At 40.9% G+C, this 71,243-nt stretch overlaps 4 protein-coding genes across 8 annotated transcripts in view; 1 reads left to right on the top strand and 3 right to left on the bottom strand.

Annotated features, from left to right (window-relative positions):
• STYK1 (serine/threonine/tyrosine kinase 1) overlaps window positions 1–4,133 on the top strand; it is a 25,062-nt gene extending 20,929 nt beyond the window's left edge. For all 4 annotated transcript variants that reach the window (XM_042867221.1, XM_042867220.1, XM_042867222.1 and 1 more), the window contains exons 8-10: window positions 57–97; window positions 391–487; window positions 1,170–4,133. In XM_042867221.1, the coding sequence (XP_042723155.1) occupies window positions 57–97; window positions 391–487; window positions 1,170–1,374 (343 nt within the window). In that variant the 3' untranslated portion in view covers window positions 1,375–4,133. The remainder of the gene's footprint in view (window positions 1–56; window positions 98–390; window positions 488–1,169) is intronic.
• Window positions 4,134–24,869: 20,736 nt separating this feature from the next.
• On the bottom strand, window positions 24,870–31,664 carry GABARAPL1 (GABA type A receptor associated protein like 1). Its single transcript, XM_042867181.1, has 4 exons — window positions 31,462–31,664; window positions 27,207–27,285; window positions 26,138–26,256; window positions 24,870–25,121 (listed from the first exon to the last, which is right to left on the bottom strand). Exons 1-4 carry the CDS (start codon window positions 31,549–31,551, stop codon window positions 25,056–25,058), a joined length of 354 nt encoding a protein of 117 aa, XP_042723115.1. The 5' UTR covers window positions 31,552–31,664; the 3' UTR covers window positions 24,870–25,055.
• Window positions 31,665–40,128: 8,464 nt separating this feature from the next.
• Window positions 40,129–44,606, bottom strand: TMEM52B (transmembrane protein 52B). Of its 2 annotated transcripts, none has more exons than XM_042867956.1 (5): window positions 44,158–44,606; window positions 43,576–43,619; window positions 42,563–42,601; window positions 41,458–41,645; window positions 40,129–41,013 (listed from the first exon to the last, which is right to left on the bottom strand). In XM_042867956.1, exons 1-5 carry the CDS (start codon window positions 44,209–44,211, stop codon window positions 40,763–40,765), a joined length of 576 nt encoding a protein of 191 aa, XP_042723890.1. In that variant the 5' UTR covers window positions 44,212–44,606; the 3' UTR covers window positions 40,129–40,762. The 2 variants fall into 2 exon arrangements, with proteins under 2 accessions (XP_042723890.1, XP_042723891.1); XM_042867957.1 differs by having other exon boundaries at window positions 41,458–41,627.
• Window positions 44,607–59,996: 15,390 nt separating this feature from the next.
• On the bottom strand, window positions 59,997–70,347 carry LOC122177939 (natural killer cells antigen CD94-like). The gene is made up of 6 exons (XM_042867764.1): window positions 70,221–70,347; window positions 67,667–67,765; window positions 64,883–64,969; window positions 64,439–64,593; window positions 61,973–62,085; window positions 59,997–61,651 (listed from the first exon to the last, which is right to left on the bottom strand). The coding sequence occupies exons 1-6, from the start codon at window positions 70,345–70,347 to the stop codon at window positions 61,531–61,533; spliced, it is 702 nt and encodes a 233-aa protein (XP_042723698.1). The 3' UTR covers window positions 59,997–61,530.
• Window positions 70,348–71,243: the final 896 nt, after the last annotated feature.

Here is a 71,243-nt window from a genome sequence, read left to right as displayed (position 1 = left end):
AGCTAGCTAGCTTGCTGGAACAGAAACTACTATTGCTTTGTTTTCTTTTCTTACAGATGGTCTTTTGGAATTCTACTGTATGAAATGATTACATTAGGTAAGAAAATGTAATAAAGAAAAAATTAAAATATAGACATTAGCAACGAATTAACAAAACCAAAAATGTGAAATTTAAGAACGCAAAATTGAGGCTAATTTAAATAATAAGTGACCTGTTTTTTTTTTCTGACATGCAAAACTCATGACATTTGTTTTTAGGTCTTCTGTCAGTGTGAACTGAAAGAACAAGAGAATAGATTTTATTAGGCAGAGATGTCATTCTTATAGTGAAGCTGCTGTCTGTGACCTTTACCTTATAGCTTTTCTGCTGTTTTCTCTCTCACCTTCCAGGTGATCCACCATATCCTGAGGTCCGACCTTGTGACATCTTGCCATACCTGCAGAGACGAAACATTATGAAACAGCCCTCAAGCTGCCAGCAAGCCATGTAAGCCACTCATTTTATGTACAGTTGAGATACTCGCAGAGATAAATGGAAATGCGGAATGCAAAACTGCATCTTAAAGAAGATTTCTAAGTCTAGACTGTACAAAACTGCATCTTCATAGTTGAGAGGACTTGCTCTCATGCCTGCCACATCTTACTGGGTTCTCCTGCATGAAACTTCGACTGCCACTCTTACCTGCTTTGAAAATTGTTCTTGTTTCTGCTTTCTTTTCTGCCTTTAAATTTGGTTGCTCCACTGCTTCTCTGCAAGGTACAGGACTATTCTAGAGTAATCATTCTCCTGTAAGTGCTGAATGATCTCTGAAATGAACGAAGCAACCACAGGGAAGATATGAAGCATTGTGTTTCTTCTTGTGAAGACTTTTAATGTTATTATTTTTTTTAATATTGAGGCTTTTTCATCGGTAGGATACCCAGTTGCTGTTTCAAAAGGAAATATCAAATGTAATCATTTCAACTTTTCCCATACTCAGAGATGGCATCCTGGCAAACAGCTGAATGCCTGCCTTTTTCCCCACACATTATTATATAGTTACAGGTTTTGCTGAAAGAACTTTCTATGAAGCAGAAAAAAGAGGAGGTCTCTAGATGTTTTACATATGAGATAAAATTTTTGTTGGCATTTTTCATTTCCAGCTCCTCTCTACTTCTTCATCTTACAGGTACAGCATCATGAAGTCTTGTTGGCAGTGGAATGCAACTGATAGGCCTTCTCCGTCAGACCTGATCCAGAACCTACAAACAGCTATGAAGACCAGTAATGACCAGAGAGTTCTGCAGGTTCCTGAGCTGGTGATGCCTGAAATCTATGCTGATATTGCTGGTGTTACAATGGACAGTTTAGTGAGTGACTATACTGTACTTTGAAGGACTCTTTCTCATATTAGTAAAAGAGAGGTCTCTATATTGCCTATTCAAGACACTTGGCAAACTCAGAATGTTTATGTATATACTTCAGATCTGTCCTCCACACTTGAAATAATGAACTGGTAAGTAGCAGTACTTTTAAATCACCCTGCTGATACCATTTTGACAGTGGTCATTTTAAAGCAAAATGGATTTAGGAAGCTATAGAAAATGCAATGAGGAATTTGAGTTTTAGGTTTTTTGAAATCTCTATCCATTTTTCTTTCCCATGAAACTGCATCACTTGAATATTCAGAAGATGAGGTGTCCAAGAGGAATACGCTCTTGGGCACAATCTTACTGGAAAATGTGGACAGAGTAGATAACAGAAATGGATGGCTTCCTGTCCTGCCAACAGTTTACAGGCTGGTTCAGCCCAGTTCTGTGACTAGCAGGCTGAGGGTACCCACAGACCCATGTCCTGGAACAGGGAAAAGGGTGGGGAGATGGGCCTAAAAACAAACAGCGACAGTAATCTGAGGAGAAACAAACTAATTTACTAAAAATGATATAAAAATGCAAGATAACACGATATAATGTAATATAATACAGTGTAATTGGAATTGAGGATAATAAATCAAACAAAATGAGAGTGTCTAAGAACTGAAGGCCTTACTCTAAGTAAGCTAAGGCAATACAGTACCTGCAACAGAGATGAGCCAGAAGATCAAAAAAGAAGGTCCCGTAAAAACTGCAAACAGTTTTTATTTTTCCCTCTGAGTAGAAAACAGTAACAGAACAGCAAACAGTTTTTTGGGAGATGTAGTTCCTCTCTTCTGGGACAGGTACCCAGAACTGGAGCATTAACTCTTTAACTCCCAGTACACTACATGATGTTATGATGTGGAATACTGATAACAAAAATCATAAAACCATGACACTGTGCATTATTTTCACATTTGCTAAAGGCCTATGTGATTAACTTGCATTATTGCCTGTTAAGTGCTCAATAAATGTCTGGGATCTCTCCAAAGCTTTGCATGAAAGAATAGGCACTGTATATTTTAAACAAAATAAAATGCTTACATATCTGTGACTACAGAAATTTTTAAATTGAAATGATGCATCTCCACATAGAGCGTGCTTTTTCTGTGGTAGTGATGAGATTGAGTGCATACTTGTTACAAATGGAAACTGCTTCAGTCATAAGGGAGAAGCAACAGTATGTTTATTGAAATCATATAGTGATTTAGCAATGCTTGATTGTAAATAAGACAGTGATTTAGATGGCAGAGTACAGTGACAGAGATGTCAAAGTACACTTAATTCTTTACCGCATAAAGGATAGGGTTATACGACTCATCCAGAAGACCTTCCTGTTGAGTCATGAGGTTCATAGTGCAGCCCTTTGCTTTCTTAACACCTTGAACAACAGAGGTAAAGAGCCTGGGTGCAGCTGCATCTACTGCTAGACCCAAACTTGGTCAAAGGTTTACATCTAAGAGCTTGTATGTGCACTGTCAATCTAAGATACAATCTTAACAAGGGTAACAAAGCTTACACAAACTATTAATCACTTACTGAAGTTCTGTATCAGCAAGAAGACACTTGTGATCAGGATGTAAGGGATCTTTACAGCAAGTGTAAACTCAAGAGCTGTCTCTGCTCAAAGGGAGATCCTATCATGCAGCTAGCTGCCATGCAGAGAGTTCAAGGCTTGCTTGGCTGCTCACTATTTGTGGGATAAGATGGTTGACTCATAGCTGTATTTTTTGCCACATGCTCATCTGGCCCTCAGCTGTTGAACAAAGTATCTGCCATCAGTTCTTTCAGCACCCAGTTTGAGGCAGATTTGTGTTTGTTATCTGTCTTAGCAAGATTCTGAGTGTAACTAGTATTGTGCTTGCTATCTGCCTGAAAAGGCCCTATGTGTAACAGTCAGAACGAAGGAGGAAGTTGTGGGAGGGCACACTATAACGATACTCCAAGATAAAAGGAATATGATCCCATCCTTATCACAGGGAAAAGTTCTTACTGACCTCAAGTTCTCAGGAATGGTTCTTAATTAATCATTCCTTTGAGCAGAACAGGTCATTTGTGCTTCTTTTTTGAGTTGCAAATTGTTGGGTTAATAAATATATATTTTCTTTTAAGGGAGGAGGATATCTGGTCATAGTTACAACAGCTATTGTGAAAATAGCGTGGAAGTAGTAGGAGTACACCAAAAAAGAAAGGCTGAATTACAATAAAACAGCATATGAGGAGGATAAACATGCATAGTGATTGTGTGGGAGTAGACTGTAGACTATACTTATCTCTGTGATGACAACTTTGGTATAAAACTTCTGTACTGAGGATGCAGGTATTTGATATTACCTTCTTAGCTACCATATGACAAGTGTGACAGCATGTAGCATTTTGTGAATATTGTGATGAAAACACAGCTGATGTCTAAAGGAAACAAGTCAACCAGCCTACTGAAAGAAGATGTCTATTGTGCTTGGCTTGCTATGAAGAAGAGTTGCATGGCATATTCTAGCTGCAAATGGCATTAGCCTTCAGCATTAATCACAGGAATTAGAAACTGAAAAATTAGAAAAAGTGGAGCTAACCATTCATGCAGGTAAATGTCATCAGTATACTTAGAGATAAATAATTTTGCAGTTTTGGTTTATAAAAAAAATCCTGTACTGTGGAGAAAGTGTTCTAGTTTTGCGGATGAACCACCTAGGACCCACAGCTATTACAGAAATGAAATAAATATCTTGCCTCTCTGTGTATATTGGTTCTTTGCACACTGGGTTAAAATACTTAAATTTTGGGACAGCACAGCTACTTCATAGTCCCACATATAAGCATCACAGATACTTAGGTAATCATAAGAAGAATATGAATTTGTGCTCAGTGAGTTGCTGGGTGGGAACTCAAGGTTTAGTTTAAAATGCTCATGTGAGAATTTTTCTGTATGTATTATTCTTCTAAGCCACGTATATTCCATATTCCATGCATTGATCAGTGGATTTGTTTCTGCAAAAGACTTCAGTGGCTAGGGTGACCACACTGGTGACTTATGTGAGTGCACGTAATTTGGTTACTCATGTTTTGCTGTGCAAATGCCTTTTGCAGAAAAGTGAATAGTGCCCATGCTAAGACTTGCCCTGGGACATCTGAGTAATGGAAAACCCAGTGGAAATGCACATGTGTGTTTACATAGGGCAGACATTTGTCTCTTTAATTAAAAAAATGTTTTTTGTTTTTTGTTTTCTTTTTTTGCTTGTTCTGTGTTTATACTTTACAATATAAGCTGCACAAAGCTTATCTGACAATATCTGGTTATTCGCTTTCATGAACGCACAAATTTTTGTAAAAAAACTGGCACTTGAAAATTTTTTGCCTTCATTTCAGGGGAAGCAAATTCTGCTTGTGAAATGATTTTTATCACCTGACTTCTGTTTCCTCTTTCTGACTTCGCAGTGCCTCAGAAGACTTTTTTATCTAATTACTTGTCACTTTGAGCAATAAAGTTTTTTCTTTTTCTTCTTTCTCTTGTAAAAAATAAAGTAGATGCACTTTAAAGGAACGGTTTTATTGTACCATGTGAAGAATTAACATTCACTCAGTATCCCTGCAATTAGCATGACCCTTGTATGAAGTAGAAGAGCATAGCAACGCATAGAAGACTAATTACTGTCAGTTACATTTCTTAGGTTTCAGTCTTTCATGTAGTTGAATCCTTGATATTTTCAGAAGAATGCTTGCAGCATCCTAACAAAAACAAAACTAGATCTTGCTTGGCATGTAGAATGAAAAGATGAAAAAAAAGGCTATGTGGAAAAAGCTTTTCAATGGCTCTTCTAAATGGAACACTCACTCTAGAGGAAGTCTTCAACCCTCAGTATAGACGCAAAAAGGAGCTTACTTTCTTTTTTTCATCAAAACTTATTAGTCATCTTTTTCTAAAGACAATGTTAAGAATTTTTCTCTTTAAAATGCAAAATGCATGAAAGAAATGGTTGTTTCTGCTACTTACACTGTTTAAGAAACTGTATTTTCATCCAGAAATAAAGGAAATTTTAGTTTCTAATATACTTATGTCACCAGTACAAACTGGAACGCTGCAAACTCCATTAAAGAGTGCTAGTTAGCTTCCTAGACTCAAGAACTGAAGAATTTAAGCATCTTTACAAATGTTTAAAATGTATGTGTTTAAAATACTCTATCTGTCATTTGAAAATAGCTTGAAAGTTGCCTGGTAATTATAGGATAAATTTACAATTACCAATCAGCATTTGTGTGTGTGTGAATAAAATATTAATCACAAAAAACATTAGCTTGTTTCAAACCTCCCACACTAGAATGGAATGGTCTCACAGATCTTGTCAAGGAAATTTGTGTGCATTTCAGATGTATAATAAAATCTCACAACCTTGAACAGCATCTCACAACCACAGTATTGCTGCAGATCTGCTGAGTAACGCACAGTGGTTCGTAGGAATATTTTTTGTTAAATGGAGAGATAAATCATAGAATCACAGGATGACCTGGGTTGAAAAGGACCACAATGCTCATCTAGTTTCAACCCCCCTGCTGTGTTCAGGGTTGCCAACCAGCAGCCCAGGCTGCCCAGAGCCACATCCAGCCTGGCCTTGAATGCCTCCAGGGATGGGGCATCCACAGCCTCCTTGGGCAACCTGTTCCAGTGCGTCACCACCCTCTGTGTGAAAAACTTCCTCCTAATATCTAACCTAAACCTCCCTTGTCTCAGTTTAAAACCATTCCCGCTTGTCCTATCACTATCCACCCTTGTAAATAGTTGTACCCCCTCCTGTTTATACGCTCCCTTCAAGTACTAGAAGGCCACAATGGGGTCTCCCTGGAACCTTCTCTTTTCCAAGCTAAACAAGCCCAGTTCCCTCAACCTTTCTTCATAGGAGAGGTGCTCCAGCCCTCTGATCATCTTAGGATGCAGTGAGGGACCATGTTAAAGGCCTTGCAGAAGTCCAGGTAGATGACATCCATCATCCTTCCCCCATCCACCAACACTGTCACTCCATCATAGAAAGCCACCAGATTGGCCAGGCAAGGTCTTCCCTTGGTGAAGCCATTCTGGCTGTCTAGGATCATCTCTTTGTCTCATACGTGCCATAACACGGTAACCAGGAGGAGCTGCTCTGTGGTCTTTCCAGGCTCAGAGGTGAGGCTCACCAGCCTCAAATATGATGAATGCTTCACTGTTCTCAGAGCTCCCTATTGTGTTACATCCTTAAAAACAATGTTCTGGCTTACATGAATCCTTGTATTTTGTTTCTATTTTCAAATCTTTGATTAAGGGAAGAAATGGAATTCAGTATTCTGAGCACCTTATGATCTCTAAGAAAATAAATGCTTCAGTTTTATTCGAGAGCAAGCCTGTGCCAATTCACTGTTTCTGAATCTGTCCACAGGAAAACATTTTCCTGCTATTTTATAATATTTAAAATTAACTTCATTTCATTGAGGTGGCTTAATTCCCAGTGTGAACGTTCTTACATTACTTTGCCTTTTCCCCAGATTGGCTTATACAGGTTTGGAAGCGACTGAATCTAAATCAGGTTGAGTTTTCTGATGGCATAAAGGAATTAAATTCATGAAGATACACAAGTTCTACTACACTTTGTGATCATGAATGTAGACTTTTTTTTTCACATGGCAGTCTCCATTCATGCATGGGTCTATAAACTTTTAGGATCAGCGTAGACTCATGTATGTATTTCTCCTTACTGAAATCACTGAGGGCTTGGTGAAAAATTTTCACGGGTGTTTTGTGGGAAAGACTTTGTTTTATTTGCTTAATTGAAACATCTTGTTCCATATAAAATGTTGACTTTTTAGTATCACGCTGCAATTTTCTCTAAGGCAGCAACCTGCTTAATTCAGTCTGCTATGCTGACTTAGTGTGAAACAGACGAGCCACGATTTGCAAAACTGATGAAATGGACTTTACACCTGAGCCTTACCTCTCTAATTTGCAACGTCAGTATTTTTCGTACAGATTTGATGAATTACAAATCTGATGAACTATCATTGCTGAGAAAGAAAACGGACCACTTGGTCTCAGACAGTTTTGTTTTGTCAGCTGGAGTATTAGGAAGCCCGTGCTGGGATGGTTTAGTCCTACTGCAAGGGCAGCCTCATCACATCAGAGCTGCTGTCATGTGACAAAATAATCAAAAAGGCACACCAATTACTGGCTACTGTGGGTGTTCTGGGGTGTTTTGTTTGTTGCTGTAGCGCTCAGGAGCAGCAGCCATTTGCACTCGAAAAATAACTGTCAGGAGAAGGGAGATGAACAGTTTTTCCTTGACAAATGTTAGTTTAGACCAGGCACGTCCAACCTGCAGCCCACAGCCTACACGTGGCCTATTATAGCCATTACTGCATGTGCCCCCTGCCTTGCACTATCTTGGCAGTGGCTCTGCCCCACCAAGCAGCATGCTGTAGCCACACAGCCATCGCTCAGCAACATCCAAACTCTGGTGTACACTGGGCGCTGCCTGGGCTGTAAGCAGGGCAGGGCAGTGCTGGCTTTTTGCCCCTGTCACAGGCACACAGTTGAACTGAAACCCGTGTGTATGACACATGGCATGCGCTTCTTCCACTTTGTGAGGACAATGCAGTGATTGCTGATACTCATATTTTCAACTCATTGTCTCAAAAAAAGGGAAAAAAAAAAGAAGAAGAATTGTGGATGAATGAAGAATGTTTGAAGAAGAATGGCCAGTTTAATATTTTATTTTCAAGACAAACATTATGGCAATATACTTAATTTGTAAGGAAATTGTGTCCGTCTTTAAAGATTACTATTTGAAAGGATAGCGTGCAGACACATGCTGCTAAATTCAATTAATATCAAGGAATGCTTCGTAAAGACAAAATAGTGGAGCTGAAAAAGTCTGTCATGTCAACAAAAACTTTTTTAAAAGGCTACAACTCAAATGGACTCTATTGTAAAAGCGAGTTATGTGGTAGGGAATCTGACTGCAAAAAAAAAAATCAAAACCATTTACTGACAATGAGTTTAATAAGCAACATATGAAAAGCATGGCAGATATAATGTGTCTTTATAAAAAAGCAGACCTTTCTAGAATCAGTTTGTCACACTGGACCATAGCCAAACAAACTGAAGAAACAAGAAACTGTTAAAAGAAATTTGGAGAGTGAAGCTGGTAATTTCAAATCTTATGCTTTGGTGACACATGAAAGTACTGATGCTGCAGGCACGGCTCAGCTTGCCATTTTCAGAGAGGTACTGATAACAAGTATAATGTCACTGAAGAAATTATTTCTTTGGTGCCATCAAAAGACACAACTAGATCTCTTGATTTGTGTGAAGTAGTAACAATTACATTAGAGCAGTTTTCTTTAACCTTTGTCAACATGTCTGGTACAGATACTGATGGTGCCCTGGTGACAACTGCTAAAAAAGGGGGTCTTACAAAAGTTACTGGAAGGCGATGCAACTGCTGTCAGCAACTCATGTTTGATGAAATGGTGCTGCATCGTTCAACAAGAAAATTTACACACAAAGCTTTCAAGATCAGTGAAGTCATGAAAATCATCAGCAAAGCTGTGAATTTCGTGATGGTTGCCCTGCAGCCTTCTCTTCTCCAGGCTGAACAAGACCAGTCTGTCTTCATAGGGGAGGTGCTCCAGCCCTCTGATCACCTTTGTGGCCCTCCTCTGGCCCATCTCTAACAGCTCCCTGTCTTTCTCGTATTGGGGGCCCCAGACCTGGACACAGTACTCCAGATGGGGCCTCAGAAAGGGCAGAGTAGAGAGGGACAGACACCTTCCTGCCCCTGCTGGCCCCCCTCTTCTGATGGAGCCCAGGATACCATTTGCTTTATGAGCTGCAAGAGCACACTGCTGGCCCACATTCAGTTTTTCATCCACCAAGACACCCAGGTCCTTCTCTGCAGGGCTGCTCTCAAGGACTGCTCCTCCCAATCTGTATGGATGCCTGGGATTCCTCTGGCCCAAATGCAAAACCTTGCACTTTGCTTTGTTGAACCTCATTAGATTCACCCAGGCTCACCTTTTGAGTCTGTTGAGGTTCCTCTGAATGGCATCCCTTCCCTCCACTGTGTCAGCTGCACCACTCAGCTTGATGTCATCAGCAAACTCTCTGAGGGTCCACTCAATTCTATCATCGATGTCATTGACAAAGAAGGCAAAGAGCACTGGTCCCAAGACAGTCCCCTGGTGGACACCACTCGTTACCGGCCTCCGCCTGGGCACAGAACCATCGATCACCAGCTTCTATCTGCAGCCTTTCAACCCATTTCTTATCCACCCATCAAATCTACATCTCTCCCATTTGGAGATAAGCATGTGATGGAGGACCATGTCAGAGGCCTTGCACGACTCCAGGTAAATGACATCAGTTGCCTTCCCTTTCTCTACCAATGCCATGACTCCATCATAGAAGGCCACCAGATTGCTTAGGTATGACCTTCTGCTGGCTCTCTCAGATCACACACTTCTTCCTCATGAGATCTAGAATGTCATCCAGGAGGATCTGATCCATCATTTTCCCAGGCACACACTTGACACTCACCAGCCTGTAGTTCCCCAGGGTCCTCCTTGCTCCCTTGCAAAGAAAACAGGAAAGATTATTTGAAGTCTTGCAGGTGAGTCTCTCTAAGGAAAGATCTCTATTAGGTTGCTGTCTTCCCTCTGGAAATCCTGAGTTCCACGATGTTTGCTCGGGTATTCCCACTGCAATGTGGTGGGAAGGGAAGGTTTTCCCAGGCCGAGAACAGAAGGGGGGGGGTGCTGTTCCTGACTCAAAGTCCGTACTCAGCTGCCACTCACTGGAACACAGTGATCATTGCAGCTGACACACACCTCCTTAAATCAAAACGTTGGTTTGTTTGTCTCCTAAACTTTATGCTACAATATATGAGCACAATTTCGAATTTCAGTAATCTTAACGCAGTGTTATTGTAGAACTGAATAATACGTTCTAAGAACTTTCTCTGTAGTCAGCTCTCATCCACAGTTTAACAATAAAGCAAATAATTCTCCAAGAAATCAGACATAATCCACTTAAGCATATGTTTGTTTGTTTGTTTGTTTTAATTAAGTAATAAGGGCATTACATGGTACACTGTAGCATTAGCATTATCACAATATGAAGTATTTCATAAATATAGTTTGGATTACTGTTTCTACTCTTTGTAGCTGTGATATGATATATATAGGACTTTCACAAAGATGGCTTTATGTTTTTTATAAGTATGTTTTTTTGCACTGATTTCAACGCAGCCATATTTACCCCATAATCATTTACTTGAAAACATTACTTTCCAGGAGTGCTGGTAAAAGCAGCAGCAAGCCTAGTTTCACATTTGGAATGTGTGGTTTTGCTAGGTTAGTGTTTGGTAGATCCATAAGGCAAATGAGTCCTTTCTCTTTTGCAAAATGAGAATGTTGTAGGGATGATTCCTGAGATCCTTTACAGATCTATTGGCTTACTAGGCGAGTCTTTTGTTGAAGAGTCCCAAGGCAGAATTTACGCAGTCAGGTTTATTTTAATTGTGCATTATTAGTAAAATGAGAGAAACAGGTCTCTGGCCTGAACTCACTACTCTTCACCCTTTTCCTGGGATCTACTCACCAAAAATTAGGCATGAGATAAGGTCTGTTTCCCCACAGGATTTTCAGAAAGCTGCTGGCATTTCTTCTACTCTGTAAAGAAGTCAGCACTGTGTATTTTGGAGTATCCTCTGTGACTTGTAAGCTGAGAGAAATGTTAGTGGAGTGCCATGGCAGAAATGAAGGGACCATCACACTGTCAGTGATGATATGCAGGGCACTGCTATACAGTTATCCTACCTTCTAAGGAAGAATCTCGAGGATGTGAGTATTGTTTGCAACACCACCAATCTTAGTGACGACTGAATTTATGTAGCAAATGAAGATACAGTCTATCCGAAAGTGCAGTGCATCATGAGACCTTAGCCATTTGTTAAAGAATTGAGTAACTATATTTCTAACTAAAATTTCCGTACGTCAAAAAAGAATGTTTGAAAAATAAATCTTTGTTTCAGGATGCCTGGAAATTTTTTAAGATAGTGTTCTACTTTTGAGCAATAAGGAATCTAGAAACATCTCCAAAGCCTGCATACACCAACACTGTGGAAGTGCAGTCTCCACTGGTGGAACGCTGATGTGTCAAGGATGTCTGTCTCAAGGCTTGTGCACACAAAGGCTGTTTCAACAGCATTTTGAGACATTAGTACACTGTTATGAATATGGCCTTGTCCCTCTCCTTATGTCTTTCCTTTGTCTTCACTCTGCCTTTCCAAGCTGCCAAGACAATGGCAATAAATTTTTCCTCGTGTCAGTGCTTACCCCTCTTTGCCCTATTTCCAAGGCTATAAAGCAATAATGAGATGAGCTACGTAGTACCAACCACAGCAGCAACTACAGCTCTGGAAAATATTAAATGTAGCTGCCTTAATTTGCTGTGAGCCTCACCTCTATGCCTGGGAAGATCGTGGAACAGATCCTTTTAGAAGACATGTTAAGGCACATGAGGGACAAGGTGGTGATCTGAGACAGACAGCACACCTTCACCATGGGAAGTCCATGCCTGACCAATCTTGTGGCCTTCTGTGATGGAGCATTGACATCAGTGGATAAAGAAAAGGCAACTGATGTCATCTAACTGGACTTCTGCAACGCCTTTGACATGGTCCTCCCCCACATCCTTATCTCTAAATTGGAAAGATATGGATGTGAAGGGTGGACTATCCGGCAGATAAGGAATTGGTTGGAAAGCTGCAGCCAGAGGAGTTGTGGTCAATGGTTCTATTCCAGGTGTAATCCATGATGAGCAGTGTCACCTAGGGATCTGTCTTGGGACTGGTACTCTTCAAAATCTTCATAGATAACATCCATGATGAGATCAAGTGCACCGTCAGCAAGTTTCCTGGTGACACCAAGCTGAATGATGCAGTTGATACAGCAGAAATAAGGGATGCCACCCAGTGGGACCCTGATAAATTTGAAAGGTGGGTCTATGCGAACCTAATGATACTCAACAAAGAGAAGTGCAAGGTTTTGCACCTGAGTCTAGGTAATCGCAGATATGTATCCAGACTAGGAGAAGAACTCTTTGAGTTCCTGAGCCCTGCTGAGAAGCCAGCAGTGTGCACTTGCAGCCTGGAAGCCAACGGTATCCTGGGCTCCATTAGAGGAAGGGTGGAAAGCAGGAAGAGGGAGGTGATTGTCCCTCTCTACTCTGCCCTCATGAGGCCCCATCTGGAGTACTGCGTCCAGGTCTGGGGGCCCCAGCTCAGTAAACATGTTGAGATTTTGGAGAGGGCTATGAAGATGATCAGAGGGCTAGAGCAGAACTCCTATGAAAACAGACTGAAGGAGCTGGGCTTGTTCAGTCTGAAGAGGTAAAGGCTCAGAGTAGACCTCATTACATCCTGCCAGTATTTAAAGAGAGATTGTAAACAGGAGGGAAATCAACATTTTACATGGGTAGAAAGTGATAGAACAAGGGGGACCATTTTAAACTAAATGAGGGAAAAATTAGATTAGATTGCAGGGGGAAGTTTTTCACAGAGAGGGTGGCGAGGTGCTGAAACATGCTGCCCAGAGAGGCTGTGGATGCCATGCTTCTGGAGGAGTTCAAGACAAGGTTGGATGGGGCTTTGGGCAACCTGATCTAGTACTTGATCTGACAGCTGACAACCCTGCCTGCAGCAGGGAGGTTGGAACTTGAAGATCCTTGAGGTCTCTTCCAACCCAAGACATTTTGTATTTCTATATTTCTATGAAATGTTTCATTTAATGCTGCGCTGGCTGACAAGTCCTGTCATGAAATATCAGTTCAGTCAGATCACATTTTTTCTACTTAGATCCCAGATTCATTTCTAATGAATCCCAGATCCCAGATACGTTTCTTGCACTGTTTCCTAGCCAGGTTCACTGAGAGCACAAAAGCAGACTTATCAGCCTTGCTTTATATTCTTTCAGGCTGGCTGTCCTCAGCTGGAGATCTACCCAGTGTGAAAACCAGTATTAATTACCTCTCACTAGCATTTTTTTTTGCCTGATATGTATAATGATGTCTGAAGTGGGAAATGAAGAATGAAGAACGAATGGAATTTGGTACCATTGACAAGTACTTGTTGAAGAACATACACGAGGAACCTGTAAGGTTTTGTCTCAAAACACACAACCCATGCTCTGTGGTGGGGTTGTGGTTAGAGGGCCTTATCGAAGGCTGTGCCCAGGTTACATATCCTTAAATATCTCCAAAACAAAGCACACATGGAGACAAGATCAAATAAAAGTCAGGCACCTTATGGGGGTGCTCCACCTGGTTGACCAGCTGAGACCTCAAAAAATGCCTCCTACACATTTCAGGAAAGTTCTTGGACCTAAGCAGAGCATGTGTGAACAATGACACCATCCCTTAAGAATCCAGAGCTGCTGGCTCTATAAAAGCACCTACTGGGAGAGGCCCCACATCAACTTTTCACTTTTGGATAAAAGAACTGAAGATTCCATCACTGGATCCTTAGGTAGTCAACACATGTATATCTATATCATATTACCTCTTCCTCTTTTTCTTTATTTTCCTATCTGTCTATCTATCTATCTATCTATCTATCTATCTATCTATCTATCTATCCGTCTGTCTGTCTGTCTGTCTGTCTGTCTTTCATACCAAGCAGATGCACCAAGTCTTGTACAATTTTCACTGTCACTGAATTTGCCTGGTTTTGCTCCTACATGTGGTCGTATTACTTTTTTTGCATAGTTTTACTATCTTTTTGACTCCTATCAAGGACAAAAAAAGATATATTTTTTTTTCTACTCAGCTTTGGATAGAAACAGATTTTGTCTGTTTAGAAAAAAAGAAAACTTCAATTTTTCCTGCACTTTGGGTAACAGAAGGGTGAAACAGCCGCTTATTCCAATACTCAGCTATAGTTTGGGGTCAAATTTTCAAACTGAATTTCAGCTGAGGACTTCTGGGAGTAGGAGTTATTTTTTCCTGCTATTTTGGAAAGAAGAAGAAAATATCATGTGCATAAAGTAACCCTGGCTTACTAACCTTTTACAGGAGCAGATGTGAATGAGAACTGTTCCGCCAAACCTAACAATTCTAAGCCCTTACAACCCTTCCAATGTTGCTTGTGAACAGCAATTAACCTACAGTAAATAATGTATTTGAAATTAGCTTCTAATTAAACATAACATTTCTTCAGACATCTATGCTTTTTTTGTGTGTGTGTGTGTTTTTTTAATGAATTTAGAATTTGCTTTTTTTTTTTTTTTTCCCTTTCTTTTTTATCTGTGTCAACAGAAGGATAAAATCATTCCTTTAATTTTTCATTATTTCTTGATTGGTGTATTTTTGGGTGTTTTCAAATCTTTGACACATGTAGGTCAGACCAGTTAATTAAATCTGTTGTTCTGGTTTGTTTGCAAATCATAACAAAATTAGTCATTATGGAATTGATCAGTACCTCTTTGTACAAAAGGTAAATTGAATAACACTTAGTAACAGTACACAGATTTGGCAGAGGGGATTCCCAGGTATTTTGACATAAATGTTTTTTAATAGGTAAAAATGTGTTGCAGTCACCAAGAAGACAACAGCTGTACAGCACAATCTTTAGCACAGAGGAAATCTGCTTTTTGTCAAATTACTTCTGCTGATGAACAAGGAGAGACATGATTAGCCGGTGTTTGCAGACAAGGCATCACTGCACTTCCCTCTGTGCAACTCTGCCAACTTCAGTGCCATGAACGTAGTCTATAGAATTGTAGAATCATAGAATGGTTTGGGATAGAAGGAACTTATTTAGTTCCAACCACCCTGCTATAGGCAGGGACACCTCACACAGGTTGCTCAAAGCTCCATCCAGCCTGTCCTTGAATGCTTCCAGGGAGAGGGCACACACAACCTCACTGGGCAACCTGTTCCAGCGTCTCACCACTTTCATAGTAAAGAATGTCTTTCTAATATCCAGTCTAAATCTATCCTCTTTCAGTTTAAAGCCATTTTCCCTTGACCTGTTGCTACATGCCCTTCTAAAAAGTCCCTCACCAGCTTGCCTGTTGACCCCCTGCAGGCACTGCAAAGTTGCTATAATGTCCCCCAAGAACGTTTTCTTCTCCAGGCTGAAAAACCCAAACTCTCTGCACCTGTCCTCATAGGGGTAGTGCTCCAGTCCTCTGATAATCTTCATGGCCCTTCTCTGTACCCACTTCAACTGCTTCATGTCCTTCTTTTGTTGGAGGCCCTGGACACAGTACTCCAGGTGGGATCTCATGAGAGCAGAGTTAAGGGGCAGAATCACCTCCCTTGACCTGCTGGCCATGCTTCTCTTGATGCAACTCAGGATATGGTTGGTGTTCTGGGATGTAAGCACACATTGCTGGCTCATGTTCAGTGTTTCATCAACCAGCACCTCCAAATCAATCTCCTCATGGACTGCTCTTAAGCCAGTCTTGGCCCAGCTTGTATTTGTGCTTGAATTGCTCCAACCCAAGTGCAACACCTTGCACTTGGCCTTGTTGAACTTCATGAGGTTGGCATGGGCCCACCTCTCAAGCCTGTCCAGGTCCCTCTGGATTGCATCCCTTCTCTCTAGCATGTCAACTGCACTACTCAGCTTGGTGTCATCTGCAAACTTACTGGGCGTGCACTTGATCCGTGAGGAGCACCACTCATCACCAGTCTCCACTTGGATATTGAGCCGTAGACTGCAACCCTCCAAGTTCATCAAATCCATTCTTCTCCAGTTTGTTAACAAGCATGTCGTGCAGGACGGAGTCAAATGCTCTGCACAAGTCCAGGTAGGTGACATCAGTTGCTCTTTCTTTACCCACTGATGCTGTAACTCCATCAGAAAAGGCCACCAAGTTTGTCAGGCATGATTCGTCCTTGATGAAGCCATGTTGGTTACCAGCAATCACCTCATCTTTATTTTCCATGTGCCAGAATCTTATCTCTGCTTTCTAATGCATAGATTGCTCTATAAAACCAAACACTAAACGATTCATCAGTGTCAGTGAAAGCAGGGTCAATCACTCAGCATTATCTTCTCTGTAAATTCTTTATGCTTCCTTTAATGCTCCTTTAATTTAGGGAACTAACATTTAGAGGCTCGTTGATTCTTGCTGCTGGGAGTTCATTCGTTATTGGTGATATGCTGTCTTCTGCCTGGAAGAAGCTGGTGAGAAGATGGGCATTTACAAAATAAGAAGTGGGTTGGAAAGGAGCAAACCCACATTTTGTTAAATGCCCTTAATTCCAGGGAAACAAAGAGGATCATAGAATCATAGAATGACCTGGATTGAAAAGGACCATAATGATCATCTAGTAGTTTTTAATGGTTTTAAGGTCAAAAGACTGCATTAAATAAATACATAACATTTGAAGAATATCTTTTGTTATGTCACCATTAACATACACAGCATCACATGCAGCATACATATATTTTCAGAAGCGTCTGCAGAGACAAACAGCTGTGTATCTAGCTGCCTTTTGAGAGGGTACAATTCTCTTTATGAATTAAAGGAGAAAAATTGGTGATGCCAATCCAGATTCTCCAGCACACAGTGCAGCACAGAATTCCAACAGAAACTGGAGCATCTGTGACTGATACATTATTCCCAAACAGCCTCACACTCATTTTCCCTACACCTGTATGATAGGAGAGTACAATCATCAGCATGCAGGGGTGGACAAAAGGAAGGCCTGCTCTGTATGTCAGAAGTCTGTATTAAATTGACCTGTGTGTTCAGCAGTTTTGACCAATAAGAGTTCTTTTGAAATCCAGCTGAAAGGATAGAGCTGTGCTCCTTTATACTGTAAATACCCTAAGAGTCAAGTTTTGGCTATAGCTTCTGAACTTCATGGCTGTTTATCCTAACATGTTAGGTCCAGTATTAACATGACTAATCTGTCTGGTAGGATGACTTTTTAATGTCTCTTCTACACTTTGGAGATTTGCAACTCCTATAGCCCATCAAGGCAGACAAATAAGTATCTTACATAAACAGTGAATATTTGAGTTACTTGACTGAAACAAGAATCTGTAACCAGAATAGCTGGGAGGCTTCTATTTCACTTACACAGGGCCATGCTTTCTCACTTTGCCTTTTGTTCTGTACTTGTTAAGAGGCTTCTAAATAATTAAAATCCTTTTGCAAAAAATTTATGAAACATCTTCATAATAGAAGAGCAGATGACAAAATGTAACAAAATGCAAATAACAAGAAAACATACTTCTTTTTTTTTTTTTTTTTGCAGGCTTGTGCTGTGATTTGGTGGTGGTGTCTTTGTTTTTGTTACTGTTTTTTGTTTATCTGTATGCTTTTGTTCCAGAAAAAGAAGGCACTGATAAATGAATAGAAGATTTTTTAACAGAACCGTTGTTCAAACACAATCCAGCAGTGTTTACTTGGTAGTATATCTGAATGGAGCTAACTCCTTGTTGCTGGTTCTGGCAAAGAAATCAGAGCTTTTCTAGTCTGCAAATGGCAGAATACCAAAACATATGAGGCTGTGTTCCCAAATATAATAAGGAGTTTCTTTCATTAGTGAAAGATACTAGCAATATATAGGATTTGCATTTCAAATTTTCTGTCTATTGAGTATAATTCTGTTACTAGAGGTGCTAGAAGTCAGAGAGATGAGTTGTTTTTTTGTTTTGTTTTGTTTTTTGTCTCTGTTTCTAATTTGTTTTGTGGCCTTAAGGCATGACAGTTCACATCTCTGTGCCTCAGTTTCCTCAACTGCAGGTTGGAGACAAAAAGAGCTACCTCTCTGGGCTGTTGTGGGGTTGAATATATCAGTATTTTTGAAATGACCGAGGCTATCATATAGAACTTCTCTTCATCATGGAAGAGCTATTAAGGCACATGCAAGATGAGAAGGTAATCCAAAACAGCCAGCAGGGTTTCATCAAGAGCAGATCATTCCTGACCAATCTGAAGGTGGGCTTTTATGAGGGAATGACAGCTTCAGTGGACAAAGGAAGGGCAACTGATGTCATCCACCTGGACTTGTGCAAGGCATTTGACATGCACCACATCCTCTCTAAATTGGAAAAATATGAATTCGAAGGGTGATGAATAAAGAGTCTGTTGCAAGATCACAGCCAGAGGGTTGGGGTCAACGGATTTATGCCCAGGTGGAGGCTGGTCACAAGTAGTATGTCCCAGCGGTCAGTCTTGGGACCAGTGCTCTTCAACATCTTTATCAATGTCACGGACAGTGTGATCAAGTACACCACTCAGCAAACCAAGTGGTGCAGTTGATACGGCAGAAGGTAGAGATGTCATCCAGAGAGACCTTGGTAAACTTGAAAGGTGGGCCCATGTGAACATAATGAGGTTCACCAAGGCCAAGTACAAGGTGTTGGACTTGCGTTAAGGCAATCGTAAATATGCGTAGTGACTGGGAGAAGAACTCCCTGAGAGCAGCCCTGTGAAGAAGTACTTAGGGACTCTGGTTGACAAAAAGCTGGACACAAGCCAGCAGAGCACGCTTGCAGCCTGGCAGGCTATATGACATCCTGGGCTGCATCAAAAAAAGAGTGGTCAGCAGGCAGGTGATTTTTCCCTCTACTCTGCCCTTGTGAGGCCCCATTTGGAGTACTGCATCCTGGTCTGGGGCTCCCAGCTCAAAAAAGACATGGAGTTGCTGGAGAATGTCCAGAGGAAGGACACAAAGATGATCAGAGGTTTGAAGCACCTCCCCTACAAAGACAGACTGAAGGAACTGAGTTTGTTCAGCTTGGAAAACAAAAGGCTCAAGGGAGACCTGATTGTGGCCTTCCGACACTTAAAGGGAGCTTATAAGCAGGAGGGGGACTGACTTTTTACATGATCTAAAAGTGATAGGACAACAGGGAATGGCTTTAAACTTTACTCAGAGGGTGGTGAGACACTGTAGCAAATTGCCCAGAGAAGCTGTGGGTGCCCCATCCCTGAAGGTGTTCAAGGCCAGGTTGGTTGTGGCCCTGGATATCCTCATCTAGTGACTGGCAACCTCACTTATGACTGAAGGCTTGCAACCAGATGATATTTAAGGTCCCTTCCAACCTAAACCTTTCTATGATTCTATGAAAAAGATGCTGCAATATCCAGCTCTTTCAGGAGAATATTGCCTAATTCCTGTAGCAGTACTATCCCCAAACAAAAGCAGTTTTGAATTTCATATTGGCTGCTACTAACAAAAATACCAGAGGACTTACAACATCCTCCTGAAGCCTGGCAGCACATGCTGGGGCATCTGCTCTTCATGGTCAGTCACCCTCAGCAGCAGTGAGCTCACTAGTCACACTCTGTGACTCATCCTGGGGATGAATTTATCAGAGATTGAATGTTAGGAATGACTTGAAGAGTCTCCTGGTAGTTTTATTTTTGTTTTAATCAGTGCTTCCTTTGTCTTGCACATGACTATTTTATGGGAGTGAAAATAATATAATTTGGGATCTGTTATGTTAGCTCAGATCTCCTTCATGGTGATGTTATGATGCACTAATGCTCCAAGCCATCTTTTTTCTTAGATATTCTCTGATCTCCTCTGATCCTAGAGGTTTACCTTAAATGAAAGCATCAGGAGAGAGGATCCCAACTGCAGTGACAGTAACCAAGTCAGTATTCTAATTACTCAACCTCTCTCAACTGAGTTTTTACTTTATATCAGGCCTTGCTCCAATCCAATTTTTATCACCTTATTGGTATGGCCCAGGAGAATAGAAGTGGACATCTTTGAGCACAGGCTAACAATTCACATATGAACCAGGCAAATCACATTTAGCAAATGCACTATTTCTTTCAGGAATGGCACTGACACAAACTTGCAAACAGCATGGCAAGTACAAGGCATACAAATATCACTGGTGCTAAAAATCAAGGCAGAAAACAGCATCTATTTTGAATGATTTCAGCTGGTTGCATAAGCTTTGAGCAAATTTCTAGCCTTGTACAGCCCTGGAGTCATCACACCATTCTGTCCTACAGTCCTGATGGAGAATATGAACACAGAAACTGCTGCTGTGATCAGGCTCTGAGTTAACACAGTGCAGGATGAATTACTGCCTCTGTTAGATTTCAGTGTTTGCAACAAAAGCACACAGTGGCTGTACCTTGTACTCGGTGGGGAAAGAAATATACTACTAGACTTAGCAGGTTTTATCCCTGTGAGTTTCAGTGTTACAAACTTTGACTTCAGTGGTTAAAGCAATTTTCTGCAGGTGTAGCATGCAGAAGCAATGAACTGCAAGGTAAGAGGTGAAGGTCGCATCCTGATTAGGATGGAGCTAATTTTTATCACAGCAGTTTGTATGGTGCTGCATTTTGGATCTGTTACAAAAACAATGCTGATAATACAACGTTTTAGCTTGTGCTAAAGAATGTTTGCAGTGTCAAGTCTTTCTCTCCCTCAAGTAAATAGATTTCAGAGGGCTGGGAAGGGATACAGGGCAGACAACATGAACTAACCAAAGAGATATTTCATACCACATAACACCATGCTTAGTAACAAAAAGGAAGAGGAGGGACTTTCAGGCAGTTAATCTTCTGCTTGGGAGCATACCAGGCATGTCCATCCACAGTAAGTGGTGAGTGATTTGTTTTCTCTCTTCTTTTACTTCTTATTTAATAATTTTTATTTCAACTTTGATCTCAAGTTCTACTCATTTTTACTCTTCCTCTGTCCCACCAAGGGTGGTGGTGGTGGACAAGTGTAGGAGAACTTGTTTGGTGTTTAGCTGCCTGCTGAGGTTAACCCGCAATAAGCACATTGACTGTCTTGGCCAGTGGCACCTGCACAAACTCACAGGTGACACCATAGCTGGAAAGCCATACTCCAGAGCCTGACTTGGCCTGGCCTGGCTGCTGGGGAGGATGGGAAAGACAGGGGAAGCTTGTGTGCCTCTCTCACCATTACCTCGTGTGCTACATGTGACCAACCTGGAGAGGCTATGCTAAGGGAAAACATTACCTGCTTGGCTTACTCACTTCCAGCAGGGCTATTTTCCTCTTGGCACGCAAATATCCATAAGGATATGTCCAGAGAGGTTGTGTAGTCTCCCTCTTCGGAATATTCAGACACCACCTGGCCACAGTCCTGGGCAGACAGCTCTATTTGTCCCTGCTTTGAGGTTGGATCAAACAACTCCCAGAGGTCCCCAACAACCTTGGCTGTTCTGTGATACCAGGATTCTATGAAAACAAACCTAGATTTGCTGTCATTGCAGGTCTACCTCTTAGCAAATCCCAGATTTCCTTATAGCTGATGGATGATGATAGGCCAGGGCCAATTTGGGCCATGGATGTGCCCAGCTCAGGGAGTGAGTATGGCTGGGCAAGGCTGTGGAAAACTGGAGTCCAGCCCCGCTGCAACCTTGCAGCTGAAGATGTCAGTGGCTGTGGGGGTGACTTGGAGTCCTGGGTGGGTTGAGGGTAGGCATGGTAGCTAAGTCTGGTTGTGCCCTCGGGGCCCATCAGCTAGCTAGCTCTGCACAGATCCTAAAAATGGCAGAGAACGTCTCTGCACACCCACTATACTCCTTAAGACTTTCTTACATGGTCTACGTCTAAGTAAAGTTCACATGAGTGGCATGGCAAGACACAGACAAGTGACAACAAAAAATAAAAAAATAAAAAATGGAGAGGTCTGACTTATAGACAGGATAGAAGAAGTCTAGAGTTCTACAAAAACATAGCAGCAAGAAGTTCTGACAAAGCAGCCCTGGTTAGTCAGGCTCTTTATTTACAAGCACACACGGTGATAAATACTACAGTCAATCACATATTGGGCCAATCCTGTGATTTTCAAATGCATCTTTATTGACTGGTTGATTTAGCTTAAGTAGTATGAATTTTTAAAAGAACCTGAAGCTAATCAACACAAAAAAAGAACTACCGTCATTGTTTCGTACAGTATTAATCTAGCACAAAAACAAAAGTAAATGCCACAATCCAATTAAAAGAAATGTAAAGTAACTAATGTAAAGTGTAAATTCAAACGTCGCAAACAGCTGAGATAAGTCCCATTCTTTTTACTTATAAACCCAGCAGCAGGAGGGGAAAAGAGGTCGGAACACAAAAAAACACAACCCAGATACCAACTCTTTCTCTCTTACGTGTGCCTAAACACAAGTTGCTTTGAGACAACACACAATCACATGCTTAGCGGCACACTATGTGAGCAAGTGGGACAGTGGCAAAGGGCTGTATACAATCTGCCTCTATCTTCTCTTTTACCCTAAAGAGCCTTCCGAGTCTATTCTCTACTTCAGAACATTCAGAGCTTCCTAGAAGAGTAGACTGACGCGCATTTGCACCCCAAGGATGTTAAAGGAGTCTAACTGAAGGAGAGTGGTCCAGTAAAAGAGCAAGTTATGTAAACTTGCAGCAGATACAAGTCCTCCAAATGTATTTATTCCAGATGAACGTGATAGAACAGCAAACCTGAAATTCAGGATGAAAAATGCCTGTAGAAACCCACCTATTTCATCCTTTATTCCCCCACTTCATCCTTTATTCCCCCGTTTTCTGTTTCCCCTTTATGACTACCTTGCCTGGATTCTTTGCTTCCTTTTCTTCCATTCATTTGCTACTTACTGTACCACACAGGCAGTGAGTCTCCTGCACTACACTGCATCCCTGTCCTTCACACAGCTGTATTAATGACTCCTGCTTCACACCCCCAGCCTCATTTTCCATCTTCTCAGTGGACCAAATCAGAAAAGGCTGCAATCTGATTTCCTGTCTCCACAACCATAGAAGCACTCATCTTGATCTATCATTCCTGAGGAATGCAGAGAACTGGATTCTAACTTTTTCAGGTAAATACAGTAAATACCCTCAACTTATTTTGGACTCTGCCTGTCTCCTTCATCTTTCTCGTCTTTTCCTCCCACTTGATCCACCCCCTAAATATAGGAATGCTTGCAATAATTCAGGTCCAGTTATTCCATTTTTAGATAAAACCTCTAAACATTCCTGAAAGTCAGCTCACTTGCCAAACCACAGCCCCTCATCTGAGTTATGGCAATTATGGGAAAATCTGCTGTTTGTGCCACCAAGAAGTAACTGCTTTGGCATGACAGCATAAGGTTTGCACAGGACAGCATCTATCTGATAACTTCCATAGAATCATAAAATGTCCTGGGTTAGAAGAGACCTCAGGATCATCAAGCTCTAATTCCCCTGCCATAGGCAAGCTTGCCAACTGCTAGATCAAGCACTAGGACAGGTTGTCCAGGGCCTCACCCAGCCTGGCCTTGAACACCTCCAAGGGTGGGGCATACACAACACTGGCTTAAAATAAAGTAAAAAATGTCAACAAAAAAATAAAAATAAAAAAACCTACAGAGAATCTTTTCCCCTTCCCCTTCATGTCTAAAAGCACCTCTCGTGTCAAAGAGTGACACTGCTGTCCAATCACAAAAAGCAAAAGACACACGGGAGGGACTGATCTCTTCTGTTTGTGCAGATGGTGCAAGATCTGTACAGGGACGAGACATGGAAGGGAGGGCTAAACCCAAAAGATTTCTGCCAACCTCAAATCTGCAGAAGATTGGTGCAAGGACAACACTGGCGGATAATTTTCTGTGTTCACTAGTTACAAGACCACCCCTAGTTAACTGTATTAATGCACTGCTAGGGAGACTAAACTTAAATAGCAAGAAAAGCACTCTCACTTGTAGGTTAGCTAGAAACTGGAACAGACTATCTAAGCAGTCTCCAGAGTCTGCCTACATGACTGTCTCTAGGAATAAATTGGATGAATAGCTATGGGCATGTTCGGTATACTCAATCCTGCCTCAATGCTGAAGTGGGCTAGTTGTTCTCCTGAGGTCCTTGTTTATGAGTTCAGCAGTTAGCTTCACTGAAAAGAACAAAAGAGTTGTCTCAAATTGTTCTGTCCAGAACCTGCAATTAGAAGAACAATGGAAAAAAATATTCCTCCCTTCTTTCCCTCATCCTCTCCATCTCTGTATCTCACAGCTGAGTAGCTCCCAGCCCTCAGAGTTGGAGGCTGGGAGTAAAATGCATTCTAAAATGGTGGAAGCAACAGGAAATAGAGTAGACTTGGTACACTTCACATATAGCAGCTAGAGTGAGGACTATCAGCACAGGACAGCCTTGTATGGTCAGGGTGAAATATTTCACAGCTTACTGAATGCTCATAGGTATGCAGCCCGTGCCATGGGTAAGGTGCGACAAGATCAGTGTACAGGTTCCAGGCATGCCTTCTGCATCCAATGGAAAGGTTACACATGAACAACCATTTCCCTCCTGTTCATTCACTCTCCAGGAGCTCCACTACACTGGCTTGTCTAGCAGCCTCCAGTACCAGCTAGCAACTTCCAGCTGCATAAGGGAAGAGTACAAACAGTGGATTCTCCCATTCCTCAACACAGAACCTCTTGTAAGCCTATCAGTTCACCATTTCATTTACAATACCCCCACCCTCCCTCCCCTCAACTTAAAAATAATGGTTATAATTAACACATGGAAGATGATGGCACTGTGCATGTGGTTAACTTCCAGTCCTCTTCCCCTCTTCTCAAGCATTCTTCTTCCTCCTCTTCAACACCCTCCCCCTATTCCCCAATCAGTTCCATCAGTCCATCTCGCCTGCATGCCTGGGGGACTGCTGCTCACTTGCCATAGACACTCTCATCACTGTAGGCCACGTAGAGAAAATAGTCCTCCTCGTGATTATCCTGCAAGGGCAGAAAAGAAAAAAGTATCAAACCACAGCCCCGTAGTTCTTCACTACATATGAGAAAATCGAACAAGGAAACCATTGTAGCAAAAAAGAGGCATAACCTTTCTGTTTGCACTGATAGCTCCACATTTTCCTAAGAGAATATATACAGAAACTCCCTCTACTCACAGCTCAACCTCTAAATTTAGACACGTCATATTTTTGGATACACTGGATTTACTAGAAAAGATAGTGTGCTGCAAATATGCAACAGAAACAGCTCTGACTGTTGCAGGCTATGCAGCAGAATGTCAGCACTGACATAACCTTAAGATCAGGAGGAGTGACTTAGGAGTGCTCTAACATTAAAAACAATCTCTGCATACTTTGGTATTTGATAAATGTTGTTACATTTGTCATATTTCAGAACACCTTACTAAATGGCTGTGATACTAGGCCACTTTTATTTAGGGGCAGTAAAGCTGAGATGTTGAATGATTAAATGGATACAAAAAGTCTGCAGAATGCCAGAGAGTCTTGATCTCAGCTTTAGATAGTCAGATGTACTTATTTCTACATAGCCAGATTTGAGTAGTTAATCTTACATCTTCATTAGTCTACATATACAAATTATCCAGTCATTGTCAAAAAGTGCTAGGTCAAATAAGGCTTGCAGCACCAAACTGGAGCTCTTCTATTAAAAACCACTAGCGCAGCCCAAGGAGAAATCAAGGAGAAATCAATCCAGGCTGCAAAGCAACCATGATATAATTAACGCCTATGTAACAGAGGAATGATGGGCACAGAATATGCCTTCAAAGTTAAGTAACACTGCTTAGTAGAAATATTAGCAAGCAATGTTCACAATGTCCTTATACAGTACAAGCTAGGAAAAAGTACTCCTGAACAAAGGTTCAATTCTTTCAAAATGTATTTATAGACATTTAGTTGCAGAGTGATACTGTGTTCTTTTACTGCTAAGAGAAAATTTATTTTGTATTGAACAAGAAGAGAAAGATAGGTCAGACCTACCTCATACAGCTGACCCATGGTAGCACTCGTGGGAGGGATGGTATTATTGACAAAGAAGAATAGCGCATCCTCTGGCCTCAGGTGGATCCGCTTTCGGATTAAGAAGTAGAACTGCCCAACTGAAGACAAACAGAGGAGAATGCCTCAGACACAAAGAGAATTTCCAACTAAGCATGGCTGTTTTCTTTCGAGAATGAAGTGATGGAAGTCACATACTGTATGTAAAAACTAGGGAAAATGGACAGTGTGGAAAAGCAAGTAGGAACTGTAACAATATTAGCAGCCAATCCACACTGAGCTGACAGTTTCACAAGTTAATCAGTACTGCTTCAGACCACCACATTCTCTAAATCCATACCCCAGCTACTATGGTATGAATTGTTCTTCTGCAGAGATTAGTGGAAGACTTCTAACTTGCTTAAACGTTAAACTCTGTGCATCAAAAACATGTTAAGAGGATTTTCACACTGTAAATGGGTTGCAGTTCCTGAAAACAAATTCCTTATTTATTTGAGCTATTCTGCATAAGAAAGTATTCTGCAATAAGTTACGTACTGCAGTGAGAGGGGAAAAAAAAAAAAAAAAAGCCGTTCCTGTAACTTATTTATGTTCTCAAATGAAAACAAATGTAATCACACAAAAATGTTCATGAACACTCAGAAAAAAAAAATCATGGTCATGATTCCAACCACAGTAGTGGACAACAATGAGAATATTTCAAGAACTTGTCCTTTCCTGCAACAAGTATACCTGAGCTACGTCATCAGTGACTGATGATTTCACCACTGCCTGTGATACACAATTCAGTCATTTTCACCACGGCTGGAAGTCACATTGACACACACGTATTATTTTAGTCACTGTGACACCTACAGTCTCAAAGAATTCTGCACGTTGTAATCTAGACTGTAAGATACACAGATACAATAAGTACAGCTGGGCAAACTGGGGTAGTGATAAAATGTTGAGTCCTGCCTGCATTTTTCATTTTTGGTGATGATCACATGAACTAAAGTCACTTAATTAGTCCATCTTAATGAAAATCAAGAACAGAGGCAGACTTTGTTACCTGTGAGGTCAGAAGGCACAAGATACTTCCTTTTGTCTAGATCAGGTACTCTGGCTTTTGGTGCTTTTTCCACAATTACCTGATGAGGTAGAAAGAGACAAGCTATGGGCATCATTAAAGAAAATGAACCAAAGAAATAGAAGTTGAAGAAGGCAATACCCTTTGAGAAAGCTGGTGCTACCGGGCCTTTAGAAATTCCTTTCATGCCTAACAAATACACAACATTAAAGAATAGATAGGTAAGAAGAAGACAGCAAATCACTGGCAATCTCTGGGAGCTGTGATCTGTGAATCTGTGCTGGGAGCTCAGGACCACAGCAGTAAGCACAACGAATAAAAAGTGGAAAGTGGAATAAGCATAAAAATAAACCATAATTACCAAGGGAAAAATAATAATAATAATAATAAAAAAAATCAGGTCACCTTGATAGTCTTAAGGCAGGTTAATTTTGTATGAGGGAGCTACCAGGAGGCTACTACACAAATACAAGTAAATTGAGCTGTTTCCAAGTTACATTTCAACCTGCCTGACACAAAATCAGCTCCATTCCCAGTAGTCCCATATCCTAATTTCCACATTCACCCACAGTGATTTAGAATGAAGCAAAGAATTAAAAGAGAAGCTACAGCTTACTGAGGAAGGTTTTTTGTTTTTTTTTCAAATTGCCAGTTCTTCAATAGTTATCTTCTGCTCTGAAATTCATATCTCTTCAGGTTATTTCATAGAATCACAGAATGGCTTGGGTTGGAAGGGATCTTTAAGATCATCTAGTTCCAACTCCCCTGCTATAGGCAGGGACATCATACTAGACCAGGTTGCTCAAAGCTCCATCCAGCCTGGCCCTAAACGCCTCCAGGGAGGGGCGCCCACAACCTCTCTGGGCAGACTGACCTGTTCCAGTGTTTTACCACTCTCACAGTAAAGAATTTCCTCCTAATACCTAGTTTAAATCTATCCTCTTCAGTTTAAAACCAGCTCCCCTCATCGTGTCGCCACATGCCCTTCTAAAATGTCCCTCTTCGGCTTTCCTGTAGGGCCCTTTCAGGTACTGGTAGAACACTATACAGGTCCCCCCAGAGCCTTTTCTTCTCCAGGCTGAAGAGCCCCAGAGAGCTGCTCTCATCCTGTCCTCACAGGGGAAGTGTTCAAGCCCTCTGATTGTTTGTAGCCCTCCTCTGGACCTGATCCAACAACTCGATGTTATTTCCCCTATTTAATATAGTTACACACATTTCTTTATTTGTATAAGTACATAATGAATAAACAACACATTACCACCTGGACCTACAGAGACCTTTGGCACCAAATACTAATCCTCATTATACACTGACATAAGAAAGAATAAGCTCAGCAGCTTTGAGGTCAGAGAGGCGAAGAGATCTCCTGCTACATAGAACTTCTTGTTACCAGAGCTAGGCAAAATGCTTCTCTCTGAAATAGGAACTATTCCAAGTGACATGAATATAAAAAGGTTTGGAAATCTTTCCAAAGCTTGGTGATATGTTTCCATGGAAATACTGCGTGCATGTGGAAAGAAAATGCAGACACTGGTGGCAGTTGTTATTTTTTCCTGGTATGTATTTTTTATCAAGTAGAGAGATATGTCACATGCTTCAATCTACATTCTGCAGAAACCATTTTCGACCTTCTAAAAAAAGAAGCTCAATTTTCTGAACTTTCTAAACTTTGTAATTCTGCTAGAACCTGTGATTGTATACAGCCTATGTGAGACACTGCGAGACTAATTTCTAAGGACTCATGCTCCCAGCCCTTTGGCAACCAAAATCAGCAGCTGTGTCAGTTGTACAATAGAAAAGGCTGAACTGTCGTGCTTTGTGCTTCCTCCTTCTTTAGGAGGAAAATGGTGTTGACACATCAATGAAACAGTATGCCAAAGGAAAAAAAAATGTGATGAGCTTTGTGTATTAACTTGGAAAAAGTGCCACGCCAACCAAACTCTCCTCCTTCCAGATCCAAGTATCTGCAAAGCATATCACACAGTAGAGATGCTGGCTTGGACATCTTTGCGCTGCACTCCATTTAGATGCCTCCAACACAGCCAAAAGCCCTGAAAATTCTGTTTCTTTCTAAAACACATGTGTAGTTTGCTAGTGCAAGAACTTCAAGAACCTCAACTACTAGGCAACTGAGCTCTTTCAGATTAAGTCTGTGCTAGGACACGCATTTCCATACAAGATACAACTGGTAAGTATTGTGAAGGAAAGGCACAATCTCACTACACAGATGCAGGCTGACCAGCAACAGTACTTTGCCTGTTTTCTTATCGTGAAATGCTACAAGGTAGTATTTAACAAATTGCAGCAGAAAAAAGCCTTTAATTTTTGCTTTCCATTTAGAAGACTGGTAAGCAGAACTGCTAGGTAGCAGCAGTGACAGGACCAAACTGACTCAAAAGAATGGCATTTAGCTTAGTCGCTAGATAAAGGAAAAGAAGATAGAGGATACCTTGATTTATGCCATGGCTATGAGGACAAGGTGAGTTTTGGGGATTCTAAACACCTAGAAAGGATTCAAATCAAATCATAAAGCTTGAGACAGATCTCCCTCTTACAAAGAGTCAGGGAAAAATGGAGATGTTTTCCTAGACTATAACTGTAATCAGTTTCCTGGATAACCCAGGTAGGTATCTCTTCTAAAGGTTACTTTGCACACAGAGTCAAATCTACAAAAACAATCCAAAGGCCAGATACATATTACCTTCATATCTCTTACTGCTGGGAGGTGACTCTGGTAACAATGTTCTGGGGCAGAATGCTGAAATTGTCTAATTTCAGCAAAATGCTGAGATGTATCACGACACTGAAGCGTTGGCAGCCAAAGGGACACTGTTGTTAAGGATCATACTGCTGTGAAGGGCAGTGACAGAACTGATGTAAAAACCATTTGCTGCACTCATTTGTTCCACATGCAGCTCCAACAACAAGCCTCCCCCAACAATACACATCAGGCCTCTCCAGGCAGTGTTCTCTCTTTTCCTTAGCTGCAGCACACCTCACTCACTTTGATCCTGTTTTTGTCCATAACACTCTGCTAATGCCCCTCTGTCTCGATATTTCTACTTCCTGCCACACCAGATCTGTTGCCAGGCTCTCCACATGGCCCTTCCGGTTACTTCTATCATGACCTGCTGCATAATCTGCCATGTTGATCCTCAGTTTACAGTTTGCCTCTCTCCTGACCAGCTGAGCCCTCTGAGGTCCTCATCTCAAAAGACAGAACTGCATACACTATATGTTCAATCTGCTCTGATGTGCTAGGGGCCCCAAAAATGACTGGGCAAAACGTACCCAAATTCTGACTTTCAAGAACTTCTATCAACCCAGTTGTGGGCCTTTCTCAAGATGAAAAAATGGCCCCATCCTACAGGGAAAACCTAAGGTGTAACAGTTCTTTTGCACGCTGCATCTAGGACAGAACTCTCCCAGTGGCACTGGAGAGAAAAGCTGTAAACCATTTATTAAAAGGGGACAAAAAATAAAAAATAAAATAAAATAAATAAAATAAACACTAGTGTTACTATTTCTTTTGGCAATTATTGTTACAAATTATAAAGCCAGGAGTTTTCCACCAGGATTCCAGAGGGACCTAAGGATAAGGAAGGAAAGTTTAGCTAGAAGATGATCTTGTTTTCCAAATGATGTTTGTTGTTTGTTTTTTTGTTTTTTTGTTTTTTTTTTTCCCCACAGGATGATTAAACAAGAGAGAAGTAAGACTGAGAATTATTATTTAGCATCCTTTTTTTTTTTTTTTTTTTTCTTTCTTTCACGCAAAGGAAAAGAACGGAGTACGACTATATTGAAGAGCAAGCTCCAAAAAATGTAAAAAATAAAAGGAAAACATTTGATTTAGGTCTTTTTTCTTACAAAGCACGCCTGTTTTACTCATTCATTGTTCTCCTCCATTTTCCCAGAGCAAGCTCCTTCCCCATCCACCAGTCCCACGCACACAGGCCGCCATAATAAGATTAACAGCGTTCTTGCAGTCGAATTACTGCGGATGCCTGAAAAAAGACCCCCACACCCACCCACAGACCTTGGCGTAAAACAACGAATACGCTCGCACTAAAGAGAAAGCAGTCTGGAATTAATATCGAAACGTCAAAGTAATCATCTTTCCTAATCCCGTTTTTCTCAGAGAAAAGAAGCAAAGCAGCAGGCGGCAGCGACAAGGACAGCAAAGAATGGCGATGTCTGCACAGCTAGCCCGAGGGCAGCGCTCGTCCGGCACACTCACGGGGACTCTGTCGGGGTACTTCTTCCTGATTTTCTCCCCTTCTTTTTTCCTGTACTCGAACGGGTGGTCTTCCTTGTACTGGAACTTCATGATGCGACACTTCCCAGCCGGCCACCGCTCTCCCACCGTCACCTACGACTCAGCAAAGCCAACGACACCCGCGCAGCTCACGCAAGCCGAGCCCAGCGGAGCGCAGCTCCGTGCCGTGCTGCTGCGTGATGTCACCGCGTCGCGCCCTCCCCTTCCGCCGCCGCCGCCATTGCAGCGCGGTGCGGGCGCTTGCAGCCGGGGAGCGCGCCGCCCTCGTGCGTGTGTCTGTGGTGGGCGTTTGCCTTTACGTTGAGGTTGCTGTGCTTTTCGGGTTTTTTTCGTGGTAACAATTTAAAAAGAAGAACGACAAAAAAATCCGCAGAAACACAGCCGCCAAAATAAACGCGAAGTGCGTGACTCAGGGGTTATCCACGCAGCCGCGCGCTCGTCCTCACGCACCGACCTCCGAGGTGTCCCCGTGCGAGCGCCTTCATGAGGCTGTTCTGTACGTGGTTGTGAGCTGTACAGCGGAGGAAAAAGGGAAAATAGAAGGCTAGTTGTTGTGTCTGTCCCTGCTGTTAGCAGATCTGGGTTGTTCTGTTTATTCTCTTTTCCGGTTAAACAACAAGGGAGAGGAGGCGAGTTGAGGAAGTGGGGGCGCAGTGTGTTTTGTAACTTGTTTTAAGGAATAGTTGATTTGAAAAAGTAGAAATACCATGTATTTTAGGAATAAAGTTGTTGTATTATGTGGTTAATTCTTACAAAACTGTGAAAGCTTTTAGATGTTGTGAATAGTGTGGATGTAGTATTATGGACTAGAAAACATGTTGTAAGACTGTTCTGTTTTGACAAAAGGCTCTCAGCAAAAGAAACACAACAATGAAAGCTGTGACCTCCACACAAGGTCGAATTGTCTCACTCTGGGATTAGGTTGGGATGCAACAGGCAGGCATCAAGATTCTCCCCTCTATCCTCCTTATCTTCTACAACCCAGTATATATTATTAAAAAACAGGTTAACACCCCAGTGTATATCACTAAAAGTCAGGTTGCCACAAACTTATCTCTATCCAAGGACAAACAAATGTCCAGAAATAATGGCCGGGTGCTGACTGAGCAAACATTACGATTTTGGTGCCTAAAAATTACTTACAATAGGCATTCTCCTACTGAGCATGCATCAGTGAGGAAAGTTCATCTAGAGGACAAGAGAAGAAGACCACTGGCTAAAGTAAGAGGCTGTCTGTTTGAGTGTCAGGATGCTAAAAGGGCACTAGACAGTAGAAGAGACCATGGAATAGTAGACTGGAAACCTCATAAATCACTATGTGAAATAGGCGTGTTAATGTCTCACACGTAATTGATGAGTATATACTATCTGTAGAAATATAATGGACTTCGAATCATATAGTCTTGGAAGTGCTTATAGTAGAAATGTCCCCAGTACTTCCCAGTGCTGCTAAGAAAGAACACCTGGCTTAACAGTAACAAAACTTTGCTGTTAAGTTCCTACGCATTGATTTCTTCAAATCACAAGTGTGTCACATAACATCCCAGGCCAGAGGCACATTACAAGCAGCATGTGGTGAAGGGAGTTGACTGCAAAGAAGTCTAAATAGCCAGCCAATTTTAGATGATACACACAGTAGTATCATCCTTTAGTTCTGTTTTTTTTTGTTTTTTTGTTTTTTGTTTTTTTTCTGAGTGTGGCTAAGCTCACAGTACTGACCAGCAAAAGAGAAGGTGCTGAAGTATGGGTCCACGTGGTCAACTCAGTACTAAAAAGAAAAGCTGCTGTTGCCCTGGAGACATTGAACAGGAGTGCATCAAATAATTATTCCATTGCATGCTTCATCCATAGAAGTGGAACTTTTCCAAGAATGATGTTTTATTTGTGCAACAGTTTTGGCAGTAGCAGTGAGTGTTGTGTGGAATAGTAGACTGCCTTAGTATAAGGCAACACTCAAAGGCAAAGGCCACACCAGGGGCAGAAGTAAGAGAATGCAGGTTCACTGTACTCGATTCAACCCTGTGCTAGCCTGTTGGCACAGTGAATAGGAGTAGGAAAATACATAGTTGCTATTTTGCAGGCACCATGATTCTACAGTATGGTTTCAATGGAAAAAAAAAATCCAGACTAGAGCGAAGAGTCAGTTCAAAACCATAAGAAATGGAAGATCAAAGATGGAAGTTCCATTACAATGCTCTGTAAGGGCATCATAACGAAATAATAAGTAATAAAAATAGGATCAGGGGAAAAGGATCAGGAAAAAGCCCTCATCTATTTCTAGAAGTATTCATATACATCTTTAAGGCCGCCCCAAGAAACTCATACTTCAGGTGTTAATGGTTTCTTTATCCCTATACACTGATACACATACCTGAGTTGCCTGAAGGGAAGGAGTTATCCCAACAGTGGGAAGGACCTATTGCATATCCCCACAGCAGATTCAGGGTGCTAGTTTGTGCTCTTTGCCCTGGAGAGAGTTGTTTATCATATACTATCCACCACCTACCTTTGCACTCTACGCCCATTGCTTCTTGAATTCAGAGGTATATTGGTAATGCCTGGTGACTGTGATCTCTCATCTTGCGTGAAGGAGAGATACGGAGAAAGTACATTTACTTAGAAGCAGATATGCACTGACAGTGGCAGTTCAGAGATGATCTTACCAGTGAATGCAGACAGGCATGAGATAGAAATCTCACTTACACTTATAAATTAGGCATTTGTACCATAGTCTGTCACCTTAAAATGCCTTCATAGTGTAAGGTAATAAACAGACACGTTAGATGTGATTTTTCTCACCTGAATGCTGATGTCTATTTTTGGAGGGTTATAATGCGTCTGTCCTGTTCTGTCCCTCCTCCTTCCCTCCCACCCCCCGACAGCTCCACCTCCTCCCAGAGAACTCTGGCAGATGCTTTTGTGCTTAAGTAGTTACATGTCCACGTGGTGCTGTGACCTCCAAGTATGTGCCAGATTCTCCTAAGGGTAGAGCAAGCCACAGTGGAATGGTATGGATCAGTCTTCAGTAGTTCGCATACACGAGGTTAGTACAGGAAGCATCACTGACTTGTTTCTCTCATTCTGTCATTAGACATTGGAGCATTTCCCCATAGTTGCTGGTAGAGTCAGGATCTCAGAAGGATGACTCAGAACCGAGGCACTGATTTTGTTTATGCCAGGAGAAAAAGCTGTCTTCATGCCATAGTGCTTTTCTGTAACATGTTTGGCCTCCTTTTTGCTTCCTAGTTGCCTGCCCCATAGCAGTTGCTAAATCTCCATGTCCATAGAGACATAGATATGTCTTCCTCAAGAACAAAAGAGAGGAGGTAACTGCATATTAGCTAACATCTAGCTTGAAATTCTGTAACAAACCAGAGAGAGTCTTGCATTTTCCCCTCCTCTGGTGCCAAGACACGACCCGGTGAGAATATCACCAGGTAACCTCTCCTCCCCACAGCAAATCCCACGTGACGATCACAAATCCCGTCGCTGAACTCCTGCCCGATGACGCAGCCCAGACGCGCCCCGACAAGGTCGCTCCTCCTGCTTCCCGTTCCTCCCGTCTCCACCTCCTGTGGCTCAGTAAAAACAACCTCAGTGCTGGCGCAGCGGCTGGCAGGAAGGTGATGCATGCAGGAGCAGTGACAAACAAGCATCTGACTTACAGTTCTTATTAACATGTCAACCCATGGGCATGTGACAAACCCCGCATTAAGGGGCCGCGTGCTAGAGAGAGGATCTGAAAAATGGATTGGTTATTCTTTCACTGGACTCCAGGCACAACACAGTTCACAGGGTGGCTAAACAATGAACTTTCTTAACCTGGAGTGCTAGAAGTATAGTGTTTATGTAGTAGAGTGGTGTGTTTGTATATTGTGTGCTTGGCGCTTCACATAAGGGATTCCTCAAGCCTTGCCAATGCTGTAGCCATAGAAGCAGGAAATGAAAATATTTACACAGAATCCAGGGGAAAGGGAGGGAGCTGTAGTCCATCCTGTACCACACACACTCCAGGAGCAGTGCTTGGAGCTTTGCAGTGTTCTACTACTAGCTTGGAAATATCTACATGACTGGATAAAATTCCCTGACTTCAGAATAAAAACATCCCTGTTATTTTCTTATTTGCCTTATTTTTCTTGGAGATGCCATCTAGGTGGATATCTCCCAGGACAGTCCCTGAAACTGCTCTGTAGTTGTATCAGCTGTAAATCACTCTTCTACTGATATCTCCCCTTAGGTGATTATTCTATCTGTATCACCACAGACTGGCCTTTTAAAAAATTCTCTGTGCAGGCACATCCAACCCATGACCCACAGATTACATGCATCCCGTCCCAGCCTATCCTGCAGCAGACCTCTGCCCTGTCCTACCAGACAAAAATATCTTCACTTCCACATCTTACTCATGTCTTTAGTTTTTGGCAGCGCATAGATTTGTGAGCAACTATCTTCAAGGGTGAATTACTGGAAGAGCAAAATTAGATGAAAAACCTTTGATGAACAGCTTGAGAACTCACGAAGAAATGCAACCATCAAACCAGACTGTTAAATTAGTTTCACAAAGACAAGTTCAAATATCTCTCTACTTTTATTTTTTGTTGCTCTCTTTTTTAATGTTTTAATGGAAATATTGGGAATTAAAATAAGTTTCGTTACTTGTATACATTAAAAATATTAGGACTGCTCAAAAAGTAATACCTCCTATTTTATTATTTTGGTCCAGAACATCAGAGTTGGATGTTGATGGTATGGCAGTTGAGGTTGAATCTTCCTGCCAGTATTTCATTACATTTTGTCACCATGTGACAGATGGCAGCAGAGGGACAGTCTGACAAAATGACGTCAGACATGGAAGTGCATATGAAGCAAAGGTATGTCATTGAAGTGCTCCATGCAGAAAAAATTGCACCCATTGACATTCATCTGTGCTTACTGAACATGGAGACCAAACTGTGGATGTGAGCGCAATGAGGTGGTGGGTTTCAGCAGAGGAGATGGAGGCAGTGGGTCACCTTTGCTGGCACAGATTGTTACGAGAGTGGTATGCAGGCTCTTGTTGATTGCTGGTGAAAATTGATAGCTAGTGGTGGTGACTGTGTTGAAATATAGTGTTTTGTAGCTGAGAATTTGCTCAATCAAATAGTGTCATTGTGCTCTTTTATTGTGCTCTATTTAATTGACTTTCAGTATCCTTATTTTAGCAGAGAAAAATATTTGCTTTGCTTCACAGTCCCATTTTATTCATGTCAGTGATTTTTGGCAGTACACACATTTTGAACAATTATTGTCAAGGATGAAGTACAGGAAGAATAAAATTCAGTCAAAAATCTCTGGTGAATACCTTGAATCCTCACTAAGAATCGCAGCCACTGCCAAGGAACCAGACTGATGTGTCAGTTTCAGAAAAACAAAAGCACAGAATCACAGAATGGTCTGATTTGGAAGGGCCCTCAAGAATCATAAATCTCCAACCCTGCCACAACAGGCAACCTCCCCATTTAATACTAGACCAGGCTGCCCAGGGCCCCATCCAACTGGGCCTTGAACACCTCCAGGGACTGGGCATCCACAGCCTCTCTGGGCAGCCTGTTCCAGCACCTCACCACTCTCTTGGTAAAGAACTTCCCAATGATATCCAACCTGAATCTTCCCACAACTTCAACTGAAAACCATTTCCCCTTATCCTGCTGTTATCTAACCTTTCAAAGAGTTGACTCAAATGTCCCACTGGTTTTAAGGTTTTGTTCTTTTTCTTTTTAAATTTAAAGAAAAAGCATTTACAGTCAAAATGTTTTTAACTTATACATTAAGAATAGTGTATATTTTATTAGGGCTGCTCCAAAAGTAATGCCTGCTGTTATATTATGTTGACCCGTAACATCAGAGGTGGATGTTGGTGGTATGGCAGTGGAGGCAGAACCTTCCCACCAATATTCCATTGCACTTTTTTTTTTGCTGTGTAGCAGGTAGCAGCAGAGGGATCATCTGAGAAAATAGTGTCTGACATAGAAGAGAATATGAAGCAAAGGCGTGTCTTTGAATTCCTCCATGAGGAAGAAATTGCACCCACTTGCTGGATGTTTATGGAGACTAAACAGTGGTGAGGTGGTGTGTTTCAGCTGTGGTGACAGTGGGTCACCTTCACTTGTTCAGATTTTTACGAGAGCAGCATTAAGGCTCTTGTTTCTTGTGGATGAAAATGAATAGTTAATGGTGGTGGTTATGTTAGTGTGGTGGAAAGTTAGTGTTTTGTAGCTGAGATTTGCTCTGTCAAACAGTGTTATGGAGCTCTTTGTGTCAACCATAATATCCATGGAAATAAATAGGAGGCATTACTTTTGGAGCGACTTACTCAGCGCAAGACAATTTCTATTCACTGAATGTGGCCCAGGCAAGCCAAAAGGTTTGATGCCCATGAGATATGGTGGCTGTTGGTCTGCTTTTACTTTTTTTTTCTTTTTCTTCTTTTACTTTTTTTTTTCTTTTTTCTTTTTTTCTTTTTCTTTTTTTCTTTTTCTTTTTTTCTCTTTCTCTTTCTCTTTCTCTTTCTCTTTCTCTTTCTCTTTCTCTTTCTCTTTTTTTCTTTTTCTTTTTTTTTCTTTTTCTTTTTTTTCTTTTTCTTTTTCTTTTTCTTTTTCTTTTTCTTTTTCTTTTTCTTTTTCTTTTTCTTTTTTTCTTTTTCTTTTTCTTTTTCTTTTTCTTTTTCTTTTTCTTTTTTCTTTCTCTTTCTCTTTTTCTTTTTTCTTTCTCTTTCTCTTTTTCTTTTTTCTTTCTCTTTCTCTTTTTCTTTTCTATTATTTTATTATATCCTGTGGACTTTGAGTGTCGGATCAGTTGCAAGAGTATTTTCTCTGAATTCACTCATCTGAAATCACTTTAGGAAATCCTTAACAAATGAAGTTATATCTATCATTATTGTCACATTATTTGATCTCTTGCCAGCAGAAGACCTGTTACACTCAGTCACAATGAAGCATGAGTCAAATGGATGAAGATATGAGCAGACAGAAAAGTATATGAGAGTTAGACAATAGTGGCTCTGCTCGAGGGAAATACACTCAGATCAGCAGGTAATACCCAGCTCTCAGTACAAGTGACACATTATTTTTTCCTTGAAATGGAGAACAGAGATAGCAAAGGTGATGTGATGCAGAGGAGGGGGAAGGAGTAAAACATTTTAAAACTTCCCTTTTTTATTGCACATCTGATCAAAATTACAAAATTATCATAAAAATTCTTTTAAAATATCCTTTCTTGTATTACTAGGTTTGGGAAGAATTCTAGCAGTGAGATTGCTCCCCCTGTGGAGAACGACTGCCATCTCATGTTAAAAGCACGCACAGCTCAGGACTTGGCCGGCTGTGTTCTTCAGCAGGAAAAAAGGGGGTGGAGACAGCGCAGGAATGGTATGTTCCAAATGGAAATGTTTGTGAAGGCTTCCAAGAAGTTTCTGGTCTTAATAGGGCCAGACACATTTTCAGCAAATGTCTCTGCTTGCTTCAGGACTTTAGTCTGAAGTAAACAAGAGACTTCCAGGAAATGTTCTGCAGCGTGATAGAGACATCAGGCTTGAACTCAACTTCAGAGATCAGCTGACGAAATAGGTCACACAACTGGATGTTGCACAAACAGTTATTATTATTTCAAGTGCTACGTAACATAAGAGACATAACCTTATATGTCACTTATTTATTTTATTCAATTTCATCTATTACTGATGCAATTAACAAATGACTAGGCAATTCAGGAAAAAAAAAATAATGGTGAGCTAGGGAACTGAGACATGCATTAAGTTCTTTTCTTGGATACAAAATTTCTGTGACCAGCCAAAGTCTGGGACACAATCAGAGATCTTCTAGTTGTTCAGTTCTGCTTTATGCTATCCCTGGAGATATCTTACCAACATTCCTTTCTAGATCCCTTGATGATTATAATCTCAATCCTTTCTCTCCTTATCTGAAAAGTGGCTGTATTATTCTGTATTTCACAAGGAGTGTTGCAAACATCAACATGTTAAAGTCTGTGAGGTTTGGGTAGTATAGCAGGAAGAGCTGTGCAGTCACTTCAGATAGATGTTCAGTCTGTGATCTGTGCATACATATCAACATTAACATGTAAAGTAATTATTAACTAAGGTAATAAAAATAAAATAAATAATGACTGCTTATTGTTTGGTATCTGATGTTATTCTTCTTTAATGTTTTCAGTTGCAAAACCTGGGGTACAGACAACACCAGTGTAATTCAACAGTCACTTTGAGTATCTAATTGAATTAAACTTTGAATTGAAGTATTAAAATTTGAATTGAAGTAAACTTTTTGCAGTTAGTCCATAGCAGTGCTCATCCAAGCAGTTTGATGAATATCTATTTGTAATTAATCATATCTCTATGGATCAGGAAAGACTCACAAATTATTTATATCTGAAAAATGGCTTAAATGTTTTAAATCATCTTCTTTAGACTGATCTGATTTTGACAGCAGTGGTAGAAATAATTAATAAGTGATACAATATGAAGGCAACTAAAACATAATTAAACTTTATTTTAACAACAGAACACTTTCTTCTCCTATTGTTTGATTTGTTATTGCACACATCGTAGTTTCAATTCAAATACCAGAGCTTATAACTAATATGATATATAGCAATTTCAGAATTGCTATATATCATATTCAAAACAAGAGTGTACTCCCTCTATATATCCTGTAGAGCATTTAGGGAACTGTAAATACTACCAGTGTATGCTATGCTATCTTTCACTTACATGCAGATTGTGTACATGTAGCCTCTTTTTTTTTTTCTTCTATTGTGAATGGATGGCTGGCGCTTTCCTGGAGTTTGGTTTTAATATTGGTGTAAGACCTTTTCATATTGCTTTTCCTGCTCTGAAAACCTCTGCCATCCCCAGGAAATTTAGGCTGGTGGCAATCAGAATGAGATAGCATCTCCCTGTAGGTATCCAGCACCAGCCTGCAAGGCTCAGCACTTTGATCTTGCTGCATGCTTGGATGTTCAATCTGTGAATCTAGTGATGTGTGTGTATAATAAATGGATCCAGGGATTGCCAATGGTCACTTATCTCAAGGTGTAAAAAGGAACTATCCAAATATTCTGGATCTAGAACTATCTGGAATTTTAGTCTCTTTTTTTCCCTTTCTCATTAGACTAAGGGGATTAATCTGATACTCCTAACCCTGACCACAAGAACTACTCTCTGAATGTTACTATTCTGAATTTTACTGCCATTCAGTGAACGTAAGCACTAGTGTCCTGCAAAGACTGGCTGGACGTCCTTGTCTTCGGCAGATGTCTGCAGTTTTTCTTTAGTCGCTGGATCCAGGTCTAGCATTTTCTGCCCTGCCCTGGCAACAGTGAACCTGCTCGTGTGTAGAGCTTCATCGTAGACTGGAGGAGTGTCTGATGCTGTCAGGGGTGGCGTGCCCTGCACAGTGTTGTGGGAGTGTGCCACTGCTAGTATCCTCCTGGCGGCTGGCCCAAATACCGAATGGAGAGCTGAAAGGGAGGAGACAGAAGCTATTTCCCTCATCCTGAAAGCACTGTACAATTAAAGTGGGACATTGCAGTGCACAAGCTTTTCTCTCCCCATGGCCAGAATGTTTTCCTGCCCCTTGGTCCTCCCATAAAAGGAGGAATGAAGCCCCATCAGCAACATCCCATAATTACTCTTTTCTCTAATGCCATCCAGGATCTTGCTGCTGCCCTTAGTCCACCCAAACATGTCTTACGAACAGTTCATCATCTGACCATATTTGCTACATAAGGCCTGGTGAATACCTGAATTTATAGTATTTACAGATGCCACATTCCCAGCACCCTGCCTAGGACATCCTTCTGCCAGCCCATTGGAGGACTTCATATGCCTGTCTGGGCATTTTATGGTGCAACCCACACAGTGGGATGTTGTGAGGTGCCCAGTATCTGGCAAAGCCCACTCACATGTAATGGTGCTCTGGAGAGTGCTGTCGTGATCAAAAGCAATGACAGTGACCTCATAGGGTTGAGGACCTGATTCCTCCCCAGCCTGACGGCAGTGAGTGAAACAGCATCTCATGCAGACAGAAACCAAGCCGCACAGCAGCAGCAGTCCACCAATCACAACCACCAGCCTAGAAGAAGAGAGAAAACTGGATATGGACAGAAAGATATTTTTTTTTGAGGGGGCATATTAAAATCTCTCCTTGCTAACGTCAAAGCTAGACACAATTGTTTAGAGCCTTTTTCAATAGAGTTTGACATCTCCAGAGAAGGGGATGCCACGTCTCTTTCAAGCACCAGTTCCTGTGTGACATTACCTTGAGGTAAGCATTTTGTCTTTGTCTAACCAGTTTCCCTGCATGCAGTTTGGTCCATGACCTCAGATCCTTTTGCTGTGCACCTCTGAGGAAAATCTGGCTCTATCTTCAATCTAGACCTACCTTAGTTAGTGGAAAACATCATTTGAGTTCCTTTCTCCCTACCTCTTAGCCTCCTCCAGGATGGATAAACCTAGTTCCTCCTCATACATCATGTCCCCTAGCCAGTTTGTTGTATCTAGTTGTTGTTGCCCCTGCTTGTCAACATCTCTTTCTAACTGGGGAAACAAAAGTGAGCTAGCTATTCCAGGAGTGTCCTTATGAGTTACAAGTGGAGGGGAAAAATCATAACTCTCAATGTTCTAGCTTCACTCTTACTAATGCAGCCTTGTAGATGCCCAACAACTGCAATTCTTTTTAATCTCATACTGAATTACTAAGGAATCAGAATGAAATTATTAAAAATGGGCCTTTTAAAAGGCATATAATGACACAAAGGCTTTATTAATATTATACTTACAACTATACATGACACTGAAAAAATGCCTGTGATGGCAATTTAGTGTTTGCCAAAGACAACATAATGACTATGGTGGTGCCTTGCTACTGTAGAGCATTTACAGGGCAGAGAGGTAAAGTGGAGAGTAGCATCACACTTGAGTGAGTTACAAGATCCCATTTAATCCCACTATTTGCTGCTAGAATTGCCCAGTGATGCACATATTTTAAGTAATCACAAGCCATCTTACCAAATATACCAGAGACGGATCCACTCAGTACCTGAACAGCTGAGGAGAAAGAAATAGTTAGACATAGAACAACAAAATAGGAAGATCTCCCACTGCGTTCTCTACCAGCTCCCCTCACACTCCAGCTTGTAAGTGACACAAATGATGAGAAACCCACAGTTCTCATTTTGTATAGGGGACAGTTGTCCAACCTCATCAATCTTCCTGTTAGAAGTGAGTTCTTCTCTTTGGCTTTATCTCTTGTTAACCTGATATTTGAGCTTAACCAAGTCTCTTTTCATGCCTTAGCAATCTATATCATGTACTCTCTAAACTTCCTTATCATAATATGTTTTTTTCACCATTTAGTCTGTCAAATACTATTGTTTTACTTTTTTTTTTTTTTTCCTCCTGAATTTCTTTTTTATTTCTTTCTGGCCCTATACTGTGGGCATATTCTGGATGCTGTGTTGTATGTTCCTTTTGTTTCAGTCAGCAGACCTTTCCCGTGCATTTTTGAAATGTATTTCTTTAATCAAAACAGAATCCTCATTTTTCCTTCCCCCGGGGGGGGCCCCCCCCCCCTTTTTTTTAAGAGTAGGTAGAATAAAGTCAAATTTTTTCTTAATCTCCAGTCTGAACCCTCCCTGATGCAGATTTGAGCCATTCCTGCATCTCCTTAATTTGTCTTAATTTCTTTTATTCTTACAAATGACATCATCAAGGCAGTATATTTAAAAAAACAAATCTTCAAGGAATGGTCACTTCCAAATTCATAACCTCAGCCAATCAAAATTACGCCAGAATGTTCTTTATCATAACAGTTATCCAAATAGGAAGCAGAAATGGTACTTCAGGATCAGTGTGTTGAAGAGGTAGCAATCAATGCATCTCACCTTGAAAGCAAGGGACATTTTATCTAAGTTTTCAACAGTTACAGTGTTTCTGGAAAATGTCTGCCACCATGTCATAACAGTTATGTCTTTTGTCCTTCATTGTTTTCTTAAAAGAGTGCAATACCTACGAATACTCACAATTCAGCATTGAGACACCCTTCCTCACTTCTTACTTTGGGAAACTAGAAGGAGAAAACAAGATATGCAACCTGTATCTTTGTTACATAGACTGTTAGCAGTCTGAATTACCTATAAAAATGATTTACTATTATCTTCAATAATTTTCTCGTATATTCTGCTCTAGATTTGAAGTTACTGTGATACCAACCACACCATTTTCACATCTTCACATAGTCAATAAAATCCTACTCAACATTGTTCCCAGTGAAGACCCCAACTTCCTTCAGGCTGATCACAACTTTCCTTTTCCCCACCAAAAACTGTTACACTACACATATAAATTGTTCTCAGTGCTCAAATATTTGAAGCCCTAAAAACTCCTGTTACATATTACGCTCCTACGCTTCCTGTTCTGCCTTGGTACCTTGATTTCTGTGTTACCATCCCTGGAATTACAGCAAGTATTCTGTCTCCATGCCTATGCCCAACTCTTTCTAGTATTGCAGAAATTCCTGTTATCATCAGTTGCTAACACTCCTCCAGCTTTCCCACATAACTTCACAGCACAGACCGTGTTAAAAAGAACTTGATGTGACTTACCCATAAGAAAAATCCTAAAACAAAGCAGATAATGACTGAGTTATGCATCCCCATGGGGCAGATCTGTGGCCTTTTGCTGTCTCAAGCTATTCAGTATCTTTTCTCCTTCCTAGCTTCTGTTCATCCTCTCCAGTCCACTGATTAGGAGAAGGAGCAGATTCCTTCTTGTTTGTTGAATCCCATCTCTTCTTCCCACTCTAGTTCTTTCTGTCTGCCTCTGGGTCTGTACCTGGTCTCTGCTCTCGAAGTTTTAGCTTCCCTCTTTTTTTCTCTTTGTCACTGACAGCTCTTGTTTGTTTCTGCCTGTCTCCTTTGGTTATTTTCTTGGTACGTGTCGTTCCCTCTTTTGAAGGGATCTCTAAAACCTTCCAGTCAGATCAGGAGAAAAGTGGTGGCTACGAGTTTGTTCTTTAGATGTTGAACTAGCTCAGTAAAGGGCATCAAGAGATCTCTGCAGACCTGACCCTGCACTTCTATGAGCAGAAAGGGTCTGAGTTTGTTCATTCCAAATCATTCTTTTCTCCACCCCTACCCTAAGGGTGAATGGATTGAAGGTCATGTTACTGACCTGCTTAATTGGAGGTCAGATTATTCTCTCTCCTCCAGGACCTTTTCTACCCCTGCACTCATGTTGTCCTACTTCTGTAAGGTTCAATCTACTGAAATTGGCCATGTGATCAGTGTCTGCAGTATGCTGCAAGTGGGATATTCCTGCTGAAATGAAAGCATTTGCAATATAATAAGTACTTTTGTACTGAATGATATATGTGTGTATGTATACAGTGCCTACTGTATTTTCAATTTTAAGGCTCTGCCACCAGCCCTGTTGTCTCCTGCTATGGCAGTCCTTCAACAACCAGTCTGCTCACTTCTCTCTTACAGGCCCCAGTCCTGAAGTTCTGTGCGGGCAGACAAATCCCCCCAAATGCTCTGCTACGCAGGGTATACATGCCAATTCTCTTATCACAGATGCTATGTATGTATCCTGCAGCTAACAAGAACATTCAGTTCAACAACCCAAAAGTTTTCTTTCATTTATACAACTGCTTGGTATTTCTCTTACTTCTCATGACCACTAAGGATAGTACTTTTTAAAAATTGTGTTCACTTTCTCTTCTGAATAGCTAAGATAGAAAAAAAAATGTTCTATAATAATGTGTTACTATTTGTGTTTGGAAACTGCCTGGGACTGGTGTATATGTTAAAGGCAGGATAGCATCTATAGAGACATATTGCTCAATGTTGCAATTACATTAATCTAGTGAATCATTAGCCTTGTTGATGCATTTCAGAGTTGCAGAGCAGAACCAATGGATTCATGAATGTTATGTGTTCTCACAAGGAGGCTAAAAACCATTTACCACTCTCTAATTATAAAAGTAGTGATGCAGTGTAACCATGCATTAGCATGAACTGCTTTTTTTCTTTTTTTTTTCTTTTTCTTTTTTTTTTTTTCTTTTATTTTTTTTCCCCTCTCATTACTTTTGCTTCAAAACTAGTCTGATACTGAAAGGTTTCTGTGTTTTGGTAGACAAATAAGAAACAGGAGTGTGAGTGATTGATTTTGTATTTATGTAGCATATGGATAATATTCTTTTTTCTCTCTCTTCTTAAATTCTTTTGTGTATTATAGGAATTCCAGTAGAAAATATTCCTACCCATAGAAGAGGAGTTGGAAACAGATGATTTTAAGGTCTTTTTCAACTCAAACAATTTAATGTTTCTATGAATCTATGATTTATAAAAGAAAAAAAAAACAACAATGAAGAAATGTAAAATAGCTTTTCTTGTATGTACAGCCTTTGAAACTGATGGGATTCAATGTAGAAAAGAAGTGCAAATTATCCACGTTTTTCAGGGGATTTTTTCTCATATTTCAATAAGTTACCACCAGCTTTTTAGCTGAAATTTAGAGGTTCAAATGCTAGAAAAATCAATTTGAAAAAAAAAAAATCAGATAAAATGATTAAGCAATTCTAAAGAAATAGTATCAATGCAGTATGAAGTAACCCCTCCCAAAAGTATACCGTAACTCATTCTTCTTAAGATTTATTGATGATTCTGTTTCTATTTATATGGCAATGCCATTAATACTGTGCTGCCAGAAATTTATCTCCTGTCTTGCTAGCCTGCCACCCAATGATTCTTTAAATTTCTTCACTGTCTCTTGCTGTTTTGCCTCAGTTATCTCTCTATTTTGTCTTTATTTTATACTGAAGTAAATGTTTGCTTTATATTTTCCCTTACTGCCTTTCAAAAGGTTTTAAAAATATGATCAGACTCCTACAGATTTGCTAAAACAAACACAAATACCCCATAATTGACTTTTCGCAGTTCTTTACCACTGTTTGAAATCTAAGATTCCATGCCATAGTAATCCATGTGATTTCCATGTGTCCTTCCCTGGATACCAGTCAAAGGATACCTGAGTGTGGGCAGAATATGCTTGTGTCTTCTGTCAGCGAACATGTTCTGGTTTTATCAAGGGGTGGATGTCAAGGCTGTTCTTTTATTTATTAGGTAGCATGATCTTAAATGGGAATAAAACTTAAAGCACTGGAAACATGCCACAGTACTGTTCTCAGAGTTTGTCGAGAAATTACTGCTTACTCTAATAAGGAGTATTACATTAAAGCCAACTTCACAGAATCACAGAATCACAGAATTGTAGGGGTTGGAAGGGACCTCCTGAGATCATCGAGTCCAACCCCCCTGGCAAAGCAGGTTCCCTACACCAGGTAGCACAGGTAGGCATCCAGGCAGGTCTTGAACATCTCCAGAGAAGGAGACTCCACCACCTCCCTGGGCAGCCTGTTCCAGTGCTCCGTCACCCTCACTGTAAAGAAGTTCTTGCGCACATTTGTGTGGAACTTCCTATGCTGCAGTTTCCGGCCGTTTCCCCTTGTCCTGTCTCCACTCACCACTGAAAAGAGTCCGTCCTTGCCATTCTGCCCCCCACACCTTAGATATTTATAGACCTGGATCAGGTTCCCTCTCAGTCTCCTTTTCTCAAGGCTGAACAGACCCAGTTCACTCAGCCTTTCTTCATAGGAGAGATGCTCCAGGCCCTTCACCATCTTCGTGGCCCTCCGCTGGACTCTTTCCAAGAGATCCCTGTCTTTTTTGTACTGGGGAGCCCAGAACTGGACGCAGTACTCCAGATGAGGTCTTACCAGGGCAGAGTAGAGGGGGAGGATCACCTCCTTTGACCTGCTGGCCACGCTCTTTTTAATGCACCCCAGTAAGCCATTGGCCTTTTTGGCCACAAGGGCACACTGCTGGCTCATGGCCAACCTGTCATCCACCAGGACACCCAGGTCCCTTTCTGCAGAGCTCCCCTCCAGCAGGTCATCCCCCAACCTGTACTGGTGCATGGAATTATTCCTCCCCAGATGCAAGACTCTACACTTGCTTTTGTTAAACCTCATCCGGTTTTTTTCTGCCCAGCTCTCCAGCCTATCCAGGTCTTGCTGAATGGCAACACAGCCTTCAGGCGTGTCAGCCAATCCTCCCAATTTCATATCATCGGCAAACTTGCTGAGGGTGGCCATTATCCCCTCATCAAGGTCATTGATGAAGATGTTGAACAAGACCGGACCCAGCACAGACCCCTGAGGAACACCGCTAGTTACAGGCCTCCAACCGGACTCTGCACCGCCAACAACGACCCTCTGCACTCTGCCAGTCAGCCAGTTCTCAACCCACCTCACTGTCCACTCATCTATCCCACACTTCCTCAGCTTTGTTATAAGGACGTCATGGGGGACAGTATCAAATGCCTTGCTGAAATCAAGGTAGACTACATCCACTGCTCTCCCCCTATCCACCCAGCCAGAGACAACATCATAGAAGGCTACCAGGTTGGTCAAGCACGACCTCCCCCTTGTGAACCCGTGCTGACTACTCCTGATAACCTCCTCTTCTTCCAGTTGTCTGGAGATGACATCCAGTACAAGCTGTTCCATCACCTTTCCAGGGACAGAGGTGAGGCTGACTGGCCTATAATTGCCTGGGTCTTCCTTCTTGCCTTTGTTGAAGACCGGGGTGACGTTGGCTATCTTCCAGTCTTCAGGCACCTTCCCCGTCTTCCAAGACTTCTCAAAGATGACCGAAAGCGGTTCAGCAATCACCTCTGCCAGCTCCTTCAGCACCCGTGGATGAATCCCATCGGGTCCCATGGATTTCTGAACATTGATGTTGCCTAGGCGCTCCCGGACCACCTCTTCCCTGACAGAAGGGGGGTCTTCCATTCCCCAGATCCTCTCACTAATCTCCAGGGTCTCAGATTCCCGAGGGGGAGCTTTTTCACTGAAGACAGAAGCAAAGAAGGCATTCAGTATCTCCGCCTTCTCAGCATCCCCCGTTACCAGAACATCCCCGACTTGATTAGTCATACCAAAAACTTCCCCAGAGGCATTTAGAAATGTAAAATATGGAACACATTTGGGACTCACGAGGCCTCCCTGATACTTTTGCCATTGTGGCAAGTCATTATGAAGACTTTTTTTTTTATATTTTATGATGAATAATGGTAATCTGAAAAGGTTCTGTTGCTTACAAAGCAAAAATAGATTTTTATTGAATGAACTATGTGCAAAGAAGCTTCTACATTTCATTCTCTTTGCATAGAATTATTATGAGAAGGTATGACAGAAGATTCACAAGCATCATCTTATTGAGGAAAAAACAAGACACTCTTGGAAATTAGCATTTATTGGTCTATTTGTGTCTGCCCAGATGAGACAGTCCAAGTCACTGTGCTCATTTTTTCCTCTTTAAGATAAGTCTGGGTCCTGGTGCTAATTGGTGCTCTCCTTTTGTCCCAGAGATTTACACACAGATGGTGAGACCAGCAGTACTTGGACTGAATGCAGTAGAGTGCCATATACAATAACTCAGAAACTAGTTAAGTTTCTCCACCATATGTCCATGCACCTGAAGTTTGAAAGTACATGGAGCAGACTCTCAAGCTGTGTCTCAGTGGCAACCTTAGCACAACGATATGCCGCTCTGCTCCATTAATCATCCTTGCTAGAAGGAGGGAATTATCACATGTCACGTGTAACTGAGCCTAGATTGCTGCTGGGCCTGAGCTAGTGTAGGAGCACAGTGTTGTTCTCTGGTATGTAAGTATTCCACCTGACTCCCCATTAGTTCACTTGATTTTTTCAGCTCACTGCCTTTTACAGTGCAGACATACTTGGAACAACAGTTGAGAAACCTGGATTCATTCATGTCCCAGTAATGGACAGTGGCTGTGACAAGAATATGTGCTTCCCCTTCAGGACAAGCATGATGTGCTCATAAGCAATAAGCAACAGGGATAAGTTATAGTTTCCACTTCATTTTACCTTCATTCCTCTTAACCATCTTAGAAAGCCCTTCTAGATAAAATTTTCTGGACATTAATCACTGCAGAATAAAGCCAGAAGGCAAATGTCCTTGCTACTGAAAAACATCAAGTAATTGTTTAGACATAATCTAAAAGTATCATCAGTTCCTCTTCGCCTTTTCTCTTCCTTCTTTTTATTTCCAGAAAAAAGGACTTATTCTCCAAACTGGGTAACTATGCATTTGTTCCAAGAATTGAGAATTGGTGATTTCTATGCATATACATGAAAGTAAAACACTATTCTGGGATTGTTTTAGCTTCTGGTGAGTGTGTGAGTTCACAACCTCTGGCATTTCTGTGTTATGAAATCCTTTAAAATAAGCAAAAAAATAAAAATAAAAAAACATGACTTCTATATGAATAATTCTCTCAAATCCCAATGACATTGGCCATTCATTTAATCCCAATCAGAATCTTTTGTCTACTTTTCTTGTGGGAAGTCCGAAACCTTTGATTCCTCTTGCAGCCTTGCCAGAAATAACTACAGAAGTGACATGTGATATACAGACCTGAGGTTTGTGACACTGGAAAGAATTACAGATCAAGGATGTCCAGACTGCCAGAGCAAAAGGTAGCAGTGGTGGCTGGGGGCAGTTGTGCACAGGGAAAACTTTCACTGTGGAAAACAATTTTTACATGGCACTCAGAGGAGATTGTCACCTACATATTTCAGGTCAGATTCTGGGATCCCTTTGGATTCAAAACTTCAAAGAAATTGGAGGGACAGAGAAAAGGGAGGAGATTAAAAAGAATGGATGTTTGAAGAAATTGGAAAAACTGTTCAGATATGAGAGAGATAATTAAGACTGTGGGAGGCAGTTAAGTAAAAATGAACGTGTTCACGCTACTTATTAAGTGACATCTCTTGCAAGTAATTTACCTAAGGGACCTTGTAAAGTTTTTTTTACTTTGTTCATTTTAATCTGACTAACTGAAGTAAATGCTAAGGAAAGAAACAGCTTACCTCTCAAGAAGGAATGGATAGACAAATAAGTTTGTGTGCTTAAAAATCATAAATAGTATGCTGTGTAGCTCACAGAGGATACAAAGGAAGGTAGGAATGTGACTAATCCCATGTCTGTATTCTGTACTTTACATACAAGTGTAAAGAGTTGATTTAGAATTGTTGTGTATGAAGTATAACAGGAAGAAAGTGAGATTTTACATCCATCATGAATAACCAGATGAATTTATTAGGCTAGCAGATTGAAGGGCAGATTGAAGGAAATTTTCCTTTATTGACTATTCTACTCAGCGATCTTCTCATTTTCGCTTTTGAGTGATCCTTGTATTTTGTACTTGAAGGCTGAAACTGAAATCCCAGTAGGGCTCTTGTCAGCTGTTAGGTTAGAGGGTTACAGGACACAGGAGATAGAAGGCAGAAGTGCCACAGGTGAGTATCCCATCTGTGTCTGTTAGTGACTTAAACATAATGTAAGCAATTGTCACTGAAGGGTTGTGCTGGAGTCTAGTAAAAGAATACAAAAGTCATAAATTGGAATAAGCTCTTTTCTCTCTGTTCTGGGACTCTGCACTCATTTAAGTTCTCTGCGTTTGCCCACTCTACAAGAATGGTGTGTGTGTTTCCATGTATGGGACTGTGTTTATTTGCAACTGAAGGTATATAGTTTTGCTCCCATCTATGCCCTAATTTCAGATTATTATTTTTTTTTTTTTGTAGTGACCTCAGTGGTGAGTATTTCTGAAGTTATTTTCTGGAGAAGAAAATTAACTCCTAGTTTGGCAGGTTAGGCATTCAAAAGCTAAAATACACCAATACCCAGCTGTGTATTAACATTTTAACCATCTTTTGAACACAAATACTTTCTTGATGGTATCTTCACGTGTGTAAAATTGTTTTGCCAGTGGATGAGGTCAGTACAAAGGTCACAGACACCAAGGTAAAGAAATACGTTAATCTTAAGTGTTAAACAGTGAGATAATAAGTGAAACAATACAACAAGAACAAAACAGAACAAGGCAATGCACCTAACCACTACCATATGAGGATAGTATAGTGATTAAGAAAGATACATCACCAGTTGCCCTAATACTTTACCATCATCCAGATCCACAGTTGCTGGGGAGCCCTGGTAGCAGTGAGGATTTGGAGAGCTTTTCCTGGCAACTGGGAGTGTGTCTGTGCATAGATGAGGTCTTCACTGCAACCAGGGCATTAATCATCATCAGAAGACAGATTTTCCTTGAAATCACCAAAATGACCACAATAGTCATTTCAGCATTGAAATATCTAGACAGAATAAAGTTCAATAGAAACTTTTATCCTAAAAGGTTCATCAAATAACAAAAACAACAAAAATGCTTATTCTTTTATTTTAGAAGCTCGTTTAACAAACATTTTATTGGGTAGAAGGATGAAAGTAACCCCTTGTAAAATAACCAGCATCAATGTCTACATTATCTGTTCTTGTGCAAACTAATACAGATATTCATTTCCTCTTCAGTAGTTCTTTGTCCACCAGTCAGTGCCCATATACAAGCCTATCTTATGGGAACTTCCTTCGATAGACTAGGACTGAAATTGAGTTTTTAACTTTGAGCCGTAAAAACAGTGATACAGGGGAAGCAGACACTCATGTTGGGTTAAATGCTGGCTATTTTGATTCAGTCAACCTCTCCTGCAGCCAAAGAAGCATCTGTCCTAACCTTATACTTTTCAGTCGTGTCTTAGTAAACGTGATTTGATTTGCCCTCACTTAGCATGAGCCAGATGACACTATTTAACTGATTTATAGTGATAAAAAGATTTTTATCTGATCACATAAAGAGAAAAAAAAGTCCCTAATATTAAATCCTCATAATGTTCTCACTTATACTGACTTCCCCTTGTAACTTTCCTCAATGCATTCTTGATGCAAAGGTGTAGAAGAAAAGAATTAGTTACAATTGCAAATTGGATGCTTTGAGTAACATGTTGAAATTTTCTGAGGCAGAGTGGTTACTCACAGTCATACATTCAGGATAGGGGTGTCAGAGGCTTTCTGAGAGCTGGTACCACCAAGAGCCTTTGATAAAATTGGAGGTGGGACCCAAGAAAGAAAACGTTGTATTTTCAGTAGGTAATAGGGCAGTCTTTAGCTTATAAAATACTGGGACTAAATTTGACTGGAAGTACTTTAAAAATAACAGGGTAGAAGGATCAGGGATGATAGTTTCACTTTCTGAGGCTGCTGAATTAAAATGGGAAGATAAAATAGTTGCAGGACAGTTGTGTATGCCTGAAGCAAGGACAAATTTATTAGGAAGGGATTTAATAGTTAAATTAGAATTGCAGTTGAGAACCTGTGAAACAGGATTAAGTGTTTCAATGAATTTAGACAGATAATGAGAAAGAAATAGATCCAAAAGTATGTGTGGGAGAAGGAAACTAGAAGGGACTGAAAACTACTCTCTTAAAAATAATTGCTCAGGAGGGGAGTGAAGCAGTGAAACAGCAACAATATCCCATACCTTTAGAAGGGAAAATGGGTCTAAAAGCTGTGGTACAAACACTACTGACAAGTGGTCTTTTGGAACCTCGGTGTGTTGAAACATAACACTCCGATTTTGCCAGTGTGAAAGGCAGAGGGCATATCCAGGCCAGGGCAGCTAAATAAAAAATAAGATAGTCCTCAAGCGCTACCCTGTGGTTCACAATCCCTACACTCTTAAGATTCTACATGACTATAAATCGTTTAGAGCAAAAGATTTGAAAGGTACTTTCTGGATCTGTCCCTTGGATCCAGAAAGCGGAGATCTTTTTGCATTTGAACGGGAAGACCCAGGATCAGGACAAAAACAACAATGTGGGTGGGCTGTTTCGTCCCAAGGATTCACCTAATTTATTTGGATAAATTTTAGAAGGAGTAATATTGTTGTATTATGTAGATGATTTGTTAATCTGTGGGGCAGAGAAATCAAAACGGAAAGAAAAATAAACTCCTAAATTTCTTAGGAGAGCAGGGACTGAGGGTGTCCAAAAATAAGCTCCAGTATGTGGAGAAAGAAGTCAAGTATCTTGGACACTTAATTTCAGAGACTCATAGAATCTTAGAATATCCAAGATTGGAAAAGACCTCTAAGATCACCCAGTCTTACTGTCCTCCAATCACCAATATTTCCCACTAAACCGTACTCCTCAGTACATTTAAATATTTCTTGTACACCTCCAGAGTAGGTGACTCCACCACGTCCTTGGGCAGGCAGCCCATTCCAGCACCTGATCACTCTCTCATAGAACAAGAATTTCCTAACGTCCAGCTGAATCTCCCCTGGTGCAACTTGAGGCCATTCCCTCTTGTTCTATTGCTAATTACACAGAAGAAGAGACTGACCCCCACTTCACCACAATCTCCCTTCAGGTAGTTGTAGAGAGCTCTAAGGTCACCTCTGAACCTCCTCTTCTCCAGATTAAACAGTCCCAGCTCCCTCAGCCACTTCTCATGAGGCTTGTGCACCTCATGAGGGGACAGACTGCTTCTGCACCTTCAAGACTCCCTTCTTGAGGAGCAACCAGCCTTCCTGGGTCTCTTTATCCTTCAGGACTGAATCCCAAGGCTCTCTCCATACCAGTGTCCTGAACAGTTCAAAGTCTGCCCTCTAAAGGTCCAGTAGGTCTCCTCCTGACTTCACCAAGGCTAGAGAACTCTACCATTTCATGGTCATTCTGTTCAAGACAGTTCCCAACCTTCACATCTCCCACCAGTCCTTCTCTGCTTGTGAACAGCGAGCAAAGTGGGGCACCTCCCCTGGTAGGCTCTCTAACCAGCTGCATCAGGAATTTATTTTCCATACACTCCAGAAACCTCCCAGACTGCTGCTTCCATGCTGTATTGTGTTTCCACCGTTTATCAGGGAAGTTGAAGTCTCCCATAAAAAGTGCTGGCAATCATGCAACTTCTGCCTGCTGATAGTAGAATGCCTTATCTGTCTCTTCATCCTGGTTAGGCAGTCCGTAACAGACCCCCATCAGGATGTGGTGTCCACCCTTTTGGCTCTCCCCCTGATCCTTACCCACAGAGATTCAACCTTATCATTCCCAGCCCCAAGCTCAACATCAAAACCCTCTCTAATATAGAGAGCCATGCCACCATTCCTTCTTCCTTGCATATCCCTTCTGAAGAGCTTGTAGCCATCCATTGCAGCATTCCAATTGTGGGAGCGATCCTACCACATTTCTGTAATGGCAGTTAAGTCATAGTTTGCCTGCTGCACAATAGCTCCCAGCTGCTTCTGTATGTTGCCTATGCTGTGTGTATTGGTGTAGATGCACTTCAGCTGGGCCCCTTGACTCACCCCCAGTCCCATCATCATTCCTCTAGGTTCATCTCTAGCGGGGATGTTTTTATCCCCTTCCCCTTTCATATCTAGCTTACAGCTCTCTCAGTGAACCCTACTAGCTCCTGGGCTAGGGTCCGTTTCCCTCTTTAAGACAGGTGAGACCCATCTGCAGCCATCAGGATATGAAGGCGATAGACATGGGAAGCTTGCCTAGTAATTGATCAGCTCATACTTGTGAATTACATGCCTTGAATCAAGAGCTGAAGTTATTACAAGGAGAACAGGAAACTATATATATAAAGACTCATGAGATACTTATGGAATAGTATGTACATTTGGAAAAATTTGGGAAGAAAGGGATTTAATATATAGGAGAGAGAAGGAATTGGCCCATGAAGAATTGATTTTGGAAAACCTGTTACTACCTGAAGAAATTGCTACAGTACATATCAGTAATATCAAAAAGGAGATTATTTGAATTCTAGCATGGGGGAAAAAGAATCTCCTGATGAAAAAGCGAAGGAGTCTGCTTTACAGTCAGAAAAAGTAATGAAACTGTCTGAAATGCCTGAAATGAAGCCTCTTCCTGAACATCAATTTTCAGTGAAAAAGAGAATGCAGCTTTTAAAGAGTTAGATATAAAGGAGGCAGAAGGATGATGGATGCTCCTCAACAGTAGGGAAATGATAAACAAACAACTGATTAGAGAAATTTTAACCATTCTGCATCTGGGGAGTCATTGAGGAGTCCAAGCAACGTGTGATGCTATATTGAGAAAGTATGGGTGTATAGGATTGTATACAATGGCCAAGCAGATTTGCAATAGCTGTATAACAATGAATAAATAAGATTCATAATCAGTGAATAAATGAGAATATCATGAGAAAACAACTTTTGGTGGACAGGAGCCAGGACACAGACCTTTCCAGAGCATCCAAGTAGATTTTCCTGAATTAGGGAGATTTAAGTATCTGTTAGTATTAGTAGACCATCTGTCAGGGTGGGTAGCTGGCAACAGCTAGTGTAGTGACAAAACCAATTTTGGTACAAATAATCCCTAGATATGAGGCTGTGCAGAATATAGACTCAGACAAGGGAAGTCATTTTTCTTCACATATCCTCCAAGGAGCTAGTGAAAAATTTAGAGATAAAGTGAGAGTTGCATACTCCATGGCATCCCCTCTCTTCAGGAAAAGTAAAGTAGATGAATCAGACATTGAAAAAGCACCTGTCAAAACTGATTCTAGAAACCAAATTACCATGGACAAAGTGTTTGCCTTTAGCTCTTCTCAAGATTTGAACTGATCCTAGAGAAAATATAGGGGTATCACAATAGAAAATGCTGTTTGGGTTATCATATTTAGGTGGAAATGGCGAGGTGCCCACTCTCAAAACCAAGGATAAGTTTTTTAAGAACTATATACTCAGGTTGTCTCCTTCCTTGTCTCTTAAGGTTTGTAGATTTCTGGCTCAAACTCTGCCTCTGGAACTTCTGATGCAGTCATTCCATGCAAGAGACTGGGTTGTAATACAAATCTGAAAGGAGTCAAAGCTTCATCCTGAGTGGGAAAGACCATTTCAGGTATTGTTGATCACTGAAAGAGCAGTGAGAACTACAGAAAAGAAGTGGAGACACTACACATGGTTTAAAGCCTCCACAGATCCTAATACTAGAGAAATAGAAGATTCACTGGAAGATAAATAACCTTCACACTGGAGAATTAAGAAAATGAACATAACCTGTGATTGGAAAGAAGGACTGACATATATAGAATTGGAGTGTCCACAAGAGGAACTATAGATGTCTGTAGTTGTATTTGGAGTATTGATTTGCAAACCTACATTTCCAGGTTTCTGGTAAAACTGAGGACTAGAACAAAACGTTGCAAACCAGTCTGTTGTTTTAAAATTGCCCAAATTATGATACCAAATGTTGATTAGATTGAACACTTGGGAGGGACTTCTAAAGTTCCAGTTGTAAATTACAAAGAATTTTATGAAATAAAATTACAGTGAAGGAGGCAGTATTTCTCTTAATTATAATGGAGAAAGTTTGTAGTCAAGAAGATCTGAAATGGCCATAGCAACAACCATATATACAATGCACTGTTAACACAGGAACCAATCCAACTGATAGTAGGTATAGGGACTTCAGCTCGACTGCTGTGGTTATGCATAGAAATAAAGTATACTCTAAACAAAAATTATCTGGGATAAATTTAAGCAAATAATCTCCTTAGCAGGAAAAGCTGAAGTCCTAGCTGCAGAATGAAAAATGGAACTACCTACAAAGAGGCATCTCAGGTAACAATTAGCTCTGTAGAGAATTTTATGAGTATTGCAAGGTGTCTTATGTCAATCAAAGACCTGACTGTTGGCATAACTCTACACTTACATATCCCGTGCTTGTAGTCTGTTAGTAGTCTAACCAGAATTTTGAGCCAGAATGTGTGTTTAAAATAGATATAACCACAGCTATCTTCACAACAACATTCTCTCTCTGAGAATACCCTGCCTTTACATCTTAGGATGCAGATCACTTGGGTCATTTGTGACTGGAAGGGTCATTAGATGCCATGGTCTCAAGCTCACATTAACTAAACCGGGAAGAGTAGGAATAAATCCCAGCAACAAAGTCCTGAATTTGGCTATTGTGGTTATGCATGGGACCAAAATGTATCCAGAATAGGAATGGGGTTGGTATGATACTTCTCAGACAGCCAAATGTCATGCTGAACCAGGAGACAGAATACAAATTGGCTGCCAACTAATTAATGGATCTAGCTATTGTAGACCCACTGAAACTGAAGCACTGCATACTAATGGTATTAGAACAGAAAATCCCAAGAATTGAGATTTCTAACTGCGTATAATGGAATGAAACACATGATGGTGGGGAAATTGTTAGAGGGGCTTGGAACAGTTGTGAAGCAATCTAGAGAAAAATGGACGAGGAATTCTGATCACAGTGCACAGTGTCATAGAACGAATGAAGAAAGATAGAGAACAACAGTGGTGGGACATCCTTTTGGAATGGTTGCATGCTGCAACACGGCTTTTCAACAAGATGTTCCACCCTGTTGTGGTTATTCTGTTTTGTATATAAGCTGTTTGTTCTTGATAATAATCGTATATATTAAGATTTGGAAAACTGCAAGAAAAGTAGTCCTGATAGGCTAGAGTTAGCAACTATCAAGCTAGGCTATTAAGATTATTCCTCTTTTGTAATTGTTCCATTTCCCTGTGCAAAAACACAAAAGAGTAAAAAGAAAAGGGGGGAATTGTGAGTTAAATAGTGTTTTTGCAGTAGAAAACTTCTAGCACGAAGGCACAGGCTCTTACTGAACGTGTAAGTGTCTTACAAGGCTGCAGGAGTTGTTTTTCACAAAAAAAAAAACCTGTTGAGGCAGAAGCTAGTACAGAGTAGAGTGAGTATGTCAGGTATTTTGTTTTTCAGAGCATTCCGACCAGGTGGGTAAAAACTGATACTAAGCTAAGGCAGATAGGCAGGGTAGGGAGAGCCTTATATACATCGTCCTCTTGTCTCCTTTGAAAAATGAAAAACAACAGGTGGGTGATAGACCGTATAGGGAAGCATGCCTTAGCAACCGCGTCGAGTAGGTTGTGCGCCTGAGATGCTCAGGCAGTGAGTGCAAGGAGGCAGGCTGTATAATGGTACGGATTTGACTGGCAAAGCGCACACTTTCTCCTTTGCCATAAGGGGGCGTGCACCCGCCATTCCAATAATGAATAAACTTCGCTGGTTTACTAACATGTTTGTTTGACCGAAAATTGTTGATTTTTTGTGTTTCTCACGGGGCTCTGCCTGCGTGGTAGTTGCCCTGCATATGTGCTGATGATTGTTTGAATACAGCAAGAACCTAAGGAGGAAGTTTTTGACTCACAGGGTGGTGACACACTGGAACAGGTTGCCCAAGGAGGCTGTGGATGTCCCATCCCTGTAGTCATTCAAGGTCAGGCTGGATGTGGCTCTGGGCAGCCTGGTCTGATGGTTGGCAACCCTGCACATAGCAGGGGGGTTGAAATTAGATGATCATTGTAGTTCTTTTCAACACAGGCCATTCTATATGATTCTAAGGCATCTGTCTGCCTCTTTGGCACTCTAACAGAGGGCAAAACATGAAAGCTTTTTTTCTATTAAAGTCAGATCATCTAGTGTCTATAGCAATTTCTTGTAAAAATGAACATCAATAAAACAAATCACATTATAACCAATTCCAGACTTCAGAGTCTGAACCTGAAGCCACCTGTCTTTTTTCTACAGAAATTTAGGGCAACATTTTATATTCACATTCTTGCATGCTTATTCTTACCAGAAACAAAACAAAACGGAACAAAACAAAACAAAACAAAAAACAATGAAATAGTGCACAGAAATAAACATTAATCCTATAATTACATATTTGTCTCATTTATTGAACTAGAAAGGATAGACCATTTCTATTGTCATTGAATACCATGGCACAGGAAGTTCAAAGAGCAAGTGTCAGTTGCACCTTCACTGATATTCAGAGACAGTTAGTGTCTGGATGGCCTTTGTGGCAGATGCTTTAAATGAGAATATCTGTCTTCTTCCTCGTATTCAGCATCTGAGAACTCATTCATACATTCCCTGCATTAATGGCAAATGCACTTAACAGGAGCAGTTTACAGGAAACCCGGGGCCTAACAATTTTTTTTTCACAATGCTGCTATCAAACAAGTTCATGCAACAAGAAAACAAACCAACAAACCAACAAGTTGTATGTTAGCCATGATTAGTTTTTCAAAAGAAAACGGGGCAAAACTTAGCAGCTTATTTGCTACCTGTGAATTTTTCTTTCAAGTTCTATGAGGAGCAGCTGAGGGAGCTGGGATTGTTCAGGGTGGAGAAAAGGAGGCTCAGGGGAGACCTCATTGCACTCTACAACTTCCTGAAGGGAGGCTGTGGTGAAGAGGGATTTGGCCTCTTCTCCCAGGCAACAAACAGGACCCGAGGAAATGGTCGCAAGTTGTACCAGAGGAGGTTTAGGTTGGACATGTGGAAGAACTTTTTCTCTCAGAGAGTGGTCAGGCACTGGAATGGCTGCCCAGAGGGGTGGTGGAGTCGTCACCCCTGGTGGTGTTCAAGAGGCATCTGGATGAGGTATAATGCTTGTGGTAGCAGTGTAATGAGAAGATGGACTAGATGATCTTATAGGTCATTTCCAACCTTGTGATTCTATGATTCTGTGATTCTAAGTTGAGGGAGCTGAAACCTTTGAATGGATGAAATATTGTACCCTACTTTCAGATACGCATGTTTTATTGCAATAGCAATGATTTCTAGATAGTTCAGCTGGTAGCTCATAGAACAGCATCACAGAACAGAATTGCTCTGAAAATCTCCAGTATCCATACATTAGGAATTGGCTCTACTAAGTACTGTGAAGTAATTCAGTTCATAAACATCTTTCATCACACTAGGTAGGGGGTTGGGGTTTTTTTTTGTTGGTTTTTTTTTGTTTGTTTGTTTGTTTGTTTTCTGAATGAATTGCTTCAGTCTTTGAAATCACTTTCAAAGGAAATTATGATTATTAAAGACACGGCATTGTATTTAATTTATTTTAAGGAAGGTCTCCAAGCGCTACTGCATATCTATCAATCAATCTATCTATCTATCTATCTATACATATATATACACACATAAGGAATGTTTCATGTATGATATAAAACATCCATCTATTATTTCCATACACAAACTTCAATGAACTCACGCCATGAAACTCCACCCAGAAATCTAGAGGCATTGTTTTGTTCCAGGAAGTGTGACAAATTCTTCAATAGTATATGACACATACTACGTGTCTTGGACTCCACAGATCCCAAACAGTGTGGATACAACACATGAACATAGATATTATTTGTGGCAACAGATGCTGCATCAGTTTGAGTACTCATTGAGATTATCTGTGATTAAAGCATGTCATTGTTATCCTTACTACTATTTGCATAGCAATTCTATTTATTACAGCACTGAAGTTTTGTTTAGGTAATATTTTAATATACACATGACATTTGAGTCTAATTTTTAGAGATTTCTTCCAGGGATTTCCTGTACTCTTCAAAAAAATGTGCTTCTGTTTCTATAGATATTAATGCATATGCAAAGAGAGTTTTATTAGTAAAGGGAACCTTGTGTTCATTCTGTATTTCTACACTTCAAAGAAGGGAAGAACTGGAAGAACAGAATTAGGAACAAGGGTATGAGCAGGCAAGCTAGTCAATAACAGGGTTATGTAGTTAGTGTATACAGTAATTCAGTGGATAAAATCATCAAGGATATGGAGATGGAGTGGTTTATGACTGGCAGCTGTAGAATGCTGAGGAAAGGAGAAATTGTAACAGAAGCACAAGCAATATATGGCTCTGTGAGAATGTGTGGTTGTCCAAAAAAAGATTCATGAAAAATTATTACTTGATTGTTGCTAACCCTTTAAAATTGCTTCCTAGACTTTCAGCTTTGTAGTATTTTTCTCTCACCTATAAGCCTGAGTGCAGATGAAGAGGAAGTTTAATCTCTGTTGACCTGTCTATTTGAATTAACATTCTGAGAAATCTGCATGATAAACAAACAAAAATAAAAGTACATTTAAAACACCCAGTTCCTAGAAATGGTATCTAACAGTGACAGAACCCACATTACTTCTCACAGTGCTTCTTCAGGCAAATTGAACAGCTCCTTTCTCACAGATCCAGAATTGCTCTGTCGAACAGGAGTTACTGTCATAAATAATCCGTCCATATAAGGAGGCACAGAAGTTGTGCTCACGTAATACAGTCCTAGAAAATTAAAAGACGGGAATTAGTAACGTCCCAGTGATATTACGCCCATTTGTATTTGGATTTGTTATCATACTGATTTGCCACTGAAATGTAGTTATTTCCTCCTCGAAGCTATTTTATTAGTGCTTTTTGGGTCCACAGCCAGTGACTGAGTTGTTCTTTGCTACTCTCTGTTGATAGCCCTATAGCAGATATGAGCATCTCCATGCTCCTTCATCATTGCATATGTGGCAAACATGGGAAAGTAAGAGTAATTGCAAGTTTTCTGCATGTTACTGGGGACCATAAGCCAGAACCACACTGATTATGAAGTCTTACCAAGCTTTGGCTTCTCTTGAAAGAGCAGTTCCATCCTCCCAGAACCAGCCATTCCTTTCAGGCATGTATGATAATCCAACCCAATAAAACTGTGAATCATATGGCAGAGAGACCTGTAGCAATGGGAAAATCATCAAAATGATATTTCAAAATTAAGACTCAAACTCCCTTATCTTCCAGCTGTGAAGTGTCTGCAACTAAATTGCAATTGCTAAATTATATGAGTAACCTGTTGCCCTATTCTTGTTTCCATGATACAATGCTGGCTGCTCTGATTATAGGATCCTTCAAATATCTTTATTTATTGAACTGTCACAAGATAAATGTACCTTGGATCTGCAAAACAAACACTTTTATAAAGAAAAATATATTATTTTTTCTGTCTTAAAGTATCTATGTTACAGACATGAGGGCATTGTTGAAGCCCCAATTAGAGTCAGCAGAGATATGGCCAAAATGAAGCCTGAGATGTGATTCATCTCATGCAGTGAGAATGGTAAAGAGTAGTGACTGTATTGGCTAGATCTTCCACTGGCTTGTAATGAAGCCTAAGAAGGAAGCTTTGGAGACCGCTTACAATGCAGATGTCTGGTGTTAAGTGGAATGAATCCCTGCCTACAAGGGAGAATTTGTTTGCTAAGCACAGTCCTCTAACACCATTTTGGATAGCCTAAGCTGTCTAAAGTGTTGTCATAGGTCTGCTGGCAGACACCCATAACATACAGGAGAATTATGCCATTCTGAAGCATTATTTAAAGGTGAGAGAGTATACTCCAGTGCATCTCAGATTGCACTAGACAACTATGCTTAGGCACTTGAATAATTCCCTATATGTGCTTTTTAAGATGTTCCTCAGCATCTTAACCTGTTCAGATCCTCCAGAAACTATTTATTTGTAGGGATGCTTAGGGACTCATCCACAATCAAAAATCTACAACTAGCTTAACTTGGCCTAGTTTTAGTCAGGTTCCAGTGATACATGCCAAACACGGAAGATAAAGCAAACACCCACGCATCTGTCATCAAACTACACATGGATTTATATAGCACACCAAAATCATCTCTTGAATGGTCATTCAAGGTGTAGTGGTCAGGTGTTGTCCAGCAATGTGGACAAGGATTCTGAGCTCAGGATCATAGAATCATAGAAAGTTTAAAGTTGAGAAGAAATTTTTCCATAGAAAATTTGATTTGAAAAGATCTTTAAAATCATCAAACCAACCATCACCTGACCCTACTAAGTCTATCAGTAAACCGTGTCCCTAAGTTTCAGATGCACACATCCATTAAATATCTCCAGGGATGGGGAGGGGAGAAACTTCTCCCCCCTGGACAATGCCTAACCACCCTTTCCATGAAGAAGTTCTTCTAAACAGCTAATTCAAACCTCTCCTGGTGCAACTTTAGGCTGTTGCATCACATCTTATCACTTGGCACCTGATAAAAGAAACCAACACTCTCCATCGTGCAGCCTTCTTTCAAGTTTTCAGGTAGTTGTAAGAGAGTGATGAATTTTCCCCTTATCCTCCTCTTCTCTGGGCTCCTCGTAACTCTTGCTTTCAAGACCCTTTGCCAGCTTCATTGCTCTTCAGTTCTGCTAGACTAAGTAATGTATCAGTTCTCTACTTGTGTATATCCAGCTGATTTTCATTAAAAAAAAAATCCAAATGGGTATTTATGCCTTAAAGTAAGAGAGTTGAGAACTCACATTTGAAACTAACTCCATCTGAAAAAAGGAGGGATTTTCACACAAGCATTTTCCTTTCAAAAGTTTTACATAGCCAAAAGCAAACAAGGATTTTTGGGCTTTGTGTAAGCTTAACAGCTAGTGAAAAAGAGGTATCCAGATGCGTGAGTACAGAAAGGGAAAATATGCTTCTGCCAGTAAATTACTAATTTTTCATTAGTCAACAAAAATAACAAAATTAAGAAGCTTATTTCAAACTATTAATTCCCTAAACCTTATTCAGTCATAATAAGATCCTCTGCTGTCTATCCTTTGTGCTGTCATTAATGTCAGTCTTTGAAGGGTGTAATACAGTGACAAAACCCAAACTGTGGACTGCCATTTTATACAACAAATGACAGCATGGTGTATTGACCACTCTAGATCAATTGTAGACCTAGGTTTGATGCTAGGAGTTCTCAGAAACAAAACTTGTGGAAAGAGATAACAGAGATATATGTTCTGTGTGCTAGGTGTCCTTTCCATGCTGACAATATGCAATTTATCTAGGAATAAGCTAATTTAGGTATTTCATAAATTCAGTGTCATTTTTGCTAACACAATTAGTGTAACACAAGAAAGTGTTACCAGTCATGAAAATCCTGTAATTTTCAAAAAGACCACTTGACACAGAGGAAACAAATAAAGGCCTTGTAAATGACCAAACTAATTTCTGGTCGCCACATTTCTTGAAGTTAAAATACATGTGACATAAAGGAAGAATGAGATTAAAACTATACCATCTTTATTTTGTCTTTCAGCACAATAAGTGTGGAGTTTCTCGTGGAACAGAACTCCTGGCTTTCTTTCCATGTTTTCTTCTGTTTTGAAACGTAGAAGCAGCTGCCAACTTCACTGCTTTTCCACCTTGCTGGACAGACAGCACATTCTGTTTCTAAAATCAGAGAGAGAGTACTTGCACATTTGCAAGTAACACTGGGGCTTCAGCTGCTGGCTTGACTGAGGAAAGAAGATTAAGGGTAGTTATGAATCATCTGAGATGTTTGGAGGCCTGTGAGAGACAAGTTGTTTTACATGTTAGTTTGTTCATGTCTACATCTCAAATACCACCACACTTACAAGCAGACAGTAGGTGAACAGATTATTTTCCCCATGGTTTTACAGCTCTCAATGGGCTCTGAAAGTGGATGATTCAAGCTTATATACATAATCAGTACATTTACCGTTCTTTGCCCTCCTTTCAAAACACAATGCTTCCCTCATGGCCTGCAGCTTCTTTCCTTCTTCAGGGTCCTGGTATATCTGAAAAACTGAAGGGATGAAAATTCTTATCAGAGTTTTTCCTTTAAAAATAATTTTAAATTGTAGCTCTTGGTATTCTTCCAATTTTTGTCTGATTTATTTGCATGTCCGGCCTATACATCATCTGTATTGTTATTTTTTGAAAGGAGTAGGGTGAAGGAGATTTTCAGCCAAAAGTGAATTAATTGCAAATGGATTTAATAGGGGTCTATAGCTACTCAAAGGACATTTACAAAAAGGGAGCAAAACTGCCCCAGAGAGCAGAAAGCAATATGACAGTAGGCAACCATCACAAATTAAGAATTGAGATATTTATGTTGGTCACTAGAAGAAAGTTCTTCATCAAGCTCCAGCACTGAGAAAAGAAGTGGTGGCATCTCTACCCTTGGAGAATTTCAAAAGTGATCTAAACAAAAATTTTAAATGATTTTATCTGTGGTTACTAATACTTCAGCTTGGGATGCATCGGAGAGCAAACTAGAAACTCACATAAATGTTTCTGAGATAACAATCGTGGACTACCCTGAGCGTTTGTCCTGGGTGCTTGCAAAAGAATCCTTCCCACTGAAAAGGAGCTTGAACTCTCTCTTTGCTTCAATACGTACTGTAGCATCAGCTCCAATTGATAAATTGAAATGTTTCTACTGTCATCAAATTGTCATCCTTGCAAAAAACTTGCAATTCAAGAAAGTGGGAATGGTAATTGCAATAACAGTCACTGGAGGCACTGTGTAGCCAAGGAGATGAATTTCAGTTACAAAAATTAAGCGTTTGAGGAAGGATTCAGCCTTTCTCTCCTCGGTTACTCCTTTAAGTGCAGTGGAAGTTTTGTTGCACCTGGAAGCTTTTCTGTCAGTGAGAATCATAGAATCATAGAATCATAGAATCACTAAGGTTGGAAAAGACCTAAAAGATCACCCAGTCCAACCGTTCACCTATTCCCAATAGCTCCTACTAAACCATGTCCCTCAACACAACATCCAGTCTTTCCTTGAACACCCCCAGGGTCGGTGATTCCACCACCTCTCTGGGCAGTCCATTCCAGTGCCTGACCACCCTTTCTGAAAAGTAATACTTCCTCATGTCCAGCCTGAATCTCCTCTGCCGTAGCTTGAAACCATTCCCCCTGGTCCTATCACTAATGACACGAGAGAAGAGGCCGACCCCCAGCTCACTACAACCTCCCTTCAGGAAGTTATAGAGAGCAATAAGGTCTCCCCTGAGCCTCCTCTTCTCCAGGCTGAACATTCCCAGCTCCTTCAGCCTCTCCTCATATGGCCTGTGTTCCAGACCCCTCACCAGCTTTGTTGCCCTTCTTTGAACACGTTCCAGGGCCTCAATATCTTTCTTGCAGTGAGGGGCCCAAAACTGGACACAGTACTCGAGGTGCGGCCTCACCAGTGCTGAATATAGGGGAACAATCACCTCTCTGCTCCTGCTTGTAACACTGTTTCTGATGCAAGCCAGGATGCCATTGGCCTTCTTGGCCACCTGGGCACACTGTCGGCTCATGTTCAGCCGAGCATCAATCAATACCCCCAGGTCCATTTCCTCTACGCAGTCCTCCAGCCACACCGCCCCAAGCCTGTAGCGTCGCCTGGGGTTGTTGTGGCCGAAGTGCAGGACCCGGCATTTGGCCTTGTTGAAACTCATCCCATTGGCTCCAGCCCAGCTCTCCAGCCTGTCCAGATCCCTCTGTAGGGCCTCGCTACCCCCAGGCAGATCCACACTTCCAGCCAATTTGGTGTCATCTGCGAATTTACTGAGGGTGCACTCGATGCCCTCATCGAGGTCATCAATAAAGATATTGAAGAGGACAGGCCCCAGCACTGACCCCTGGGGAACACCACTCACGACCGGTCGCCAGCTGGATTTAACTCCATTCACCACCACTCTCTGTGCCCGGCCCTCCAGCCAGCTCCTTACCCAGCCAAGAGTGTACCCATCCAAGCCTCTGGCTGCCAGCTTCTGCAGGAGAATGCTGTGGGAGACAGTGTCAAAGGCTTTGCTGAAGTCTAGGTAGACCACATCAACAGCCTTTCCTTCATCCACCAGATGGGTCACTAGATCATAGAAGGAGATCAGGTTGGTCAAACAGGACCTGCCCTTCATGAACCCATGCTGGCTAGGCCTGATCCCCCGGTCACCCTGCACATGCCGCATGATCTCCCTCAAGACGATCTGCTCCATAACCTTCCCTGGCACCGAGGTCAGGCTGACAGGCCTGTAGTTCCCCGGATCCTCCTTACGACCTTTCTTATAAATGGGAGTCACATTGGCAAGCCTCCAGTCTTCTGGGACCTCACCAGTCAACAAGGAGCGCTGACAGATGATGGAAAGCGGCTCGGCTATCACCTCCGCCAGTTCCCTCAGCACTCTCGGGTGGATCTCATCTGGCCCCATCGACTTGTGACAGTCCAGCTGGAGCAGTAGGTCTCTGACTGTTTCTTTCAGAATCACAGGGGGGTTAGTGTGCTCCCCGGCCGACTCTCCCCGGCAGTGTGGGATGGGGCGGAGGCTGTGAATACAGACCAAAGTCAATCCAAGTGACACGTGCAGATGCACAATGGAGCAGGGAATTTTCCATTCTTGTTATATTATTTCCATGGGTGTTTGGAGGGATGGTCAGCATAAACAGACACAGCAGTTGCACTGCTGGAAGTAAATCACTGCACAGTAGTACCTCGGGACACCACAGTACTTACACAGGGACAGTAAGACCACCAGACCTGTGAGCAGCACCAGGCTCAAAGTGAAGAATGCTAAGGTTGCTGGTTGCCTTATGGCGGATGAGGCAGAGACTCCTGGAACAAACAAGAAAAAAAATCAGCAACAAAAAGGCCTCCTCACAGTGGTGTTACCTGCTCTCCAGCATCACCCCCTTATCTCTTCTGTAGACCTTCTCTTTTACTTACCACAAAGTTTTTGTTATCACTGTCCTGAATTTCTATTTTTTTTATTTGTTTTGTTTTTTGTTTCTAGAAATATCCACTGAAAATATGTATTAACCGAGGCTGTAGTGTTTTAAAGCAAAATCTCTTCTCAGAAAGTAGGTAAGTAAATTAAGTTTTGAAATTTCCACAATTCTAGAAATAGTAAAACAAACTGTAAGATTTTGTCATGAAGGAAAAAAGATACCATCTAGTTTTAGATAAAAAATTTCTAGGCATCTGATTGGAATTTCAAAATGCTTGCAGCATTCCAGCATTAAACTGTGCATCTTTCTTCAGGCTCTTTCTCAAAATTTCCATTGGATTTCAATGCCCCATCAGGAAATAGTCCTCTAGAAATTTAAAGCTGACTATCCTCTAATTAAAATATTTTCATATACAATTATTTTGTGAAGTAGTGATCTACAATTTTCTGTAGTACTTTCCCAAGTCCAATCCACACTCTACTGGTTACAAATGCCAAGTACTATTATTTGAGTCCAGTGCATGCAAGGAACAAGTCTTTTATAAGGTGAGAAGAATTATCCTCCAGAAGTACCTAGATGATACCCAGACTGGGTAACTGAAACTTACATAGCCACAGTTGAGAAAGATGATCCTAACCTTTCTTGGTTAAGGCCATTTCACAAGACTGCAGAAGACACAATGCTGTGGGTAGTGACTGGTGTGCAGGAGGGTAGAGATGCTTTTTAAAGCAGGAATGAGCTGTAAGTGCAACAGAGCTTGAAAAAGACAAATGCAAAGTCCTCTACTTCTAACAGTATGACTCCATTAACCAGTGCAGCTGGAGGTCTGACTGGCTAGAAAGCATATATACTGATCAATATTTCAAGGTCCTGGTGTACAATGTGAACACAAGTCACCAGCGTGCCCTTATGGAAGGGAAAGCTGACCATCACTGTGCTGCACTGTCAAGACTGTAGGCAGCAGCTTGAAAGAAATTAGTTTCTTCTCTGTTTAGCAGTCATGAAGCCACATCTGGAGTAACATGTCCAGTGCTGGGGCCCTTCAGTCAAGAGAGATGTAAGCTAACTATACAGAGTCCAGCAGAGAACCACTAAGATGGATAATATAGGTCACACCTACAGAATAGTTGAAGGAAGCTAAGGGACCTAATTTCAGTCCCCCACTGTGTAGAAGAGCTTCACAGACAGAGCCACAGCCTTTTCAGAGGCACAGATAAGGGTATAATGCAGCAGTCACAATTTGCACCAGAAGAACTTCTGATTAGATGTGAAGAAAAAGAATTCTTCCTTTCCACGCTGGAATAAGTGCACACAGAGACTGTGAGATCTCCATGCCTGGAGGTTTCCAAAATTCAAGCAGGCAACAGCCTGAGCAACTTAATCAGACTTAAACCTAGTTAGCCCTTTCAAGATGCAGAGTGGCAAAGATGAACTATGGTGATTACTCCTAACTTAATTGATACACAAGTCTACCTACATGTCCTTTATGTCCAAAAAGAGGTCATTTAAGAGTTTTCTGGGCTTGCCACCATGTTTCCTTCTGGGAAACTCTGCCTTTAGATAAGACTACCTAATATGTATCCCTGCCTTTCTGGCTTCTGCTTGCCAACAGCTTATCCATCCTTCTCACTTTCAGAGGATAGTGCTGGATCTATTCCAAACAGCATCAGAGTTATATCAGTTTAGTCTATGACTGTTCTGTTCAATATATGATTAGCATCAATTATACTTATTTCATGCATAAGCCTGTTCCTTAAGTTCCGAGCAACAGCAACTGTATTCCAGTTGCATTCTTATGGACTCAGGCATTCCACAGGCACAATACACTTACTTAACAAAACTTATTTAACATTCAGTCTCCTTACAGAAAAACTTTGAACTACTTTATTTAACACTCATTTTCCCTATAGAAAGATTTTGAACAAATAAAAATACATTCCCATATGAGCTTGCATTCATACTATGACTGAAAAACAGAGCAACTTTCTGGTTCCACTGGCTGAGCAAGCTCCTTCAATTTCCAAAGACTGCCTTCCTCTCCTGCAGTACCCTACAGTAACAAATGAGTCTTACCAAAATAATAACATCTATATGAAGGCAGAATTTGTCTTCTGTGTTTACATAAATAGAACAAAATAATTGGCATAAATATGGACCTCAAAGTCTTCAGAAAAAGTATCTTCTGTGATCATACAGCACATCACATAAGACTGCTTTTTCGATGAAAATTTAAACAAGAATATACTATAAAGTTTTGAAGGATTCTAGAGCAACCAAGATGAACATGCTAATTCAAGTTACATCCCGATTCAGACAGATAACTGATTTCCATATGTACTTACTGTCTACTGTAACACAATGGGCTGGAGTACTAAATATAGGACATTTGTTATTGCTTGAGTATCCATCAGTAATAACTGAAGCTGGGAGTCGTAAATTTAGTGTGGTGTAGCCTTCCTCATCCTCCATCTTAAGCTTGTCACACTTCTTTCCAGCAAGAGCAGTAAACAGGAGATGGGGGACACTGCAGAGAAACAGATAGGGCAGTGGGAATGGTTTACATTTCAGCCTTTCCAGTGAAACCACAAAGGAAGCTGGCTCTGTTCTGATTACTGTGCCATCATAAAAGTATATTAAGAAGAAAAAAATTCTCTATCAAGGATAGGTAATTTCTTGAACATGAAGGCCTGGAATCTTGGGTCTTGGTTGGAGCCTAGAACAGTTTCACTTGACTACCCAAACATTAGGGTTTTCTACCTCCTTAAATTATGATGTTTTCAAAATAGTTGCTATTTTGCATTAAGCTATGAGAATTATCTATGTAAACCAAAGGGCACGAATACAACACAAGACCTACATTTCAGAGTAATAGGTTGCATTTCCACATACTATTATTAAATAAATGAGAAATGAAAAAAATTTGCAAACTTTCACTTAAATGAATTCTACAAATACAGTCAATGTTATGTCAAGCCATGCTCTTTTAGATACCTCATGCAGTTTTAGACTGTGAACTGATTAGGAAGATCCAGACAGAGGACCATTAAGGGAAAATTCTAACCTCTCTGTATCAGGAAAAATAATAATATTGGATCTAGGAGGCAAGCAACAAATGGAGAAGATTTGTGAAGATTATCCTGATTTATCAAGAAATGTTGACAGGATTCTCCATGTAGTCTGGCACTAAATTCTGAGTGATTATGATAGATGGCATTTGCTATTTTATGTTACTATAGGCTCTGATCAGGCTAGCAGGAGGGCTACCAGTAAATGTTTATGTCCTAGGTACTGTTCAGTCAGTGCTGCGGTATATTTTAGAAGAGCTTCACTCCTCTCTCAACATTGCACAGCAATATGTAGAGCTG

The sequence above is a fragment of the Lagopus leucura genome, unplaced genomic scaffold (genome assembly GCF_019238085.1).
Source record: "Lagopus leucura isolate 7727_CA_CO unplaced genomic scaffold, USGS_WTPT01 Super-Scaffold_100001, whole genome shotgun sequence".
In the NCBI taxonomy this organism is placed as follows: Eukaryota; Metazoa; Chordata; class Aves; order Galliformes; family Phasianidae; genus Lagopus; species Lagopus leucura.
This window is presented reverse-complemented; position numbering and strand designations above follow the sequence as displayed.

Coding starts and splice junctions, on each gene's coding strand:
- TMEM52B (XM_042867956.1), bottom strand. CDS start 44,211: ATGGGGATGCATAACTCAGTCATTATCTGCTTTGTTTTAGGATTTTTC. Junction 43,620..44,157: donor TTTTAGGATTTTTCTTATGG/GTAAGTCACATC, acceptor TTCTCCTTCTAG/TTTCCCAAAGTAAGAAGTGA. Junction 41,014..41,457: donor TCTCCAGAGCACCATTACAT/GTGAGTGGGCTT, acceptor CCTCCCTTTCAG/CTCTCCATTCGGTATTTGGG.
- GABARAPL1 (XM_042867181.1), bottom strand. CDS start 31,551: ATGAAGTTCCAGTACAAGGAAGACCACCCGTTCGAGTACAGGAAAAAA. Junction 27,286..31,461: donor AGTACCCCGACAGAGTCCCC/GTGAGTGTGCCG, acceptor CTACCTCATCAG/GTAATTGTGGAAAAAGCACC. Junction 26,257..27,206: donor TGTGCCTTCTGACCTCACAG/GTAACAAAGTCT, acceptor GTTTGTCTTCAG/TTGGGCAGTTCTACTTCTTA.
- LOC122177939 (XM_042867764.1), bottom strand. CDS start 70,347: ATGGAGGATGAGGAAGGCTACACCACACTAAATTTACGACTCCCAGCT. Junction 64,594..64,882: donor TGAAAGGAGGGCAAAGAACG/GTAAATGTACTG, acceptor CTCTGATTTTAG/AAACAGAATGTGCTGTCTGT. Junction 62,086..64,438: donor TGAAAGACAAAATAAAGATG/GTATAGTTTTAA, acceptor CCATTGCTACAG/GTCTCTCTGCCATATGATTC.